General features: G+C 35.5%; 1 protein-coding gene across 1 annotated transcript; it reads right to left on the bottom strand.

Annotated features, from left to right (window-relative positions):
• Nucleotides 1-14,607: 14,607 nt before the first annotated feature.
• On the bottom strand, nucleotides 14,608-71,865 carry LOC145684435 (uncharacterized). Its single transcript, XM_081756816.1, has 6 exons — nucleotides 71,784-71,865; nucleotides 52,013-52,582; nucleotides 36,595-37,077; nucleotides 33,476-33,958; nucleotides 25,718-26,200; nucleotides 14,608-17,453 (listed from the first exon to the last, which is right to left on the bottom strand). Exons 2-6 carry the CDS (start codon nucleotides 52,318-52,320, stop codon nucleotides 16,010-16,012), a joined length of 3,201 nt encoding a protein of 1,066 aa, XP_081612942.1. The 5' UTR covers nucleotides 52,321-52,582; nucleotides 71,784-71,865; the 3' UTR covers nucleotides 14,608-16,009.
• Between the last annotated feature and the right edge of the window lie 224 nt (nucleotides 71,866-72,089).

Genomic DNA, 72,089 nt, shown 5'->3' with positions numbered 1-72,089 from the left:
ATCTACCTACGAATTAATATTTGCAGCTATAGCTATAGCCATAGAGAAATGAATAATCTAGACTTTCATTATTCTATGCGAAAGCTTAACATTTTAATTCATATGCCATTAAAATTTATCATTTACTTGCAAATAGCTGTATTACTGATAGTCTAATTATCACAATTAAGCTACATAAACCATGTAATATTTAAACACAAATATCTTTATAGCATTATTAAAGAAACTATTTGGTTGTTTTCCCTTTGCATTCTGAGAACAACGTAAATATGTTTATTATTTGTGTAACATTTTTATATTCCACTTGTAAAATCACTAATTTGTATATTTATCAAGTAAATTATTAGATCAGCCGACAAATAAATTCACCGCATCAAAATATTAAGAACATGCTTTTTAAAATTTTATTAGGTCATTTTACGAGAAACCTCCACGTTAAGCGCACAAGTATAACGTAGTAATAATTTGAGTAGTAATATACTCCAGCAACTTTGTAATACAAATAAAATTGAAGATTTTCCTCACAAATATTATACAAAAAGTACACCTTTTGCTAAAGAGAATTTATTTGTTTCAAAAATATATGAATAGTAACATCCAGTAAGGTATCCAAATTGTAATAGAGCAATAACTCAAAGATCGTGCTGGTATCTTCTGGCAATTTTTAAAACAACACAACTCACTTGTCAGGGGAATAAATATTTACTTTTATTTAGGTTGTCATTGTTAGGAACAACCAATTAGCAAGCTTTATTTGTCTGTCTCCGCATATGGAAGCATGGAAAACCCTGGAGTCCGTACGGACCCCAGGTGTGCTAAATACGGTTTGGTTCTTAAATATTCTTATAATTTCTAAATACAAAAGCGTACAACAAATAAATTGTTATTAGTGAATTGAAAACATCTTAAAAAAGATGTCCTAAGTCGCAGACAGGAACATGAAAGAAACAGAGAAAATATATGAATATAATGAAGCCTGGGGTCTGCACGGACCCCAGGTTGCCGTCATAAGGTTAAATGCTCTAACAGGATATATTTCTTACGTCATTTTCATTGTATTTTATTTTCTCAAAATGCCTCCTAAAGGCCTGAATGTTGACAGCCCAATTGGGGTTAGGAAATTAACCCGGACATGTCATGGCTTGAATGCGGAAAGCATTCAGCTAGGGTGGTATATAAAGGTCTTAGTGTAGAAGCGATTCATTTGAATCGTCAGGGAGTTTGACGACTTGTAGGAAATTGTAAGTTTGCGCCCGTTGGTCTTCGGGACCAATTTATTAACCCATATTTTTTTTATTTATGACTTACAAGATGTGCTGTCAATAAGTGACGCACAGAATGGCGCTTCGTTAGATTTGACCGCCGTTTAACTCTTTTATTTGTATTAAAATGTTTGAAAGTTTATTAGTTATGTTACACAATGTAGGTATACAGATAGATATATCAATCATTTATGTTTAGCGATATTGTATGTAGGAATGCCAAGTAGTTCATACGAGAATTTTCACCTAGTTTTGAACTTTACTAATTTCATCAATAGATTTTATATGTTTAGTGAAGAAAATATGATTAATATTTAAGATTTGTTCGTATATCATATACACACATACATTTATATAATATGTCAGTACCTTTTAATTATCTTTTTGAAAGACGTATATTTGAAATGAAGAAGTAGTTTTAATGGAAAGCATATTAAAAAGAAAAAAAAAGTGTCGTTTTCATAATTTTTCACAAGTTTATCCATTGCTCAACGACTCACGCAAAGGACAGAAAACCTAATTTTTGGTTGCTTTATCTTAAATATTCATACAGGTGAAAAAAATGTAGTTAATTCACTTTACTAAAGGTTTTATTTACTTCAATAAGAAAGAAGCATTAGTTGAAACTTTCGCTACATAGTTCATTTGAATAAAATAGTCGTAACTAACGAATTACTTTGTTGTTTAACTGATTGTTTTTATGTTTATTGGTTTGAAAGGGGAGAAACCATTGTCCTAAACTACCACTTGTCAATAAACTCACTCAATAGTAATAAAATGTAATGAAATTTAAATTGAATTTGAAAAGTTTCAGATTAAAAAAAAAAAAATTCGATTCGTTGTACAATCTAGTAACGGATAGGTTCCATTGCTTATGGTACGTTGAGGAAATCAGGCATAAACCAACAAGACACGTGGATATTGATAATGGTTATTAAGCGAACAGAATGATTGCCTGTGAAGTATTTTTGGGCTGTATACGTTTCAGTTCAACCGAATGGCAATTGAGCATTCTAAATGATTTAGAGCTATTTTTGGGATGCCAAAAGGCTGTTGTAAGGCGGTATCCTTACATGAATATACTGCCATGATGCATGTGTGTTTTTAACGTGATTCCAAAAGCCATTAGAGGGCGGCTCACTTTCGGAGATAGTTACTCCTTGTTACCTCTCGAATACATAACTTGTGGATGCTAGATGAGTAAGAAGTGTTTATTGTAAATGTTTAATATTCTTTGAGGTAGATTGTATATCCGTCTTGCGATGTACGTTGCGATTAATGCCCATGAATGTGTTATTAGAGTTGTACTTTGCCATTGCGAATGAGGAGTTTTGTTGAAGATAGTCAAATAATGATTGTATCAGCCAATGATCGTGCGTTCGCTAATGTGATAAAGATCCGTGTACTAGTGTTGCTGCCTGTGTGCCTGTTGCAGTTGATGATTTAATAAAAATAAAAGTTTACGTTTGTTTTGAGTATTACCGGTAGTTTAAAAAAATGTGAGTTGACATGTGATTATAAATTTATTTGAAACATTTCAATGCATCTTTCGTTTTATTTTTTGAGCAATATGATTATTGAAACTTGAGACTTTAAACGATTTTGTATTCCTTTAATATTTTTGATATTTAGCAAGTTGTAGTAGAATATTTTAAATAATCAGTTTACGATTAACGCTATAATTGTTTTACGAGATGCTTTTTTTGAAAACTGTTTTGCTTTATTAATGTTTTTATGTGTAGGAATATGGATATTTTTAAGTATGATCATTTCCTTGGATACCACATCATGTGTTTATATTTGGTAGTCGAATATTATAAAATATTTTGAATAAGAAAGTTTAAGTATTGATTAGGTTTGTTGTAAAAAGGTGCATATACACACATTACACTACTCCAAGTACACATATTAAGAATTTCGACTTTATCGCTTAGGCCGTCGTCAGCCAACATTTCCGAAATCGATACACACAGTTTTGATATTGTCTACTAATTAAGTATTTTGTGTTAATGTTTATCTGTATATCCATTTGGTTTAATGTATTTACTATGTTTTCAAACATGTTATAGTATATGCTTAGTGGAATGTAAATTGAGACACGCATAATCATGGTGAGAAACCGATAATTGAAAAATGAATAAAGAAATAAAAGGAACAATGAATTGCATATAAATAAATGAAATAATAATGAACATCTTATTGACTGTGGCTCAGAGGTGGCTTATCCAGAACTTAAAGGTTACATTATATACATAATAGGTGGCTTTAACAAAAAGATGGCTTATTGTCATACAGGTTAAACAACCTTTTAGGTAACAAGTGTGATATATAAAGTAGAGTCCCAATATACCGAATTTTCATAGTAAATCTCCAGTGACATTATTTACATACAGGATGTTTCACAATACAATGATCTTCCAGAGACATTTTAATATAGACCATTAACCCTCTGACGGCCAGGGTTCTCTTCGCGAATTGAATCAATTTGCTCTGTCAATTGTTTGAGGCCAATAGGATAACACCGACCCGAAGCTCATTTTTTCGAGTTTAAAAAGACATTGTAAAAAACAGATTTAATTCCAAACTTTATTAATGAAGCCTCGTATATAAAGGAACAATCGAGAAACCTTCTTCATCAGTTTGGTATTTTGTGCATTTGTGTTGGTAGGCCTCTCTTCGATTTTTACCGTCATATATGGTCGAGCAATAGGGACTGATCACGTGGTAGTAACATGTTTGGTGAACGTTCCTCTGTGTCTGATTTTCGGGACAATCACTTTCTACCTACGCACTCTTATAACCAAAAGCTAATTGAGCGATAATTCTAGTCCCGACGCTAGGAGTGAAAATCGGGATTTTTCCCGGCTGACCGTATACAAGCTTTGATTTTGCTGAAAGAACCCTGAGTGGTTTGTACGCGGCGGTTTGTCACTTGGAGGAGCACCCACAAAGGCGAGTGGGGTGCATTGTTCTAAAGATAACACATAAGTGCTCCCTTGTTCGGGTTGAGCTTTGCACACTGAATCGCCGTTTGCATGTGTGAGAGTTAATTTTTATAGTTTATCGTCAGTCATTGTTACGCATCCGTGTAAAATAATTATTCAAACAGTGTGTAGAAATCTCATGTGAAGTGATTCGTATATACGTGTTAGCACTCTAACATTCGTTTGTGGTCTCAGGTTTATGTTGCAGACTCTGGTTCTAAACCATTGAGCAGCAAGGAATAATTTCCCCAGGTTTGATGATCGCTTATTCCTACCAGTGGGGAACTACATTGGACCTTCGAGATTACTTGACGCAGCTCCAAGCCCATTCCGGCTCTAGTACAGGAACATTTATGTGGATCACCTTTACGTCCAGTGGATTCGACGCCAGGACCCGAGTGGTATCAGTAGCGAACCAATTGACCGGTCAAAGACTAATTGTGAGTAAGTGAAACCTTAATTTGTCGATAAAGCCATCTAGCCACCTTTTCATTGAAATAAATTAAATAGAAATTAAATGAGAGGTTGAAACAATCAAAGAATATTTAGCAAAAGTTATTTGTTCGCTTGCAATCTTTTAATGTCCTTTTAATTTGTGTAAATCATATTCAGCATCATTATATTTTTTACACAGTTTAATCAGGTTATGTGATTTGTATCGCAGAATAATTTTATTAGTTAATATCTGTGCTCCAGTTAATCACCTATACACTTTTTTTACGGTATCTATGTTTTGCCTGCCGGTTTTCTCAGCTCCGGTTCAAGGCAAAGATGTAGATAGGGATGAAATCGTAATTTGTCTTAGCAAAGCTGGGATAAATGCTCTAAATGAAAGAGAGAGAGAGAAAGAGGGGGATGTGTAAACAAGAGAGAAGTCAAAAACTAATTTAAATGTTATGCTTGTATTTACTAAATCCTAACGACAAAAACACTACTTTAATCTCTCGCAATTTTTTGTAATAGGGGGTCCAAGTCCAAGACTGAACTCATACTTCGAAAGTCCGCAGCCTTGCCAGATACCACGTTTAAGGTCTATAGACTTTGACAAATGATCATTTAAATGGATTTTGGAGAACACATTTTGTATAACGTATTAATGAGGCTGATGAAGGATGGAAGAAACGCATATATCTTAAGTACCGCAGAGATATATTGATGGGTTTTTCGAAAGACAAGTGTGAATACACAGGCTAGGAGACGTTTAAACGGATAATATGAAATAATATCCAGTAATTTGGATAGTGCTGCTTGCATATTATACGTAGGACTGAGTGCAGCTTGATAGGCGGTGATGACCTGACTACAGATGGGTTTTAAACGGCTAGCAATGATTTTAGTAAATATTTTAAGATCGGTATTCAGAAGCGTAATAGGACGAAAGTCTTCAAGAGAAAACCTTCCGGATTTTTTTAGGAAGTAGGATCAATATGCCATCATTCTGTGGAATATTATAGGCGTGTAATAATTTATTCATTACTTCAAGTACTGTCTGACCCACAATAATCGAATATTGCTTATAGAATAGGCAACGCAGTCTATGAGGCCCAGGGCTGTATATATTATGTGATTTCTTTAAAACGCTCCTCAATTCCTCGACCGAAAATGTGTTAATGAGGTAAATCCAAGGCGTCGGGAGGGTCATGCGGTAAACTAAAATCTATAAAGTCTTGTATGTCGATCAACGTATCCTGAGGTGTGTCATACATTGGCTGAAAATAACGAACAAATTCAGTTTGAATATCATCAAAATTGTAGAGGGTTGTTTCCACGCCAAAATCAAGACAATCTATATAATCGGAGGTATTACGGTACACATTACGCATACAACGATAAAGGTGGTCTTTTCATTTTCCAGTTTTTCACCAAGATGTGCGCAGCTGTACAAATTAGAAAAAAGTTGATGTTCAACTTGACGTAATTTTGCTTTCTTGTGTTGCATGAGAGTAAAAGTTTCCAGTGTGCTCCGTGGTGACCATATGTCATGCAGAATTTTGTAATAAAATTCCTGAGTATGGAGAAGATAGGTCTTTGTTTCTCGAGCTTGCCATTGAAAAGTGAACGAATTTTATGTTTAGCGTAAGCTACTTAGCACTGATTAAGGCTGTGGTAATAGCGTTGTTGTTTACACCAATACTGCCACTTATGAAGGAACAAATTTTTAATATCAGGCCGGTTTAAAAGTCGAGGTGACAATTTCCAGTATGAGCGACCAACAGATCGACTCACAGCTTGTGGAAACTTGCAGGTAATGTAGATGTCCACCCAACACATGTACATGCTAGCCATGTGTGAAGAATATTTCCTGAGGTATATTAGAATTTACATGATAAGTACTTGAATAGAAGAATCATGTGAAATTCACATGATGGGAATAAGGTCACTTTCACCCTAAAGTAAGTGCCTGACACATATCGAGGAATGAACCTGCTATATGCATATCACGTACCGGATATGTACTCGACAAATTTACTGGCATGTGCCAGGACTGTACTAGGCATGTGTTATGATATTAGCGACTCTACCAGCTGTTACAAAGGCTATAGTAAAACTAAACCGCAAGCTAATTATATTGTAACCCATAACAATTATACATAATTTGATATTTTCTTGTAGTGAACTCACTATATTGTAATATGCGAAAGTATGAACGTATAATTGGTATGGAGAACATAACAAGAAAAGATAATACGTCGCGTGGACACATTACAAAATATGTAAAGCAATTGTCGATGGACTTCCATACGAAACTTCCCTCGAAGAAACAGAAATTTTGTAGACGATGTTCCTAATTTATTTTATATTAATTCAACACAATCAGCACACCCCTCACGATGAACTACCGCCTTCTTTTAAACCAGCCTTTCTTCTTGACTGTGTCTGCGTGGGCGTAGACAAATGAATGTCACAATGCGAAGCAACGTACTAGCATCCGGGCCGTTGTACATGAGATATGTGCGATTCACGTTCCTCACATTTCAATAAAACATTAAACTATATTTCGAGTGTCAGAAATCCTTGAAGAGTACTTACCTAGTGACACATGATGGGAACATGAAATGTACATTCCTCAAGTACCAGGTACGTAAATTATTGGTATAGAAGTTAAATGGTACGTGCCTATCATGTACCTGGTTGGGTGTGTGGCTACATGATCAGAAAAAGAGCGGAAGCGCATGCCACCTTCTGTAATATTTTGCCGAGCTACTTCTGATATTAACATCCTATCTAAACGGGATTGTACTCGGGCGTAGCGGTACGTCATTTGGCGTTCTGCATGACATAATAACCAAACGTCGCGTAGGTGAAGCTAAGAGATAAGAGTTTGCATAGCCTTACATGGTATATATTGTTCTGACGTGTCTAATGGTGATTCCACCGCTTTCCAGTCTCCTGCAATGATAAGTTTGTCCGGTTGTGCTGGTAACAACGGCACTATGCCTTCATTATAAAACTGTTGATTATGTAAGTGGCTTTGGTGAATAAATGTTAATAATCGTGAACCCCTCAAAGCGGCAGCGAATTGCTCCACCGGATGGTAAACAGCTTATATCGTCCACTTCTGTACCTTTCTTGTACAAAATAGCAGTTTCACGTTGGTGTTCGCCTTGATTAATAATATTATTATATGCCGGTAAAAAGGAAAATAAGGAGAGCGCCACTTCTTGAAGCAGAAGAAAATCGGCATCAATTTGTGCTACAAATTCTTGCAGTAAGCACTGATTAAATAAGTTTGATATAGCATTTAAGTTGAGTGTATAAAATGACCACGCATTAGGTAGAGGCATATTACTGTTTGAAAGAGAATTACTGCTACTGCAGAAAAAAAGACAAAGACAGATAAATTTCTGAGGGAAAGAAAGTACAAGGCCAATCAACATATCGATGCACGATACTTATAATGATGTTATGGAGCTGACTCTCGGCCCAACAAACTATTATGTCGAGTTGACAAATCTAACAGGCAACTGATTTGTATGGTTTTTCACTGTTTCCACTGATGATACTGTTTCTACTTGGTCATTAGGTGTTATGGAGAAAGTAACTAAATCGTAACTAAAAGTTTCGGTTACAATTTCACACACGTCATTTGAATGGGGCGGGAATCAGCAAGATTTGGCTTTCGTTTCTTACCTTAAGGCAGTGATTCAGCTTTCTGCTCCAATGTGTGCGTGGCACTTAATTGCTGTTCGTAGGCTTTACTATTAACTTTGTTTACTTGCTGAGAAGACGACTCACACATTTCACTTGTTTCAGAAGCGCGCACTGGCGAAGGTAGTTCTTGAGTAGACCCAGATAGCAGAAGGCGTCACTTTACTCGCTATCGCTGAGGATGGTGCGGCGAATGAGATGCGTCAATGGGTTTGAATAAAGCCGGAAATGCCACATCATTAACGAGAGGCACACTATTATCACATCTAGGCAGTTCTCTTATCAGGGTTCTTATTGGCGGTAGAGTCTCAGGAACTTGCACATTTGCATACCGCCTAGTAGAGGAAAGTATCCTTTAAATATTTCCGTCATCCGGAGCTCCTTAGCATTTTGTGATGGGGGCTGTCTTACATTTCTCTTCTTTGTGCAAACTGATTGGACGTGTGCGGGTGAGGCACATATCCAACACGTTGTTTGTTGCCCCTGGTACATCACCGTGGCTCCCTGGTGTCAAAAAGCACTTTGGATGGAATAATTTTTTCAGTAACATGGAAATAATATGCACTCCATTATAAATAGAGTATGGGAGATATACAGGCCATTTTTCATGAGTATCGTTATGTACAGTCCCACATTTATATAACATATTCACTACTACCTCATCCGGCAATTCCATAGGCGAAAACAAAACTCACACGCGAGTCAAAGCAGAGGCTGCGTCTGTAATTTGTATTTCATGGCGGAAATTCACTGTTTCTGGGTTATTCAACATAAATACGTTAAACTTATGCACATCACCGATTTTCACATATATACAGTATTCCTCGTCATGCAGTTGTATGACCGTTGCCTCAGTTAATAAGGGTGCAAAGTTCTCACTTAGTCTTTATGTATCAAGTGCTAATAGCCGCCTGGATCTTATGCTCTTATCGAATTCGAATTTCACGGTATTCGTACGAATATTCTGGGATATACTGATATCAATGCAGTATATAAACAGAGGAACAATTCTATATATTACTTCTGATTATCTATATCTATCTATCTATCTATCTATCTATCTATCTATATATATATATATATATATATATATATATATATATATATATATATATATATAGATAGATAGATAGATAGATAGATAGATAGATAGATAGATAGATATAGATATATGGATAGATAGATAGATATATAGATACATAGATAGATAATTAAAGGCATTATTAGTAGATAAATAACCAGTACTACGTAGTGCAACACACACACACCACAAAAACTGCATCTGAGACAAATCGCATCCTCGGAGTATTAAGAATCGAAGCAAACTACCCACTGAGCTAACACAAGTATTCTTCGTAACATGATTCTAGCGATGTATAACGGACTCTCAAGACAGTTATGACCTTCATATTCACTGCATTCATATCCGTTGTTTCTGTTCTACTTTGACTTTTATTTTAGTACTCAGGCGAGAATTATGTTCTATATCTTAATTTTGAGCATTATTTTACATATGGAAAGATTTCTTTACTATCTAAATGTTCCAATACGTATAGAGAGCTAAATGACAAAGAAGCATGTGCTGACATTAATACAACGTTTCGAAATATTTTATCATTAAATATTTCAATCTATGTTGTTTTTCTTCTACACTTGGTAACGAGTCTTATTATATTTGAAAGAAGAAAAACGCATCTGCAAAATTTTTCCCGTTTGCAAAAGTTTTCTTGGAGGTTCGAACCTGGTTTACTTTTTTCCGAAGATAACCGAAGTTAGACTTAGAAAAGGTTTGGCTCGAAACAGCAATAAAGAGTGCTGCCATGCTTTATGAGACAAGGTGTGTCATCAACATATTAATGATCATTATCAGTTCCCCTTCCTCTTTTTTTCTCTGTCTCTCCTTAAATGTAAGAGATGTGACATTCTCTTCAATACCATCAGCAATTTTTCTGGAGCACGTGGTTCTTTATTTGTTCCCACTTAGCTCCATGTGTGTTTTCTAATATACAATTACCTTCTCTAGAACTCCATTTGGTCTAGTGGTTAGCATCTCTGATTTCTGTTCGTGTGGTCCAGGGTTCGATTCCTGCTAAGGATACAGTTTAATGACCATAGTGGTTCAGATTCCACTATAATCAATAGATCCCCGTCCCCTTTTGCCTAAGGGTTTTGCTTGAAGTGGTTTTAATAAAAAGACACCACCTGTAGAATCCCGTTTGATGTAATGCCTACCTTGACTTCGGTTCGCATGGTAACGGGTTCGATTCCCGTTGGGGGATACAGTTGAAAGTCCTAAGTGATTTCAATTCCACTATAATCAGTGGGTTCACGCCTTCTTTAGCTTATCGGGCATAAATCTCTGACGTTAAACTAAATCAAACCAAACCAATCATCGTATGCAAGGAAACGAGAGTGTACCCGAGAAACGCTGCACAAACACCATGTGCGTACATTTACTATGGGGTCTCCCGTTTCCTTCTACTCTTCTCGCACAAGGACAAGGGCACAGTGGCTCAGTTATAAAACTTTCATTTTATTTTACGTTTTAATGTAACTTTGTTCAGCCTAATAAGATCTATCTAGTAATATAAATGTAAAACAATAATTTAAAGCATGACGTGACTTTCTCTTTAAGTGCGATTACATTCCATCTTTACGACAATTCTCTCACAGTCTGATCTTAACATTTTGTATCAAGTTCCTTAAAAAATGTCTTCCGTAAGGTATTCAATTATGAATGTGATATTTCACTTACCATTAGTTCTCATGCAGAAATTAAACTTTACTTACTAGACGGAATCCGAAACGGTGTATATATCGAATTCATTTCTCTTCTCTCCTTTAATACATCATGACATAGCAAACAAATTCTGCATTGCATATTTGTTTATTTATTTTCCTGCCGTGAAGTAATGCGTATTAGGCTTCCTTAGCGAAAATGACATAAGCATTGGACATTAAATTGAAATATTCATTTCCTTTTTTCACTAATGCTTGTGTATATTTTTTCTTACAAGCACTGGTCGAAGTGACAGAATGCAGTGGTATGCCATACCGCCTCTGGTTTTTTAGTGATGAAGGCATACAGTCTCTGATTTTCCAATGATTAAAACATACCGTCACTGGAAAGTGGATGCTAAATACCTTTAATAAATCCAGTTTATACACAGTAATTGACGAATAGCTTGGCACGTAAACAGTTTTATTTCTTATGCAGAAACAATTTCTAAACTGACAACACCGACATTTTCTTACCTTTTTCGTACCTTTTTTTTTTTTTTTTAAAATGTAATGTCTGCAAAGAAGTTTACCTAGCTTATATTTTGATGTGCCATGTTTGTTTCTTTGTTATGTATGTTTGCATGTCCGTCTCTTCTTGCCTAATGCAAATAAATGTCGTGTTTTGAGCATGGGCGGGTTTACGACTTGTCTATTTACGACTTCGGGGTGTTTGGAATACCACACAGTCGAGTGTGGGACCGGGAGTTTTCCCGCAGGAAATTATTAATATCGTCTTTCGGTTTCTGAGGATTTTCGTGTGTAATTCTCTATAATACAACATAAGGGGATATTTTTTTCAGAAAGTTGGAGGGGATCAAAATTTCTCCATGCCTCTCCCCCTGCGTTACTACATAGAAGCTCTCCAATGGTTTTCAGTTATTATGTAAATAGAAATGCAATATTTTAGGTAACATACGTCACTACATTTCAACATTTAGGTAGCCTGTATGTCAAGGGAAAAATACATTAAACATACCGCCTGTTTTTTTCCACTTCGAACAGTGCTTACAAGTTCTCGTATGATGCATGAGTTCCTTTCTTTTATCTCATCCACAAAAAGTGAACATTCTTATGAACAAACTTCATGTGCGCGAGTTTTTCTCGCGTTCACCTCGGTTGCATGGGGGGTCCTTCGTTCGATTACAGCTCACGCTAAGTGAAGTAAACAACATGTGCGTTGATTTTTAGAACACGCGTTTCTCTCTTCGCGTAAAGGCATATTATTATTACGATTATTCTTTTTCCATTCTATTGAACACCAGGATGTACCACTTAATTTACGCTTTAAATGATCCAGTCTGAATCGTAAGACCTGAAACTTAAAGATTCATTTCCAATCACTATTTATCATTTCAACAATTATTATTATTATTAACGTCATGTTTCCACTTTAAACCTACTTAGCTTATGTAAGTAAATTCTCTTTTATTTCTTTCAATAAACAAGCGATCAGGTACACACATGGAGAAACGCGCTACTCAACAGTATATATATACTAATGACATATTGAGTAATTAATCGACGAATCACTTCTCAAGATAGCTCTGTTGACGTCATGTCACATAATTAACCAACAAAATGCAGTTTCCTGAATTTAATGAATACAGTTAATGATTCTACCCAGAACAAGCCCTTTTAAATACGGTCACCTTACCCCCACAGACAAAATCCAATATATTATTCGAATTTAATGAAGAAAGTTAATGACCATACCCAAAAACAAATGTTCTTAAATTGAACACCCTAATTACCATCCTGTATGAGATACAATACACGCAAAATTCAGTATTTTGGTGTGTCTTCCGGACCATACCTCCACCAAAAGTGTGTATTCTAGGATCATCTAACCCCTACATGAGGATCATAACATCACGTGATCCACACAATACTTACGACATTAGGTGACTTTGAAGAAAACAGCCATGAAAGTTGAGTTGATTATGAGTTTAACTGCTCGTTCAGCAGTGAGGCTATATGAGACGTGGACCTACTGAATAACGTGGTATCCGAACTACATAAGCTCCCGCCAGGAATCGAACCGTGATCTCCCCCGCCCTAGGCTAGTAGGGTACGACAATCGCACAGGGAACATTCCGGTGGGAAAATATCTTCCCAAGGCACAAAAGCACAAATCATCATAATAAGCAAGCCAGATAACGTAATTTTTGTTTACTTCCCTTACCCCTACCCAAGGTCAAAGGTCAAAGTCTGACAGGAATATATCCTTCTACTTATAGCACTTCAAACGATGTGCTACAGTGAATCGATTGGAGAGATAACGGTCAGCTATTAACAAAAAGTGACCTCCGAAGTCTATCCTGTCTAGAACTTTAGTTCTAATGGCACTTAATTTGCCAGCTTCTGTACCAATCCCATAATGTATGGTACTATTTTTTCTTTTTCTCCCACCATATGTTCTGATGTATGACGAGGGACATAATCATAATTAAGGCACGAAAAAGCCCTGACTAGATCACGGTTTCCACTGTTGGACTGCGAGGTAAAATTTCGATTGTTTCGTTGACATGCCCATTTGTTTGTGGGTTCATATTGCCGTAGATTTCTAGTCAATCATCCATACAATAATCCTCATTCATGTTATGCATTAGTGGTGTCCGGTAAGAAACCCCTTTTTATTTTCTTCAGCAATTACTATTGTTAGTTCTTTCTTTTTTGGTTTAACATCCATGAATAATCTGGAAATGAACGCAGTAATGTTTTCGTTCTGCCATTGGTATTAAAATTCCACATCAAACTCTAGGCGAGATTGATAAACAATGGTATGCAATGCAAATGAATATTTAATTCTTAATTCTTTATAAGTAAAACAGAGTAAGTGAGTAATAATTATCCTATACTAGCTATACGAGACCTGTCAAAAAGAAACGGGGAAGTTTCCGTCTGACGATTATCAATCCCTTCTAATATTACTTACTAATTCAAACCTATCTAAAAAGTTATTCAAAATCCCTTAGTGCGATCTACGATCCTTAATTCCATGACCTTCTTCAGGATGTGGGAGAATTTGTGATCTCCAAATAAAGACTTGCTATGTATTGCCCACATATTGATCGTAGTAAACCGTTACTTTCACTACTCAATTTCAATCATTTTTTGAGACCTCTTAATCAGACAGAGCAATGCTTGCAATATGTAGTTAAAACTTCAGCATCATTTAATATACTTAAATGTCGGGAGATTCCTTTCCTACGCTACTAGTTTTAAGTGATATATTTGAAACTTGAATGCAACAATGAGAAAAGAACGGAATTAGTTTTAAGAATGTTGTAATTTATTTTCCCGGCCAAATAAACACGTACGTAACTATTTTAAAAGACTAACAACGAAACATGAATCTTTAAATGATTTTTCTGGATCGAGACAAAATGGAAAAATACATATCTCCTCATTTTACCAGATCATTTTTTTTATTTCCTTACAAAACAGAAACTCACTTGAAAGACAAATAAAAGGTAACAAAAACTGATAGAGAAAAGTATATACTAAGCAAGAAAATCGATAATAAGATATGTGAGTTGAAAACAACACATTATACAGTACAAAATACTAAATTAAAACTGTATACAATAGGAATATGTTCTGAACACAAAATCAATAATTCCTAAAATAATTTAACATATCAATTACAATACAAGTAAAAGTAACACATACTAGAGGGCAGTAAATGATTATATAAGTTTAAGCGCAGATTCAACACTATGCAAGGATCTTGATCGATATTATATACACACGAATATTACTACTGAGGACGATGTGAAAAGGCTAATGACAAAATAAGCGAACGAAAAGTAAAACAAAAATATATTGAGCATAAAAAATATAATGAAATTATTACCCAAGAACGAATACTGAAATAACTATTCGCTGACATTCTTGGAATGTTAAAGTAGAAGAAACCAAAAGAAACATAAATGAAATCTCATTCAAAACTTCCAGGGCAATCTATCTTGTATCTAGTGTAAGAAAATCGGATAAAAAAATTAGAAATAAAATTATGCTTCTGCCTTGGCAAAAAATCATAAAATATGTAAACAAGGGCCTTGAATAAAACGGTGATAACCTAATACGTATTTAAAAATTGATTATCTACTAGACATTTTGATAAAGCTAGTCGCTAGTTGTTTCAACTAACGCTATTGAAAACTAAATTCAAATATATTATTAAAGAAATACATCAAAGTACGGAACGGGCATTATACTCGTTTGTTTTCCATATTTTAGGAACACAGAACGAACAAAAGCATAGTCGATACATCAGTTGTCGCACATTTAGTATGTCACTGGTGGTTAGCATCGTTGTATTCCAAGAAGAAACTAATGACAAAATATTAAAGATTCTGCCACTTAAACCAGTTGAATATGAGATTGAAACTATATTCACAAAGACACCATATTACAATGTAAGAGTTGTATTGTAAATATCCAAATCCGCTTCAGAAGTCATTGCAGTGATTTTTGCCTTGCTTAAATTTTATAGCAAATATTTTCGGCGATGATATCCACGACACACACATGTTTTCTAGTCTTTTCTATAATTTGTATTTAAATTGTTTTCAGCAAAACCAGGGTAATACGATTAGTAGAACACTATGCTATTTGCTCGAAGTATGATATGTGTGAAAAGTACAGTACATCCATTCCCACATTCAATATGAGATTTATTACCAGCATATACCAACATGGCTCTCTAAATGTCGTCTTTGAATAAACCCTTTCCCATATTTTAAAAATAATATTGTTTCTCACCTGTATATATCAGTAAATGTCTAGCCAAACCTAACTTTATACTAAATTTCTTCCCACAGTCATTACCTACGTAGGTTTCTTCCTATGTTCTAGTATGTGACTAGCCAAATATGGTTTTCGATTAAACCTTTTCCCACAATGATCGCAAGTGTACCTACCAGTATGTACTAACATGTGACTAGTTAATTTTGACTTACCAATAAATCCTTTTCCACATTCAATACAAGTGTAAAATTTCTGACCTGTATGTATTAACATGTGTCTAGTTAATTTTGACTTTAGAGTAAATCCCTTCCCACATTCACTACAATAATGAGATACCCGAGATGTATGTACTAATATGTGACTATCTAAAAGTGATCTTTGGCTAAAATTTTTCCCACATTGGTTACAAGTGAATTCACAAGTATGTATTAGCATGTGTTTAGCCAAATTTGACTTTAGAGTATATGCTCTTCCACACTGAATACAAGTATGAGATTTCACACGCCAATGTACTAACATATGTGTAGCCAAGTTATACTTATGAGTAAATTTCATATCACATTCATTACAAGCGTGAGGTTTCTCACCTGTATGTACTAACATATGAGAAGCCAGATTTGATTTTCGAACAAACCTTTTCCCACATTTGTCACAAGAATACTGTCTCTCACCTATATGTATTAGTACGTGTTCAGCTAGATTGGATTTTATACGAAATCGAATCTCACATTTATTACAAGAGTAAGGTTTCTCTCCGGTATGCATTAACATATGAGTTGCCAACTTTGACTTTTCTCTAAATCCAGTTCCACATTCATCACAGGTGAAAGGTTTTTCACCTGTATGTCCTAACAGATGTTTAACTAGTTGTGATTTTCGCCTAATTCCTATACCACACTCGTTACAAAAATGTTTCTCGCCTGTATGAATTAGCAAGTGTGCAAGTAAATTTGATTTTGCATTAAATCGCTTACCACATTCGTTACAGGTGTAAGGTTTTTCTCCGGTGTGTACTAGCATGTGACTAGCAAAATTTGTCCTTTGAATAAACCCTTTCCCACATTTGTTACAAGAGTACTTTCTTTTACTTGAATGTATTAGTAAGTGTTTAACCAAATACTTTTTTATACTAAATTCCTTCTCACATTCATTACATGAGTAGTATTTCTCTGCTGTATGTATTGCCATGTGACGAGCCAAATTAGGTCTTCGACTAAATTCTTTTCCACATACGTCACAAAAATAATGTTTCTCATCAGCATGTACTAACCTATACGATGTCAAATTAGGTCTTACACTTGCTCCCTTCTCACACTCCTCAATCGTACATTTTTCTGTTAACATGTGGATTCCCAAAGTTGACTGCATTTTAGATTTTTTCTGGCAAATCTGTTGTCTCTCATCATTATACATAACATTGCGAGTTGTCATGTATGATAATTCATTGTCACACGTGTCGGAGTTAAGTAAACTTTCAACTGGGTGTGAATATGATGGCTTTGCTGAAGAAAGAGTACTACTTCTTCTGGAAAAATAATTTTTGTGGCTCCTCAAACAAATTTGTATAATGAAAGAGAAATTTCAAATAAATCACATATTACACAATAAAATGTAAATATATCTGTATATAATCAAGCTATAACACAAGAAAAATAGTCTTGCTTGTGAGTACAGTAATTATCCTATCCCTGAAGTAAATTGACAATTTATATATTTTGAAATGCATTAAACGGTAATAATATGGAAGATTGGGCAAAGATTGGAAGCATGAAACATAAAATGTTTTCCTTCGAAAATGAAATAAAAAATAGTTTAACATTCCAGCAAATTAGGCTAAAGAAGAGAAATGAGTATTGGAATTAAATGATTTGATATTAATTTATGCTCTCCGCCCGAAACCGAACACGGAATCATGTGCACGAAAGACATAAGGCTAGGAATTAGATGAGCAGTTAGACATTTTCTTCTTCGAGACTCGATCGCCTCCCCCTCCAGAATAGGATTGTTTTAAAAAATAAAACTTATCTCAAGAATTTTCACCTTTGTATTATAAATGTAAAATAAAATCTATTGACTACGAACGACCGCTCCCCAAACTTTCAGTCTGGATCCGTCCCTGTTACCACCAGACTTATATTTGTTCTTTGCGAGTTTATGTTTTGTGGATAACTTCTTTCCTCCAAGCGTCTGTATCTCCCTCACCCTATCAATTGAGTCAAGCGCTGGTAAGAGGAGGAATTCGTAACTATTACAGAAGCTGACCAGTTGCGGAAGAAAGTGCAACCGCAAGAGAGAAATACGGTAAGATGGGAGCATGCAAGAATAAATCCACTTCCCCATGTTAAGAGATAGGAGCTCGCTGCCATATGCACAATGTTACTGCTTCCAGTGGCAACGTTCGCTGTCACTGGAAATCAGTGGCGGCTCGTGGAATTTAAAAGTGGTGGGGCACATCCAAAATACCTACATACTAGGGCGTTATATATACAGTATATATAGCATTAATAATCTACTATAGTAAAATACTAATTAAAAATTTTAATTATGTCGGTGAATAGTCTTGCCTCCCGTCCCCCCACCATAATCTGAAATAATTTATTGCTACATACTAGGATAACATTAAAAGCCAAGCAAAGCAAAGCTTCCCTTATTTTTTGTATATCAGTTCCAGTCTTCGATTTTTGGCTGTAGAAAACTCCTCTATATATACAAATGCAGTAATCCTGTCATATCACCATAACTATGCATAATAAATAAATACCTGAAATTTCCAAAGCTGGTATTTAAAAAAAAATGGTCTCAGAAAACTCGCCGACCCAGGCCATGACCCATGTTGGCCCATGTGTAAAAACGCCGCTGATTGATATTTTGGGTAACGAATTATTTGTTTTCAACAGCAATTTGTTTCAACTACTATATGTTCATTTCCTTCAATTATGTGTGGTTTCTTAATTACTTTTCTGGGAAACATTATATACGTAAAGTGTAGCTCACTACTTGAAAATACGATTGCAGATTCTGTGTAAATTTAGAAGGTCAATGTATTGTAAGTTAACTGCACCATGGTGGCAACCCTTAACCCTTAACAGGAAATATGTGTCTGTCAGACACGTATGGTTTTTCTTTGTATTACATTGGCAACACTGATTGCAGTAGTTCATTGTTGGCGTTAACGTCTGAGTGAACATTTATAGATCATTTTAGAAAACCTACGGTGTCTGAGAGGCACACATTTCCGTTATCGTCTATATTTTTGCGTGTTTATTGGACACACATTTCCTGAAGAGTTTTTCTTTCAAAATGTTTTGTAGTTGATTTTTATTTACTATGAAATAGAAACTATAGAACTCTTTAAACATACTATTTTGTTTGTATGAGATTTTATGTATTTGCAAAATATAGACCTAATACTTCGAGAAACAAATGTAAGAAAGAAACTGTAAATACAGCAGATCCTTATTCCACGGCGAAAATTCCAAAAATGCTGAAACTGGAGGAGGAATTTATGTTACTGTCTTCAGTAGATTCTGATTAAGACTTCTCATTTTTTCCCTGAAAGTCAAGAATTACATACTGACAGTGAGTGCGATACAAATTCTGATACAGTGCAATATGTGGTGTGAAGTAGTAACAGAAGTGTCAATGTGAGCAGCCCTACTCAAGTTTCATGTGATAACGAAAGCCTTAGATACAGAGGTAAAACAGGTTTGCTTGGAATTCAAATGAACCACTAAGAAACCGAAGGGTTCTTCATCAAGACATAGTAAGAGGGATGCCTAGTATAGCCACCCATGTAAGAAATCTGGGGAAAAAATTCTAGCAAAGTTGATATTTGGTCTATCTTATGTGATGATATAATTCAAGAGATTTCAACCTGAAGTTGGAAGAAGGTCGAAAAAAATTTCAAGTAGAATAAAGTCAAACTACAGATCTACTGACCTATCTGAAAATAAAGCCCTTATTGCCCTCCTAATGTTCTCTTCTATTCGTAAATCAGGATACGAAGACATGTATTCACCATTTTCAAGACACTTTCGGACGACCTCTATTTAGAGATATCATGTCCGTCAAACGTTTCCAAGCTCTTTTGGACAAATAGCACATTTGGACAGGGTAGCTACATGTGGACAAATAGTATATTTGCATGGTAGTAATGTGTAGAATTATACTAACTTAAAATTTGTCAGTTTTTAAATTTATGTACTATTTTTATTTAGATATTGAATTTTTTTCTGTATTTATATGCCAATAGAACCGAATTAATGCATGTAATTCTTGTTTATCATATTTTACTCGAAGTACAAAATATAAAGTTTCATTAATCTACATTACACTTTTTTTTTTTTAATATATTGCTTTATACATGTCCGTGTCCCACAGACACACATTTCCTGTAAGCGAAAAAAAATAACGTTTCCTGTTAAGGGTTAATATGTCATTCACTACACCCGGAAAGGCCAAGCATAAAACTTTACCACCTCCAAATTCTGAAAATGGCTTGACCCTTCTTCCATTCCCCTCTGTACAGAGCTGAGTTTCCTTGTCGCGACCTTCTTACCGCTGTATGTACCATAAGACAGAGCACAGCGCCTCATGCGACAGGTCTCAACATTACTGTGCCCATTGTCAATGGACATAGCCATAACATCCCCTGCCACCTCTGATGATAGGGCTACTGTCAAAGCATAGAGATTGTAAGTCCGCAGCCAAAAATCAACCGTCGCTGTGTTGCCAAGTTTCGTCTATCCTACGAGAGCGCATAACCACAGCCTCCTTCACTCGCAAACACGGCTGTGGCGGAACAAATCCAACAATACAAAAGAAAGAAAGAGAAGAAAGCTTCTGTACTGATTTAATAATTACAGTTCTATTTAGATCATGAATGGCAGGGCACGTGACCGTGTGCCCCTTAAACAGATCCGCCGCTGCTGGAAATGTAAATCTCTCTCTTTCTTTCCGTTTTTTAATTCACGTTTTTCAGAAATACATCAATACTGTTTTGCGCTCAAGAGCAGAGGTTTATTTTTTACAGATACACTACTTTAATACTTAAAAATATTTTTAGTATTAAAAAATATCCGGTTGCACAACCATGCAACATATAGTACCAGCGCCGCTGATATTCTTAATAATGGTTCCTTACAGAAATCACACAAGAAATGTTATAACTGACAATTACATATTCAGATTTTTAAAGTGAATGATGTAGGACAATAGGTTTAGGATTTTTTTTTTTTGAAAAAAATAATAAAGGTAAGTAAAGGTCAATAACGATTATATTTTGTACAGTGGTGACTTTAACGGATATCATCTGATTATTAAGCAAATAGAGGAATGAATTTTAAAGGTTTTAAATTTTAAATACAAATACTCACTACTTTCTTTCGTATGATCTTATTTTTAAAGAAAAATAGAATGTCTAGAATTATCAACAGATCGAAACTTTATTGGATTTGAAGTATCCTAAAGCTAAATATTTAAAAAAGTAAACTTTGTTTCAGGGTTATGATTTGTCTTGCTAAAGAATGATTAAAGCTCGAAAGTGATGCCTTATCAGATATCTGTCGGTGAAACACTGCATTGAATAGTGAGAAGAGAAATGGAGTAACTTTATATTCCAAGCAATACTTGAGAACATTCCTTGATTATATATCGTGAAATTTAAAGAAATTAAACAAACTGGATAACTTAGTAAACATTCTTCCTTGCAGTTTTAATATACGGATCCATAGTATAAGTAGTAGTAAAAGTAGGAGTACGAGTAGGAACGGGTTAGAAGCTGCGCAGTGGCTCGTTGAGTTCTGTTCTCGACATAAAATGGCCAAATTGAAGACTTGCCCACATTTTCCCGTGCATTTTACAATCTATGGATCCATATAGTAGAACTGCACCCATTCCACAATATAATATACAAAATGAACAAATAATAACCACGAATGGAAAATTTGATATTTTAAGCTAAACTTCACAAAAATGCTATGTTCCACTTTAAAAATTATAATTAAAGACTCATATTTCACATAAAGCAAATTACATTTCAAAAATTTTAAAAATATTAAATTCTAGAAAATCTGGATTTAAATTTCAGAAACAGATTCCAAGGATGATTATAATGAAAAAATCCTTGAGTTTAACGTCCCACGGTTATGCCGCTTAGGCTAAAGGAGACGGTGATGATGACTAATGAATGAAATGGTGGAGTGAAGAAAGTGGGAGGAAACGCGAGAACCCCGAGAAAACCCATGCACACAGTGTTTGTCCACCACAAAGTTCACTTGCGGGGGCTGGGATCGAACCCGTGACCCCAAGCGCCAGAGGTGAACACTCTACCACTGAGCCACCGCGGCCCCACGATGACTATAAAGACTCTCCTATACATAAGGCCAAGAATCTCCTGATGGGAAACGGCTGTCACATTTTCCATTAAAGAAAACATGTTGTTACTAATTACTATAGATTAAATTTATATATAGATTAACAGAAAATGATTACATATATACATTATATATCTTTGTAGTACAGCTCACTATGGATGCTATGTATATCCTATATGAATGCTGGGGGCGCGGTGGCTCAGTGGTAGAGCGTTCACCTCTGGTGCTTGGGGTCCCGGGTTCGATCCCAGCCCCCGCCAAGTGAACTTTGTGGTGGACAAGCACCGTGCTCGTGGGTTTTCTCGGGGTTCTCCCGTTTCCTCCCACTTTCTTCATTCCACCATTTTCACTCATCTCTCATTATCACCGTCTCCTTTAGCCTAACCGGCATAACCGTGGGACGTAAAACTCAAAGATTTCATTTCATTTCCTATATGAATGCCATATACAAAAAATTGTTTCCTCACAAAATGATGAAGGGTTTAATAGTAGTGTTCTTGGAATGTGGACAATAAAAATATAATCGATTCTTCCCTTTCCTTTTTTCTATTTCCAAAGAAAAATAAACATCTCCACATGTTCAAACATACTTCTCTCCAGAATGTCTACATTAGAGAGGTTAAGTAGAATAATTAAAAACTGTGGAGAAACGTAATAAATTAAATTACGAAACACTAAGGAATATGTTCCCAGAACTTTGTTTAATTCAGTTATATTACAATACTGAAATATTATATGTTGTATGTTTATTGAAATAAACAAAGTACATTACGAATAAAATGAAAGATAAGGAAGTGAAGCAAATGAATGTCTCACTACACGGTATATGTACAGTGGGCTTGTGCAGTTCGCAAGAGCACGTAAAGCACCAAATATCATGCACTGTTTGTTGCTCCTTAATATATTTAATAATATTTAGAATATGATTATTATGTCGTTTCGTCTCTATTCTCCGCTTGCTTTGCCTCTTGCTTATATGAATTCCATCCTCACACCACCACGTTCACAACAGCAGCGAGCATGATAGACTGCTCTGTGTGTAGTACAGAAGGGAAACGTGGGCAGCTGATGGGAGAAACTGCGGTCTTCTGACGTTGAAATAAGATTTGAACTTGCAGCGTTGTCTGTTGTTGACTAATTTCCAGCAAAGAGGCGCTTTAAACAATGAAAGAATAAACTTCAAATTTAAAATAGAAAAATGTAGTAGTATACAACATAACTCATTCTTTCAATCAGTTATCTACATTTCTTTTTATCTCAATCTCTTTCACTGAAAATTAACTAATGGAACAAACAAAATTACTGCTTTCTGAGGTAGTGCTAGCAGCAATGGGAGGTTTAGAGCTCTAACGCAGAGATTCTTACGTTAACGCAGAATAAACTTAAATTTTAATTTATTTTCAAGACTTCATTTGAAGTAGGTAAAATCTCTGATTTTTCTTTAGGGTACGGTTTTCTTACCTAATAAACTGATTGTAAGAAAAGCGAATAGTTTGTCAAAACACACTGTACTTGCTAATATTGCTACAGTAGTAAAATTTTACCTTATGTATTGTGGAAATCTGAAGGAAATTTTGGGAGTAATTTTTCTATTTCAACATTCATCTTTAACACATGCAAAATAGAAGAGGACGAGTATTGATACTTGCAGTAACGTGCGTTCTGCTGTGACACTTCTGAGAAAAGCGGAAGGGTTTTCTTTCTTCCTTTTTGGGGAAGGGAGAGTAACTTACTTCGGAGATTGTACTTTATGCGCAGAAACATTATCCTCTAAGTGTATTTGGAAGTGGCAAAAGTGAAAATGTGTTGTGTGGTGGTATACGCATTGATTTATAAATTTATTTGCTACTATTTATTATTTCTTTTATATTACATCTCTCAATTAAAGTAAATATATGCTGAACTATGAAGATATTAAGGTGTGTATATATTCTCTATACTGCCGTATATCCTCCTGGATAGATTTATACTGTTAGGTTTTCGTAAAGTACTTTGTCAGTACTGGTAAATGTAAGGCCAGTTCGACACGGAAACATTTTTCGAAAGATTTCTTGTAAGAAAAAATCTTATAATTTATCTTTTTTGTAGAGGATTCTGTTGAGTGATTGCAAACGACTGTGTATCTTTTAGTGCACTGACGAAATATGAAAGTTTAGAAAGAAGTTAGAATATAATCGACCAAAGGAAACTATCATCTGGAGCTGAAAACTAAACTGTGGCGAAATTTCAAAGTTGATTTAAAGGAATAAATGGATGATAGATTATGAAATGAAAATATGGTTGTTTTGCTTTTCTCGCGTCTTATATGAAGGGAGTTAGCAGTAGACCTGTATTCTGTAATATATTTGGGACATGTGGTTGAAAAAGTAAAAAAGAATGAGAACTGTAATAAACACATTAAATGATACTGAGGGTTGCATAAACGCGGAGAGTCTATCGGGTTCGGATCCCACCTCAAAACTTCTTAACTCGACAATTCGTTTGTACACTTTAGTACTAAAATTATAATTGTTTAGTAGAGAAATGACTGGTGTAGCCGAAAGTTGGATGTTACACTTCATCTGTGCTTTTTCTTTTATTAAAAAATATCTAATTCTATATTTTTTTGTAGAATATAGATGACAGAACTTAGCAATTACACATCGTTTTTCGGGTGTACCATTACATCGGACCAATCGCCCATAGACGTAGTGTCTTATGAGTATTGGACCCCTTCCCAAACTTGGACTTATCCAACAAAATTTTATAGGTGCCTACCAAATATTTTATCAACATTCGTTCGCATGATCATTCCTATTAAGAGTCTGGACACCCATAACCACACTTTTTAGTTATTGTTAGTTTGAAGTTCGCTAACAATCATATATTGTAATCACAATTTGTCAGTTTATCAGTTATTTACTCTTGCAAATCGAGAACAGAAGATCAATGATTTTGTGTGTTATGTCGATTGACATTTTGTAATATATTAGTGTTAATAGTTCTAGTTTTTCTTAATTTTAGTATTAAAATATTTGAAAATTAAAAACATTTAAAAGAATTCAAAATGAATATGAAGGTTATCTTTCTTTCCAAAACTCGTGGTGCACTATGTGAATTTGCACAATATATAAATTTACAATATATATATATATATATATATATATATATATATATATTGTAAATATTGCGTGTATATAGTACGCTCTAACCATCTACTCGATATTATTTTATATCAAATGAAACATTTAAAAAAATAACTAGAAACGCGATTAAAGTTTAATATTTAATTAGAGACAATTTTTTCATGCTCTCCCACTTATCCAATTTTCTAAAATTAAATTAATATAATTAGACTAAACTAAAGAGGAAATATTAAAACGAAACGAAAAATAAATGGAACATAACGTGACGAAAAGATCGTGCATGAACGTACCTGAGTTCTTCATTATTGCTAATTTCTTCCTGACAATCTATTTCTTGAACATTTTCTTTGCCCTGTTTCTCAATAATGCAACACATTTCATTGTTTAACTTTTCCGTAGTATTTGGAAAATTATCAAATTTTGGTTTGAAATTACTGCTGATAATTACGGGTAAATCAGTCTTTGATATATGCTTGACCATACATATTGGTTTCGCAGTTAGCTTCCAATCATCTTTTTTGTATTTTGAAGGGAATTTAAAATTAGGCTTTAAATGTTCTCCTTGCATGGACAGCTTAATATCTGCAACTTTTTCCATTCCATTTTCCTTTTTATGTTTGTTTTCCAAATGTACCACTGAAGATATTGAAAAACAATCCTTATCTGTCACTTCATTGGTGTCAATATTATATAGCTTACGGCAATCTTCATTAGGTTCATTTTCTGTTTTCGTTTCGTCTTTATTTAAACCAAGGTTAAAGGTTGAACCAGACCTAAAAAAAGTTTGTAGATTTATTAATCAGGCATAATATATTGTGTCCTAAACATATACTTTCCGCGAAACTACTGACTGTGAGGAAATTTGTACTACTTACTAACAAGGTACACTATCGAAAGCAACAGCCAAAATGGTTTAGTAGCTTCCCTTCTGGAATTTTTGCGTACAGAATTCTTCTTGCAGTGGATGAGGAATCACAGAAACGGTGGGTAATTTCTAGTGGAAGTAGCCATGAGACACTGATGAACAGTCAAAACATTGCCATTGACCTAAATACCCATTACCAAACAGTTCTAAATAGATAGAAGCCCTACCTTTGGGTACTAGATCTAGCTCAAGAATATTTACTGAGGGAGCGAATCTCTGTTAAAACGTATCAAAATGGAGTCACACTTGAGCGGTTAATCACGAGTAACGAAATTTGGATAACACATTATATCAATTTATGAAAAATATCGTGGTCGAATTTCACATGAACGGTCTGGATTAATGATTCAGTAAAGCAGACGACATAACTAATATAGAAGGCGTTCTAACGTAGTATGAATCACCAGCGAACTGATTAACTATATTGGAGCACGCTGTGAATGAACGTTTAATTCCAAGGAAAAGACTACCATTAATACTTCAAGATTACAAAAAGTATTGACAAGTAGTAATACCACTGCTAACTTCTCCATTTGCTCAAGTATCGGGCAAGGATAGACTCAGCAGTGGAGATATTGGCGGTTACCACGATTAAGTTCCGTTAAATCCGAATTTGAGTATATCTATAGAAACAACACTTTACGTTTGTGTATATGAACACCACCACATGGTTTTATGTTAACATACTACGCACCACGTGGATCCACTACAGCCTGCAGGCAACAGATTTCTGCCTGATCCTTCGAAGCAGAGGACGACATCGGAGCAGCAGCGCCACTCCGCCTGGAGTTCTATAAATTCGGCAGCCACCAGACGACTAGTACTAGTTCTCTGGTGTTCCTCCTACTGTATCCCACGGGACATTAGGAGTAACCTAGCCCAAAGCCTCTAACCTGCTACGGGACTCTTGGCTTTTCTTTTCTCTTGGCTTAACCTGCTACCGAGCTCTGTAGAAAATTCTAACCCCAGTTGCTCAGCCTCCCGCGGGGTTCTGTGACCACCAACCTCCTCTCGGCTTGTGACGGAGCTTTGGAGACTCTTTCGCCACTCTGCCTAGCCTGCTACGGGGCTTTGTGGAAATCCTGTCCGCGATCTCACGGTCAGGACTACCTATTGTAACCTAACAAATGTAACTTTGTAATTTTTTTTCAGAAATACTGTTATTTAGTGAATATTGTAATAAAAGCCGCTAATGGGTGTCGATTCTGGACAGGATTTCCACTCACATTTTATTACCTCGCTCTACCTACAAACCTATATTGGGCAGAGTTGCACATGGTAAGGGATTGTCCGGTTAGTTTTACTGAATATTCCCCTATTGGACGCTATTTTTATTAAGCGAAAAGGAACTTTTTTAATTCATAGGTATGTGATTCTTCTTGTCAGTGAACTTAGAGGCATAGACGTGACTATATTTTTAGTGTAATCATCCTAAAAGATCAGGGAAAATTACTTTTCCGGAAGATAATGGAAAAATGGTAGAAGAAAATTCACGCCCTTCTTTTAATATCCCTCACTTTGCTAAGTACTCTGGAAACGTTACTGGTGATTCTGATAGGTATTTTACGTTATTCGACCACCCTGCCCTATTGGATTCGTGGAATCCTGAGATGAAGAATGAACTCGTTCCCATGAAGGACGAGGCTCTCGATTTGGTATTGCAATTAAAAGTACAAAACCAAATGAATACACTTAGTTACGAATCTTTGAAACCCAAATTAATGGATTTAAGTATGCCAAAGATACCAGTGTATCGGACGAATTTGAAATTTTTCAGGTTCAAAAGGGGAAATTAAACCTATTGATTCATATTTTTTAAAAGAAAATTAAAGGACATTCGACAAGTCATGTCTCAGGCCACCGAAGAACTGAAAGTAAACTATTTATCTTTGGGCTTAATGAATTTCTTTTTACACAAGATCTCATTTCAAACATTTACTTGGTTACAGGCTTTACAATCACATTTACATAACTTAGAAAAAACGCATAACCGTTTGGAAAACCGTGATTACGTCGAATTATCGCAAGCAATTTATTCTCTATGTGATGAAAATCCGTCAGTTAACAGTTTAAATTCTTCAACGGTGGCTAGCGCTTCCTTCCCCACGTATCACCAACAAGCAACTTATCCTTCATGCAGTCAAACACCCAATTGGCATTATTGTCAACAACATGCTCCAACATTTCCTTTACCTTCCGCACCATCACTACAGGTTGCCTCTCAAACTCAAGTACCTTCAAATCCTCCCTTCCAAGTTAACACTACAACCCCCACCCCCCTGTGGCAAGCACATCTAACGCTACGAACGCCAATGGTTCATTCGAATTAAGCAAGCTTGCAAATCAGATGCGTGAATTGTCTTTTTAGGGGCTCAGAATGCAATTAGAAATTCTCAATTTGGGCGTGGCGGCCGTAATAATTATAAACCACGCAGTACAAATAAAGGCAATAATAAAGAGCATAAGAACGAAAAGGAAAGAAATCCTAGGAATAATAACAAAAATAGCAATACATATAAACCTGAAACAGTTACAGTCTGTGGTACATGTTATATGCAGTGATATTCTTTCAATATATGTTTTCAAAACATCGACCAGGAAACGCATAGGGGGCCCCGGACAAATTTTCTCCAGAACGTGTTCTGAGGGCCGTTACACACGCAGAAGACGTACAACAAAAAGATGTATCCAACGAATGTAACAAATACCTGCATCACTTTACACTGTACCTCCAGTGACCAATAGGAGAGAGAGAGTATAAAATTACTAAATCAGGAACATGCATTACTAGATAATATAATGATCAATAGAGAAAAACACCCTGTAATAAAAGATAGAGGAAGCTTTCTCAGTCTTTGGCCGAAATTAACGATTCCTTCAAATATGCAAATAATTCCTTTCAATAGCAATCTTAGAGGAATTGAGAGTTTGATTGTAAAATTGCGATATGTTGCTCTAATTACACTCAAAATTGGTTCAGGAACATTTTCGCATTACTTTCGAATTTTGGAACATTGAGAATTCTTACCTCTATTCGGTGAAAATATTTTAAATCGTCTAAAAGCAAAATTGACTTACAACGCAATACACTGCCTGTATGCAGGAAGCCACGGCCACCGACATTTCCAACCGAAGTGGATGCACAGGAAGAACTATCGGCACATGCAATTAATTCAATAAAATAGAATACAACAGCTGACGTATTTACCACTCGCAGAGTTACCATCCCATTTAGGACGCATTTCTTTCTTCCTGTTAAGATCAAGAATCGGAATAGGAATAACGAATACATCATTGTTTCTCCACTTGAGAATTTATTAGATAGATACGGATTGCAGGCTTTACCAGCCAAATTACCAAAAAGCAATTTCATATTACTAAAATCTAACCCATCTAATAGATCAATAACATTAGCAAAATATACACCAATTGCGTGCGTTGAGGAGGATCTGCAAGAGGTTAATATACAGGGGGACCAACAATTAGGCGACCAAAATGATGAAAGATTTTATAGATCGGAACAGGGAATACAGAAAAGATTTGATAAAACAGCACCACTTTTAGATATTAACCTTTTTACATAAACCCGGATTTAACACAAGAACAGAAAAAGGCTGTACACAATTTACTTTATAAATACAGCGATGTCTTTTCCTATTCACCAGATATAGGATATTTTCGTGGCTACATTCACAAAATACGGATAGATAAAGGTGCTTCTTTTCATCAGAGGTCACCCCTACTTTTTGGCTTTGACATCAGAAATTGATCTCCAAATTAAGCGGCTATTAGAAGCCACCATCTTCAATGAAACCAACGGTAGTTTATTCTCGTCGCCACTTCTGACAATGCGAAAGCCAAACACCTCAGAATTTCGCTTAATTCTGATTTTACAGGCATGTAATAAGTTCACCAAATATATTTGTATACCATCCCAGTCAACAGAAGACATTTTACATGTGCTTGGGTACCAATCTTCCACATCGAGTATCGATGTAAAGCAAAGTTATTTTCAAATATTATTGGACCCTAAATGCCAAAAATACATGACTTTTGAAGTGAATCATATTAGGAAATCGTATCAATTTCAACACTGCGTTATGGGCCATACTACATCGCCCAAGAGCCTAACTAAAGCGGTGCGCATGCTTCTGGAAGGTTTACCACTTCTTATTACTTCGTTCGTTGATGATCTGATGATAGGGAGCAAAAATTGGAAGCAGCAATTATCGGACTTGGAACTACTCTCCAAGAGACTGCGTAAACATAATTTTAGAGGTGCCCAAACAAGACACACCTGTTATACTCAGAATTAAGCGTACTAGGATTTACAGTCAAAGGTAAAGACATCAAAATTTCTCCCAAAATTGAAAATAAGATAAGGGATTTTTTTAAAAACAACCTTTAAGAGAGCCTTAAAAGATTTTCTCGGACTTTGCTCCTATTTCGGAGCCGACATCAGAAACTTTACTGAGAAAGTGGAGGCGTTTCAAGTTCATTTAGAAAAGAATAGAAAATTAAACTGGACATCAAAACATGGCGAGTTATTCGAGAAACTTAAAACTGATATAATTCAGGCCCGAACCTTGTTTCATTTCTACCTATCTCTGGAAATTCGTTTATACGCAGATGCATCAACTGTATCGGTCGGTGGAATTTTGGCTTGCTATGATCCTAAAACTAACCAGGAACGTGACGTTTCTTACTGAAGCAGACGTTTTACTAAAACTGAACGTAAGGCTTCAACCTGGCAGAAAGAATTATATACCTTCGATGTGTTTTTGCTAAATGGAAAACTCAAGCTATTTATTGATGCCAAGTGCCTGATTTCATTGAACACTCAGCCCGACACAGTGTAAAAATTCACTCGCTATAAGATATTCTTAGCAGATTATAATTTTGAAATACACCATATTAAAAGTTTGCAGCACCCTGCAGATATTTTTAGCCGTTTAGAATAAAACAGGACATACAACGCGACGAAAAGCATGAAAGTGTCAATTTTTGACAGTGAGGACGCAAAGGTTTTAGCATCTCACTCACTAGAACAGACCCTTCAAATTGATCAACCCATGGCACAACCTAATCTGACCGAAGAACAGAGAGAGTACACATCATTTTCGGATATCGTCTCTGTTCTAGAAAATAAAGAACCTAGTAGAATGTGAACATTCCGTGCCACGAAATATTTCTGTCTTAAAGATGCACTATTATATACAACACACAAGCATCTTCAATTTGAACTGTTATATTTGCTTTTCATACCAAAATTTTTACTAAAGAAATGGTTTGATGGAATCCACAATAACCCGTTGACACCACATTTCGAGCATACGAAAACTTACCAATCGGCATTGTGGAAATATCATTTCCTCCATATGAAAGTATATATAGCACACAAAATAAGAACATGTACTCTCTGTCAGAAACTTAAAAAGGTACCAACTAATCGATCAGATCAATTACTACATCATGCTACTTGAGCTATTCGTACTGCGTGGTAGTACGACTCGATAGGAGAGGTACCTGTCGGACAGGAAAGTTTAAATACATATTTATCGCAATTGAAGTGTTAACGCGTTTCTGTGTTACAAAGATTGTAGATAAAACTACAGCTGAAGAAATCGAACTATTTCTGATATACGAAATCATGCTTAAATATGGAGCTTCTTCGTACCTATATTTAGACGCACCTTGTACATAACGCAAAGAGACTATAAAATTTAGCAAAGCTCTACAACTTTGAATTTAAGTTTTGTCCTGCGTACGATCACAAAACTTTGGGTGTAGTCGAAACATTAAACAAAATTATACAGAATTCTCTTAAAATTTTTGTACAGGAAGATCTAAACCAGCGGCCGAAGCTCATTCCACATATAAATTTTGCAATCAACACATTCATCCAGGCTGGAACCAAGTATTCGAGTTATTTCTTATTACATGGGTCGATCAAAAAATGATTTCCGATTTTGCGATTGCATTGACTCCAACATTATGTGTCGACCGAGAACACTTCGAAATTAGTAGAGGAATTTTGAAAGATAATTTAGCTGGAAGCTATGAGAAACAAAAGAAATATTATGATGCAAAACAGAAACAAACAAACTAGCTTTGAGGAAGGACAAAAGGACTCGTATTCTATCCAAATCGTCAGCTTGGAATACCATATTAATTCTCTTCCAGATACATTGGTCCGGTTACTATACTTCAAAAGATTAATCCTAATCTCTATATCTTAATCCTAATCTTTACATCAGTTGAAATATATTTAAGAAATAAGTAGAAACGCAATTGAAATGTAATATTTAATTAGCGGCAATTTTGTGCATGTTTTCTTACTTACCCAACTTTCTAAAATTAAATAAACATAATTAGACTAAACTGAAAAGAAAGTATTAAAACTAACCAGAAAATAAATGGAACAAAACTCGACGAAAAGAGCATACGTGAACGTACCTGAATTCTTGAGGATTGACAGTTGCTTCCTCACATCCAATTTCTTGAACATTTTCAATACCCTCTTCCTCAATAATACAACACAGGTAATGGTCTAACCTTTCCGTAGTACTTGCAAAATTATCAAATTTTAGTTTAAAATTACTGTTGACATTTACGAGTAAATCAGCATTTGATCACAATCACAGAAGAAATTGTTAATTTCTGGGAGAAGTACACCTACACAGACACTCTAAATTGTAAGAGGAGTTTTAGCAATTGTCATTTCGACGTTCAAGTAACTAACAAAACGCTCTTAATATTACTAAAAATAGATGCCAACATAAAATGTAACTACCTTATACGCAATCTGTTTATCTATTTCCTAGTTACCTATCCTTCACTCTATTTCTCTTATATAAATTTTATATATTGTGTGTATACTGTATATTACTTTCCAGTCGTCTATTCGAAATTATTTTAGATCAGTTGAAATAGATTTCAGAAATAAGTAGAAACGCGGTTGAAGTGTAATATTTAATTAGCGGCAATTTTGTGCATGTTTTCTTACTTATCCAACTTTATAAAATTAAATAAACATAATTAGACTAAACTAAAAGGAAAGTATTAAAACCAACTAGAAAATAAATGGAACATAACTCGACGAAAAGAGCATACGTGAACGTACCTTAATTCTTGAGGATTGACAGTTTCTTCCTCACATCCAATTTCTTGAACATTTTCTATACTCTTTTTCTCAATAATGCAACACATGTGATTGCCTAACGTTTCCGTAGTACTTGCAAAATTATCAAATTTAGGTGTAAAATTACTGTTGACATTTACGAGTAAATCAGTCTTTGATATACGCTTGACCATACATATTGGGTTTGCAGTTAACTTCCAATCACCTTCTTTGCATTCTGAAGTGAATTTAAAATTAGGCTTGAAATTTTCTCCTTGCATGGACAGCTTAATATCTTGAACTTCTTCCATTCCATTTTCCTTTTTATGTTTATTTTCAGAATGTACCACTGAAGTTATTGAAAATGAATCCTTATGTTTCAGCTCATTCGCTTTAATACTATATAGCATACTGCGATCTTCGTTAGGTTGATTTTCTGTTTTCATTTCGTCCTTATTTGAACCAAGGTTGAAAGTTGAAGCAGACCTAAAAAAATTATTGTAAATTTAATAATTAGGTATAATATATCGTGTCCTAAAAATATATTTTCGGCGAAACTGCTGATCAGTGAGGAAATTTGCACTACTTATTAACAAGGCACATTATCGAAAGCAACATTGAAAAATGGTTCAGCAGTTTTCGTTATGGAAATTTCTGCGTCCATCATGCTTCTTGCAGTGGATGAAGAATCACAGAAAAATGGTTAATTTCTGGAAGAAGTACACCCGGACAGGCTAATAAACAGTCAAAATATTAACAATGACCTAAATTTTCCTAATCAAACAGTTCTAAAGTGTTTGGAAACAGCTAGCTACAGAAGGAAGTTCTATATTTGGACACTACCTAGGTAGATCTAGCTCAAGAATATTTACAGAGTGGAGCGAATATTTAACCAAAGATATTAAAATGTAGTCACAACGGAAGCTGTTGATCACGAGTAACGAAATGTGGAAAATATATATCAATTTTCGAAGAATATCGTGGTCGAAATTTACATGAACAGTCCGGTTAACTGTTAGGTAAAGCAAACGACGTAATGAATATAGAGAGTATACCAACGTAGTATGAATCATCAGTGAGCTGATTAAGTACATTGGAGCAAGCTAAGATCTGAACAATATACTCCAAGTAAATGACTGGCTTTAATACTTGAAGTTTGAAAAGAGTATTGACTAGTAGCAATACCGATGCAAACTTCTTCAGTTGCTCAAGTACCAGACGGGGTTACACTCTGCTGTAGAGATATTGGCGGTTATATATATACAAAGAGGGCGAGAGAGATCTACGATTTTCTTTCGGAGGGGCTTTACTAACTTTAGTTCTGCATTGTAAAAATTCTGCATGATATTGATTTTCTTTAATATAGTAAATATAATTTCGGGGGCATAAGCCTGAAATCCCACCCTTAAAAGCTAGAGTATATATATACAGTGAGTACAAATGGGGGAAGCCTGAGGAAACCCACGCACACAGTGTTTGACCACCACAGAATTTCCTTGGCGGGACTTAGGATTGAACTCGGTACTCCACGCACTAGAAGTGAACGCTCTACCACTGAGCTAATTTAAGTGTTTGTAGCACGCAGTAACAGGAATATTACGTGTAAATCTGCATTTTCATTTTCACTCGAGGTGTATGTGCATAAATATATTATTTACTGAAAAGAATACACAATATTATAAGCAGTACTGGACAACCATACCCATACTTTTTAGATATTGTTACTTTGAAGTTTGCTAACAATCGTATATTGTGTTCACAATTTATGTCAATTTATCATTTATTTATTGTTGTATAACCAGAGCAGAAAATCAGGAATTTTGTGAGTTATGTTGATTAAAATTTTTCAACACATTAATTGAAAAATTGTATTTTTTCTTTATTTTAGTAATAAAAATATTTGAACACTAAAAGCGTTTGCAAGAATTGAAACTGAATATTGACTTTATCTCATTTAAAAAATTATAGTGCACTGTCGTGAATTTGAATAAATAATTCTGCCGAAAGTTTCTATTTAGTTGTTTCGTACGAAGATACTCTCCTTATATTCACGAATAAAGAAAGTTCATACTTAACAAAACTTGCTTGGGCTATAGTCCTGAAACTTTTGAATATCTTTAAATGTTTGAGTTTAATTTAGGGTAGCATGTAAACCCTGAACTCTATGCTCAATATGGTATGTTTTTAGAGATTCATCGCTGCTAATTTGATATTTTTTGACAGTTAAAAATAGTGCGTAGAAAGATCAATTGTGTATAACAAGTCCTAATGATACTTTAGTCTCAGATAAGATGGATTTACAAGTTACATCTCAGAGACGTGAAAAGCGAATTAAAACAATTCTTGCTATAACAGGTTAAGACTTTGTCACAAAATATTCCAGTCTATCCTCAAACAGTAGTTTCAATTTTCTCTGCGTGGTATACCAGCGTACCGCAACATTCACATGTGTACAAAGAATCTTTCATGGCAATATAACATTAAAGATACCATATAATAAAATAAAAATGATATAAATTTAAAATAAAAAGATACTAAGTGAAACAATATGTATGTTTTATTCAAGTTGGGGAACATACCCTAAAAGTGAACAAAACATTCGACTTGTGCTTACAAGCGAACTTTAGTATTTCCAGCATAGACTAAACAAAGGATATCCTGAAAGAAGGTTTGGAACCGCCACTCTAAATTGTAAGACGGAGTTTTAGTAATTGCATATTTCGGCGTTCAAGTAACCAACAGAACGCTCTTAATATTACTAAAAATAGATGCCAACATAAAATATAAGTGCCTCCTACGTAATCTGTTTATCTATCTCCTAGTTACCTATCTGTTTCTCCCTATTTCTCTTATATAAATTTTATATATTGTGTGTGTACTCTATATTACTTTCCAGTTGTCTATTTGAAATTCTTTTATACCAGTTGAAATATATTTAAGAAATAAGTAGAATCGCAATTGAAGTGTAATTTTTAATTAGCGGCAATTTTGTGCATGTTTTCTTACTTACCCAACTTTCTAAAATTAAATAAACATAATTAGACTAAACTAAAAGGAAATATTAAAACGAACCAGAAAATAAATGGAACGTAACTGCACAAAAAGAGCATACGTGAACGTACCTTAGTTCTTGAAGATTGGCAGTTTCTTCCTGACAACCAATTTCTTGAACATTTTCTTTACTCTCTTTCTCAATAATACAACAGAGGTGATTATTTGACTTTTCCGTAGTACTTGGAAAATTATCAAATTTTGGTTTAAAATTACTGTTGACATTTACGAGCAAATCAGCCTTTGATATACGCTTGACAATACATATTGGATTTGCAGTTAACTTCCAATCACCTTCTTTGAATTCTGAATGGAATTTAAAATTAGGCTTTAAATTTTCTCCTCGCATGGACAGCTTAATGTGTTCAACTTCCTCCATTCCATTTTCCTTTTTATGTGTATTTTCAGAACGTATCGCTAAAGATATTGAAAATGAATCCTTATGTTTCAGTTCATTGGCTTTAATACTATGTAGCATACTGCGATCTTCATTAGGTTGATTTTCTGTTTTCATTTCGTCCTTATTTGAACCAAGGTTGAAGGTTGAAGCAAACCTAAAAAAAGTGTTGTAGATTTAATAATCAGGCCTATGATATGGTGTCCAAAAAATATATTTTCGGACGAAACTGGTGATCAGTGAGGAAATTTGTACTACTTATTAACAACTTACATTATCGAAAGCAACATTCAAAAATGGTTCATTAGCTTTCGGTCTGGAAATTTCTGCGTACAGCATGCTTCTTGCAGTGGATGACCAATCACAGAAAAGGTTGTTAATTTCTTGTAGAAGTACACCACGATTGGCTGATAAAAAGTCAAAACATTGCGAGTGACCTAAAAATCCATCATCAAATAGTTCTAAACAGTTTGGAAAAGCTAGCTACAGAAAAAACTACTTTCGATTGCTAGATCTAGCTCCAAAATATTCAGAGTGGAGCGATTCTCTAACAAAATGTAGTTACACCTGAAGTAGTTGATCACGAGTAAAGAAATGTGGAAAAGGTGTGATATCAATTTGCGAAGAATATCGTGTTCGAAATTCACATTAACGGTTTGGTTACGTTAAGCAAAGTAGACGACGTAATTAATGTAAATGGCATACCAATGTAGTATGAATCATCAGCGAGCTGGTAAAGTATATTGGAGAACGCTGTGAACTGAACATTATATTCCAATTAAATGACTGGCATTAATACTTCAAGTTTGAAACGAGTATTGACTGGTAGCAATACCACTGCTAACTTCGTCAGTTGCTCAAGTTCTAGGCGGGGTTATGCTTTGCTGTAGAGATATTGGCTGTTAACACGATTACGTTCCGTTAAATCAGAATTTGAGTATACATGTTTATATCCATTTTATGATAGGAGAACCAAGCGCTTGTTTAATAATTTAGGTGTTTGTAGCACACAGTAACAGGAATATTACGTGTAAATCTGCATTTTTATTTTCGACAGAGGTTCATGTGCATAAATATATTATTTATTTCAAATAATAAACAGGACTAGACAACCGTAACCACAATCTTTAGTTATTGTTAATTTGAAGTTTGCTATCATTCATATAGATATATTCCATTCAAAATTTGTCAATTTATCAGTTATTTAATGTTGCATATCTATAGCAGAAAATCAGTGATTCCGTGTGTTTTGTCGATTAAAATTTCGTAATATATTAATGTCAAAAGTTGTTGTTTACCTTAATTTTAATGTTAAAAATGTTTGAAAATTAAAATTATCTTCAAGAATTGAAAATGAATATTAACATTATCTTACGTTGAAAACATTATGCTGCACTGTTTGAAATTGAATAAATAATTCTGCCCAAAATTTCTATTTAGTTGTTTTGTACAAAGACTTTCTCCCTATATTCACCAATAAAGTTCAGACTCAACAAAATTTTTAGGCTATAGTCTTCAGACTATTGAAAATCACTAAATGTTTAGTTTAATTTAGAGTAGCATATACAAGTTAAAGATATGCTGAAAAGAATATGTTCATATATTCACCGCTCCCAGTTTGAAATTTTCGTGGCAGTTCGAAATAGTGCGTAGAAAGATCAATTGTTTATAACAAGGCCTAATGATACTTTAGTCTCTAATAAAATATATTTTTAAGTTACATTTCAGAGAAGTGAAAAGCGAAGTAAAACTTTTCTTGGTGTAGGAGGTAAAGACTTTGTCACAAAAGATTCCAATCTTCCCCAAGACAATAGTTTCAACCTATCTGCGAGGCACACCAGTGTATCGCAACATTTGACAAGTGTACAAAGAATATTTCATGTTAATATCACATTAAAGGTGGCACATAAGTAAATATGATATAAATTTAAAATAAAAATACTAATAAGCCAAACAATATGTATGTTTAATTAAAGCTTGAGAACATACCCTAGAAATTAACAAAACATTGGATTAGTGCTTACAATCGTACTTTAGCGTTTTCAGCGCATCTCAGCAAAGGATTCTCTGCTGTAAATAATATATATATATATTAGGTTGGGCCGATATTTAGCTACTTTGGAATTTCGAATGAAGGAGAGGAATTCCTTCTCTGTGAGACAAAAATTATTTATTTATTTTTTCATAAAATTTCATGATCCACTCTCTACTGCAGTTCAAAGTTTCAAAAGTTTTTAAAGATGAAAGTTTGGAGTTTTCATTTGGAATGGAGTAGAAGGATTTTCGTTTGGCGATGCAAAGAGAATATCTATTTTATATCTTCCACTATTTCCTGGGGGTTGAAATCCTCAAAGATCTCGAAAAACTTAATTTTGGAATTTTCACCCGGAATAGGGTGGAAACGCTTCCCCCTAGTAAGACAGAAAGTATTCATCTTCAAGATTCTCACAGAATCCCATCCTCCACCCCTCACCAGAGCTGAGAACTTTGAAAACCCTGTAAAATTCAAATCATGAAATCCCGTTATGGAATAGGGTGCAAATGTTTCCTTTTAGTGGCAAAAATATTTATTTTCAATATTTCATTGAATCATGTCTTCCACCCTTCACTGGGGGTTGACAATTTCAAAACTTTTGAAATATTGAAAATTTTGATTTTTGAATAAAATTGAGTAAATAAGTTTTCTTTAGTAAGACAGAAAATTCTACAGAATTTCGGTCCACATTTATGGAAACGAAGTGGAACGTCCGCCAATGGCGCTAAAATCGCACAGACAGTAAGCACAGCAGAGCAATCAGAAACCAGCTGTGTGGAGAAGTCGGTAGCAGGAAGTGAAGTGCTCCGAGTGTAAAATACCTCCAAAATTGGCCCATTCTGGGAGGGTAAATCACCGCTCTTTCGGCCATCAGATACAGCTACAGTGCAATTATAAAACAGTGTTCATGCAAGGGTTTCACCATTTCCAAGAAGTGTATTGCCAATGTACTCAAATAAGGAACGAGGTTAAAAATTCTAAGCATTGCGTTAACTCCAAATAGTCCACAAATATACCATATTATAGATGTTCTTTTCTTAACTACCGCAATAACTTCTCCGTGATATCCACTATCTATAACACCCACACACACAGCTAAATCTTCTTTTAAACTCAAACTTGATCTAGAAAAGACTTTTCCGAAATATACTTTTGGTATGTGTATCTAAATTCCAGTTTTAAGTAAACGAGTGTGCGTGGGACTTATCCTTAAAGTTTGGAACAATAGAGATCATAACTAGAAGAATCATAAAAGCATTATATTCATTTAAAGAAACAGCTTTAAGAGACATAATGCAATATTCACTTTTATGAAATAATTCATCAAAGGTTCCATTTTTGTTATGGCTATGGAAACAAAATTCAAATTGAGTGTAGCTAATAATTCTTTTGAGTTTTTACTTTCAACCAGTTTGCCACCAGCTTGACAAAATATCTAAACACATAATAACCAATTCTACGAATAATCAACTTCTTTAATCAACTCTTCTTTTGATAGTGGTGTCCGAAACTCATTACTTTTACCTTTACGAATACCTAGTTTTTGTTGCATTAGATTAAACAGCTTAACACTGTTAGGGTCTCTAAATTTTTCGTAAATGATTAATGATTTGGATATTTCTCGTACGCTTCATTAAGAGGTTTGTATAAACTCCTCTTCTTACATCTGATAGGATAATAAAGAAAAAGATCATTTAGTTAGCATTTCTTCTATATTACCATGAAATTGTCTTTCGAATTGTCGTCTATATGTGGTGCTGCTATTTCTTTTATTTTTTCGTTTTGAATTCTAGAATTTCCTACTGATTGTACTACTATGTAATCTAATTTTTCCATGTTTTCTTGACATTGCTTAAAGTCATCAGTGAAATAATCTTCAATAATTTGATAACACTTATCATAAACATCAACTACAATCCAAAATGAGATACTTAATAATAATTCCTTTCTTACATTTGTTCCTGATATTTAATGTTTGTTATGTCTTCTCCTTTTGTTGTATATGAAGAGAGATCTCCGAATTCGTAGGATCACCTCCTCTATTATAATATTTCATCAGACCTTTAGATTGTATATTTTCTAACCATTTAATTTCTTTCCTCCCCTCTAGCATAACTTGGAAGCGTTAAAATATCCTGTACTTTTATCATTGATCAATTTAAAATCAGCAAATAAACCATATCAAAATTATCTTTAATTTGTTCGTAGCAAATATCGTCTAAACTCTGAGAGTTATCCATAGAGCTCATATTTATTATTTAGAAATATTTTATTTTTCTCCCATCATCACTATTCTTCTTTTACTTCCAAACCTTTTAACATTTCACTTAATTCATCATTTTGTATTTCTTGTATAATTTCTTTGATAGTATCTAATTCACACTTGAAAAATTCAACTATATATTTAAATTCACCTAATTCTTTATGTATCAGTAAAGAATTTACTTATATCAGATCCTAATTTCTTAGCATTAAGTGTCATATAAATTTTGATTTTGGAATAAAATTGAGTAAAAAAGTTTTCTTTAGTAAGACAGAAAATTCTACAGAATTTCGGTCCACATTTATGGAAACGAAGTGGAACGTCCGCCAGTGGCGGTAGAATCGCAGACAGTAAGCACAGAAGAGCAATCAGAAACCAGCTGTGTGGAGAAGTCGGTAGCAGAAAGTGAAGTGCTCCGAGTGTAAAATACCTCCAAAATGACACGAGTGTGAACTTAGCAGGACCACTTTTGAAAATTATAAATATTTCCACACCATACGTTTGTACTGCGTTTGTACCGGTTTGTACCGTAAAAAATTTCGTTTGTATCGGTCTCAAATTCGAAAAAATCAAAAAATAAAGTGGTCCTGCTAACTTCACGTGAACTTAGCAGGACCACTGATAAATTTCTACAAATTTCATGTTTTTTTCTGTACGAATCGTTTGTACTGCGTCTGTACCGGATTGTACAGTAAAAATTTTCGTTTGTACCGGTCTCAAATTCGAAAAAAATGAAAAATAAAGTGGTCCTGCTAATTTCACGTCAACATAGCAGGACCACTGATAAATTTCTACAAATTTGATGATTTTTCTGTACGAATCGTTTGTACTGCGTCTGTACCGGATTGTACAGTAAAAATTTTCGTTTGTACCGGTCTCAAATTCGAAAAAAATGAAAAATAAAGTGGTCCTGCTAATTTCACGTCAACATAGCAGGACCACTGATAAATTTCTACAAATTTGATGATTTTTCTGTACGAATCGTTTGTACTGCGTCTGTACCGGATTGTACCGTAAAAATTTTCGTTTGTACCGGTCTCAAATTCGAAAAAAATGAAAAATAAAGTGGTCCTGCTAATTTCACGTCAACATAGCAGGACCACTGATAAATTTCTACAAATTTGATGATTTTTCTGTACGAATCGTTTGTACTGCGTTTGTACCGGATTGTACCGTAAAAATTTTCGTTTGTACCTATCTCAAATTCGAAAAAATCGTAAAATAAAATGGTCCTGCTAAGTTCACGTGAACTTAGCAGGACCACTGATAAATTTCTACAAATTTGATGATTTTTCTGTACGAATCGTTTGTACTGCGTTTGTACCGGATTGTACCGTAAAACTTTTCGTTTGTACCAGTCTCAAATTCGAAAAAATCGAAAAACGTGAACTTAGCAGGACCACTGATAAATTTCTACAAATTTGATGATTTTTCTGTACGAATCGTTTGTACTGCGTTTATACCGGATTGTACCGTAAAATATTTCGTTTGTACCGGTCTCAAATTCGAAAAAATCGAAAAATAAAGTGGTCCTGTTAAGTTCACGTGAACATATCAGGACCACTAATAAATTTCTACAAATCTTATGATTTTTCTGTTTGAATCGTTTGTTCTGCGTTTGTACCGGATTGTACTGTAAAAATTTTCGTTTGTACCGATCTAAAATAAAAAAGTCGAAAAATAAACTGGCCCTGCTAAGTTCACGTGAGGTTGAAGGTCAACGGAAGTTTGATCTTGTAAATCTTGAGGTTAAAATCTACTAAAACAAGAATTGAGCTAGTATCAAACGTGTTAGTTTCAGTAAAGCTATTGTTCATTGTGAATAGGATACTAAACACACAAAATTTTAATTGTATAATATAAATTTGTGATTCCAAATATAAAAATAAGAAAGTAGAGTATTTTTTTGAGTTAAACTGGCAGATAATTGCAAGTAGCCGAAAACGTAATGGGTCGCCCAATTTGAAAGTTTGGTAGGAACTTTCGTGATCAAAAATTGCCCAATCCGCTTCTTGTAGCCCAATCTGCCTACACTGCTGAGAAGGCTCACGAATCATTGAAACCACCTTTCCAAAACAGCAACTGATTGGACCAACGAAGATCGAGAAGCAAGAGGCGATTCGCGAATGAGCAACATACAGTCAGAGACAATATAAGGTATAGGTTGGAGGTACCAGTATAGAGAATAAATGCTCCAACCTATACTTAATTTTGTTACTGGCTGTACGATATTTATATGTTACAAATATTGTCAATCCCAAACTACCGTGTCTCCTTCAAAACCATATTCCTACAGAAACCTGACTGCCAAAGACCATGACCTTAGAAGAACCACGTCTCCTTAATAACTACGACTCATGAAAATACACAAATCACGAAGAAACACGACTCATAAAGAATCGTCGATCATTCCTAGTCAGAGACGACTCACTCGCTCATTCAAAAAAGTAGTCAAAAGATTCGGCTCAATCGCGAGCTACACATTATTAATTAATCTTTAAATTAGCATCATAGTTTTGACTCCTAGCGTTTTAGCAACAGATAATGCAATAGAATATGATGAAAATTGTTCCAAAAACTATTACACGAATGTCTCATTTTGTCTTAGCAGAACACTTTACTTTCCGAATTTTTTAATTTGACGCAGATACAAACGAAACTTTTTACGGTACAATCCGGTACAAACGCACTACATACGATTGGTTAAAAAAATATCTTCAGATTTCTAGAAATTTGTATTCTGGTTAGGGATGCACGCGAGACGAGAGTGAAAATTTTATGCGAGACGCGAGACGATACTCAGTTAAGTCTCGGACGAGAAGTCTCGCAACATTTATGAATTCCATTTAATTGCATATTTAGTGATTTTACATTTATTGAGTTTTCCAGGAACAAAAATGCCTCCAGGAACAAAAAGTGATAGGGGCAATAGACATTTTATGAGATTTATTATTATTCAAGGTCGATTTTCAGAAATAAAGCCTTCTTTAGTTTCTAAACATCATTAAAAAAGAAAAGCTTTGTAAATAGGAAATTTATTACAGCATCAATTTAGGACTTTATTTTGCGACACAAACACATACACGCGGGCGCGCACGAATACATGAACTTCTGTTTTTTGTCTGAAAAGCGAACAAGACTCCCTATTGCTGCGAAATGTGATATTTCTGTTGTTTCTGTCTTTTTCACATTACTACTAGCGATTAATGTTGGGGGATGGGGGGGAAATCCCCTCTCGTCAAAGTTATCCCTGGCCCGACTCGCAAAAATAACATGATATTTTTAGTGAGATGCCTCCGGATAGAATGCCTCTCTGCAAGCTATAAAATGCGGTCTACAACTGAGGTGTTGAAGTAGGAAGTACGAAACCGCGTTCTTGTAAGGTCAGCATTTTACTTAGCTCAGGACCAAAAGACATGTGGTCTGTGTCTGTGTGATTTGACACAAGTGCTGTCGGGTTAACCAAAACTTTTCAGGTTTTGATATTCTGGCAGCACTGCAGTTAGTTCAGCTGTATGATCTGGAAATTGATCCAGAAAGCTTTTTTCGTATCAAGTATATTTTGCTGGATATTTTGATTCTCGCAATTGTTAACATATTGCGTTATCCTCAAGTCCGTTGACACAAGTAATGTTATTCCTTGGTAGTTGGTGTAAAGGGAGATAGGCGACAATAGATGGCAGCACCGTTCTTCTCAGTAGCGTAGCCAGGATATGTGTTTGGGGTGGGGCCCAAGTGCTGTTATAGGTACATATAGAGAAATTACAAACAAAAAATATATAAACATAAAAATATATATAAAAAAATTACAAACATCAAAGTACCAAAGTACATTGTCGGACTTCTTTGGGGGGGAGGCACCTCTGCCCCCTTCCCTACGCCACTGGACACAAGTAACGTATTTTTATAATTTCTCTGCTGCTTCCACAAATTTAATGCTAGAGAGTTTAAACTTTCTGAAAAGAAAGTTCAAACCTATTCTAAGGGAACAATCCGTGTCAATTTTGGATATTATGACATTAAAGCATTCCTCGGACTAGAAGCAGGCAAAGACAAGGTTGAAATCCGGTTAAATAAAGACGAAGAAATTTACATATAGATATAGTAAAAGGATCCGGGTTTGGTTCAATGAGTTCAGAAAAACATATACGGAAACGTTATATATATTGTTTCTATCCTAATTACATTGGCGACTTTTTTTCGGGGCAAAAATGTGCCCGCATGACATACTGGAAAATATTGCTGGAGACCTCTAAGCTGGAAAACAATGTTGGATCCAGCAACAATTTATGCTGGTTTTGCTGTAAATTATGCCATTAATTTGACGGAAATTAATGGTCCAGCAATCAAATTCGAGCACAACTTTTCTTTTAACTTGGAGCGGAGGGGACAAAAGTTCGGATAGCATGTTGAACTCTAGGTTTCGTCTCCTTAGGATGTTATGAACATTCATCCCATGGAAAGTAATGGCAAACCACCATGGATTCGCCTTGCCAAGTGACTTTTAGGTCAAATACCTACCTTCGGACAGAATATCACGCGAGACGCGAGAGACGCAAGATGAGACTCAAAATTTTATTCGAGACGCGAGACGAGACTTCACACTTACGAAACGAAACGAGACGAGACCAAATTTTTAGGCTCCGAGGAGAGACGAGACTTTTGCATTTATCGTCTCGTCTCGTACCGCATGCATCCCTAATTCTGGTCCTGGTACGTTCACGTGAACGTAGCAGGACCACTTTGTTTTTCGATTTTTTCGAATCTGAGACCGGTACAAATGAAAAATTTTACGGTTCAATCCGGTACAAACGCAGTACCAACGATTCGTTAAGGAAAATCTTCAAATTTGTATAAATTTATCAGTGGTCCTGCTATGTTCACATGAATTTAGTAGGACCATTTATTTTTCGGTTTTTCCGAGTTTGAGAGCGATACAAAATAAACTTTTTACAGTACAATCCGGTACAAACGCAGAACAAACGATTCAAACAGAAAAATTTTAAGATTTGCAGGAAGTTGTATTCTGGTCCTGCTATGTTCACGTGAATTTAGGAGGACGACTTTATTTTTTAATTTCTTCGAATTTGAGACCGGTACAAATGAAAATTTTTACGGTACAATCCGGTACAAACGCAGTACAAGTGATTCGTACAGAAAAATAAATTTGTAGAAATTCATCAGTGGTCCTGTTCACGGGACCACTTTATTTTTTGATTTTGAGACCGGCACAAACGAAAATTTTTACGGTACAATCCGGTACAAACGTAGAACAAACGATTCCAACAGAAAAAATCACCAAATTTGTAGAAATTTATCAGTGGTCCTGCTATGTTCACGTGAACGTTTTCGAATTTGAGACCGGTACAAACGAAATTTCTTACGGTACAATCCGGTACATACGTAGAACAAACGATTCAAACAGAAAAAAATATCAAATTTGTAGAAATTTATCAGTGGTCCTGCTATGTTCACGTGAACGTTTTCGAATTTGAGACCGGTACAAACGAAAATTTTTACTGTACAATCCGGTACAAACGTAGAACAAACGATTCCAACAGAAAAAATCACCAAATTTGTAGAAATTTATCAGTGGTCCTGCTATGTTCACGTGAACGTTTTCGAATTTGAGACCGGTACAAACGAAATTTTTTACGGTACAATCCGGTACATACGTAGAACAAACGATTCAAACAGAAAAAAATATCAAATTTGTAGAAATTTATCAGTAGCCCTGCTAAGTTCACGTGAACTTAGCCGCACCATTTTATTTTTCGATTTTTTCGAATTTGAGACCGGTACATACGAAAATTTTTACGGTACAATCCGGTACAAACGTAGAACAAACGATTCCAACAGAAAAATTTTAAGATTTGCAGAAATTTGTATTCTGGTAATGCTATGTTCACGTGAACTTAGCAGTTCCACTTTATTTTTCGATTTTTTCGAATTTGAGACCGGTACAAACGAAAATTTTTACTGTACAATCCGGTACAAACGTAGAACAAACGATTCCAACAGAAAAATCTTAAGATTTGCAGAAATTTGTATTCTGGTCCTGCTATGTTCACGTGAACTTAGCAGGACCACTTTATTTTTTGATTTTTTCGAATTTGAGAGCGGTACAAACGAAATTTTTTACGGTACAATCCGGTACAAACGCAGTACAAACGATTCGTACAGAAAAATCAAATTCGTAGAAATTTATCAGTGGTCCTGCTAAGTTCACGTGAACTTAGCACGACCAGTTTATTTTTCGAATTTTTTCGAATTTGAGACCGGTACAAACGAAAATTTTTACGGTACAATCCGGTACAAACGCGGAACAAACGATTCCAAGAAAAAAATCATCAAATTTGTAGAAATTTATCAGTGGTCCTGCTAAGTTCACGCTTAGCAGGACCACTTTTTTTTATTTTTTCGAATTTGAGACCGGTACAAACGAAAATGTTTACGGTACAATCCGGTACAAACGCAGTACAAACGATTCATACAGAAAAATCATGAAATTTGTAGAAATTTATCAGTGGTCATGCTAAGTTCACGTGAACTTTTTCGAATTTGAGACCGGTACAAACGAAATTTTTTACGGTACAATCCGGTACATACGTAGAACAAACGATTCAAACAGAAAAATTCATCAAATTTGTAGAAATTTATCAGTAGCCCTGCAAAGTTCACGTGAACTTAGCCGGACCACTTTATTTTTCGATTTTTTCGAATTTGAGACCGGTACAAACGAAATTTTTTACGGTAGAAACGCAGTACAAACGTATGGTGTGTAAATGTTTATAGTTTTCAAAAGTGGTCCTGCTAAGTTCACACTCGTCAAAATGACCCATTCTGGGAGGGTAAATCACCACTCTTTCGGACATCGGATACAGTTACAGTGCAATTATGAAACAGTGTTCATGCAAAGGTTTCACGATTTCCAAGAAGGGTATTGCCAATGTACTCAAACGCAACAAAAATTCACAGCCAGAGGAAGCGGGTGTGTACACAGTGGCACGAAAACAACACCCGCGTCCCAAACGTACAGTGGATGTGGTTCGGCAAGTGCAGAAGTTTGTGACCCAGGAGAATCCGCCGCTATAAAGAGACATTGATAGTAGCGTTAGAAGATACAAATCAATTGTACAGAGGATAATCAGCCAGGATTTACGCCTGCAAGTGAAGCGTAAGCCACGTGTTCACACATTCACCAACAAACATATCCGGGAACGCAGGGTCCATTGCAAACGGCTCTATGAACGGCATTTAGCTGGCGACAATGGAAATATGTCGTCACGTTAGACGAGGAATGGATCTATTTGTCAAACTCCAAGCAGGTTCGAGCCATTTACTATCATCCCAAGGATGCCAAAGACCATGCCAATTGGATCCGCACGTGCCGTAAAGGTTTTCCCCGTGGCTTCAGGATTGTTAAAGTTTTTTGCCATTAAGGGAAACTTCCCGCGCATAGAGTTGCACAAATGTAAAAATTAACACAGCATACTATCAACAATACGCTCTGGAGCCATTATACCGGCATCATATTCCGTCGTTGTATTGTGCTGAGGTGTCGAAAGTCTTCATTCATAAAGACAAAGCAGCCAGCCACACGGCTCCAAGTGTGACATACATGGGCCGCAAAGCGCGTGAAACTGGAATCCACTGACACTTTTAATATCTGCAACGTTCAAGTGGTTTAGTATTGGTAGGAAGTAATGTCGCTTTCTTGACAGTTCATCAAATCGATGTATTCATCAGCATCAAAGTTAAGTTTTGGTACCTTGAATATCCGAATATGTTTGTGATCTTTAGTTTTAGCATTCAAGATCAGTCTAAGAGTAAGTTCTCTAACAAAAAGGCGATTATCACATAGCACAGCACAATAGAATGTTCTCTGAATGTGAAAAAATGAATTGCTTTCGATCACATTATCCACGATCCTTTCCAACTCTTCATTTAAGTATTTTTCGTCTCTGTGTCAGCACAAATAATCCCGACGGAAATTTAAAGGACCTGACGAATTTGCTTGAAAGGTTTATGCCAAAATGTGGTTGCAAATAAGATTCAAGCCGTTACTTAAAAATGGAGTAGAACGTGTTCTTCAAACCATCAAGCTGAGTCGGCACTTAAATAAAGAGTTAAAAAGTATCGTAGATCCTGTGATCCAACCAATTCACTTTTTACATACCCAGAAAACATTCTGTTTTGTATGCTATGTGATAATCGTCTCTTTGTTACAGAACTTGTTTTTAGCTGTTTTTTCTGAATACCAAAACTTAACTTTGAGGCCGATGAATACATCGATTTGATCAACTGGCAAGAAAACGACATTACTTCCCTCCAATACTACAACACTCGAACGTTGAATATATCAAAAATGTCGTAATGAACTTTCAGAGAAAATTCTTGATTCTCAATCATATCCTTGTCACATTCAAGCAGTAGAGAGGTGTACCAAATTAGTGACGGAAGATTCTATATCTGTGTTTGGCTGGAATAGTGGAGATGGCTTCATGAAGGAAAGAGTAGATTCCCAAATATCAATGGCACAGTTCGAAACAACAACAACAGCAACAAAAACAAGACCAGCCAATAAGTTGGTAAAATAATTGGTGCATACTACTCTCTGAGTACCAATGCATTCTGGTGATGTTTTAAGCTTTAATGTAAAATTGTAAATATTGCGTTATAAAAAATAGTTATTTATTAAGTTCATCTTATATTAGGTTTCCTTATTGCATCTCCTACCTACTTCTGAAAATTAAAAACCGTTAGAGTTTGCAAAATCCTTTAATGTGTGTTAAAAGATGCACTTTTATGAAGAAAAAGCTAAAAATAAATATCTTCTTTGTCTCAATACAAGAAAAAATTTCTACTCAACTCCATTCAAAAATAAAAAAATTAAGTTTTCAAAAGAATTGTCAACACCCGGTGGAGTGTGAAAGATGGGAACTTGTGAAAAAATCAAAATAAATATCTTTTGCCATTAAAGGAAACATTTCCACCCTGTTCTATATCCTGGTTCCATGGTTTTGATTATTGGGGGTTTTCGAAGTTTTCAGCCTTCAGTGGGGGTGGAGGGTGAGTTTCTGTGAGGGGCTTGAAAATGAATGCTTTCTTTGGCTGACTAGGGGGAAGCTTTTCCTCCCTAAACCAGGTGAAAGATCCAAAATTTAATTTTTCGTTATTTTTTTTTTTTTTTTTTTTTAGGATTTCAGGCCCTAGTAGAGGGTGTAAGGTGAAACCGTATGAAAAACTTCAAAACGAATATTTTCTTTGTATCACCCAAAAAAAAAAAAAAAAAACCTCCAACCCATTCCAAATGAAAACTCGAAAATTTAATCTTTTATAATTTTTGGAACTTCCAACCCCCTTTAGAGGATGAAAAGTGAAATTTTTGAAAAACATTGAAAATAAATATTCTTCTTATTTCAGCTAAAGGAAATTTTCACGGCCTTCCCAAATCGAAATTCTAAATTCCTAAAAATCGGTGCAGTCTAATATATATATATACTAGCAGCGTTCACCCCGCTTCGCTGCGGTCACCCCGGAACGCAATAAACGTTGTTACTTAGATAATTTTTACTTTTTCGCTTTCAAGTGATATGATAAAAACCATAGAAGATTGCAGTAAATGTTAACATTATATCGCCTGTCATTTATGTTAACCCGCCCCGCTTCGCTGCGGTCACCCCGGAACGCAATAAACTTTTTTACTTAGATAATTTTTACTTTTTCGCTTTCAAGTGATATGATAAAAACCATAGTAGATTGCAGTAAATGTTAACATTATATCGCCTGTCATTTATGTTAACCCGCCGAGTGACACGGTCATGCGGGTTGCATATAAATACGTTTATTTTTATACCTATGATGAACTAACAAAGGATTTGTGCGTTCTCTTTTATATAATATATATATATATATATATATATATATATATATATATATATATATATATATATATATATATATATATATATATACGAGGAAAAGTCAAAAATTATCTACATTTTTCATTATACAGTTTATTTACCTGAAGCTAGGGTTATGCTATGCACATAATTTTTCTACGTAACCTCCCTCCTTATCAATGCACCGCATTTTATGCACAGATTATATGAAAACCGAGCTTGTCGTGGATGATTTGATGGGCAGAGCCATGACTGATGTTCAAAGCAGATGCTACCTCATCGATAGTGATTCGCCTATTCGCCAGAACCATCTCTCGAGCTTACTGAATGGTGTCATCTGTAGTGGAGGTTGATAGCCGTCCTGCTCCCTCTTCATGCGTTACACTTGTTCGAACACTTTTAAATTTCTCGAGCCACAAAAACACTGTTTTACGTGATAGTGGACTTCTCCCATATTGCGATGATAGTCTGCGATGAATGTGAGACCCTTTGACACCCTTCAACAACAGGAATCGGATCACTGCTCGTTGTTTCTCTTTGGTGCAAACTTCTAATGAAGCAGCCATGATATATATATATATATATATATATATATATATATATATATATATATATATATATATATATATAGTAAATATTGCTAGTATATAGTTCGTTTCAGCCGTCTATTCGAAATTATTTTACATCAGTTGAAACGAATTTCAAAAACAAGTAGAAACGCGATTGAAGTGCAATATTTAATTAGCGGCACTTTTGTGCATGCTCTCTTACTTATCCATCATTCTAAAACTAAATTTAGATAATTAGACTAAATTAAAAAGCAAATATTAAAACGAACCTTTAAATAAATGGAACCATAACTCAACGGAAAGAGCATACGTGAACGTACCTGAATTCTTGAAGATTGACAGTTTCTTCCTGACAACCAATTTCTTGAACATTTTCTTTACTCTCTTTCTCAATAATACAACACAGGTGATTGTTTGACTTTTCCGTAGTACTTGGAATATTATCAAATTTTGGTTTAAAAGTACTGTTGACATTTAAGAGTAAATCAGCCTTTGATAAATGCTTGGCAATACATATTGGTTTCGCAGTTAACTTCCAATCATCTTGTTTCCATTCTGAAGGGAATTTAACATTAGGCTTTAAATGTTCTTCTTGCATGGACAGCTTAATGTCTTTAACTTCCTCCATTCTATTTTCTTTTTTTTTGTGTGTGTGTGTTTAAATTAAAAACATAACATAGAACCTATTGAAAAAGAAACCCCATTTTTCAGTTCATTGGCTTCAATATTACACATCTTACTGCGATCTTCACTAGGTTCATTTTCTGTTTTCGTTTTGTCCTTTTTTGAACCAAGATTGAAGCAATAAAGGATTATTAAGTTTTAAAAAAAATGATTACGTTGAAGACTAGAGGCACCTATCACTCAGTGTTTGAAAGAAATGAACAATTCTGAAAGAACATAAAAATGAATCATTTATTAATGACAGATATTATATTCAACAAAACAATAAATAATAAAAATTAAACTGTGCTACACTTTTCGAAGATACCTCTGGTTATTTATAAGATTAGGTTAATGAGCTCGTCGGGTCCAGTTTCTCGAAAGCATGGTAGACTTACATTATTGATATAGACGATACCACGATTAAAGATACCACAACAAATGTGACAATTTAAAGACACTACAAGATACTCAACACCCCCAAAATAATTTAAACGTTGTAACGTGTCTCATTCTAATAGCGAGAGATTGAAGAATCACGCATATTAAGGAAACCTACTATTTTAAAATGTACTAATATAATATGTTCTATTGCTAGATGGCACTGTAGGGGTGTTAACAAACCACCCAAACGTGGCATAGCATTATCTTACCCATTACGTTAGACTTAACCAGACCTTTCGACCCGCCCAGGAAACTCCATTTTTTTTTCACAAAAAGTTTGCAGTTTAGGAGGAGTCACAAAATATTAACCGTTAAAACATTTGGTGATATTCCCTTTTTATATATATATACGAGCAATAGACTTGAGAGTAGATTGTTAGTTTAATAGAGGTGCCTCCAAAGTACGACCCGCGGACCAACACCAACCCGTGATCACCAGCTGTATACTTCGACCAATCACGGATTAATGATGTTTGGCGTGATTCTGTCGGTCCCCACAATATGGCGTTTCCGCTATAGTATGTTGAAATTCCGCTACCAAGGCCTTGACCCTTGAGACTTAGAGGAAAAGTCAGTGTGTCTCTTAGGTTAAAAAGTTTAGAGACCCCCTGGCCTAATATATGCAAATATTAACAGAAGGTAGCTTTCGCCGACTCGTCGGGTTTAAAATGCCCAAAAGGATGGCATTTCCATCGTGGGGCATTCTCTCTTTGGATCTGCCACTGAACTACGGATGGTTTATACCTCGTCATTCTACGCATAAGAATACGAGGTTCGGAGGAGGAGCAAGATATTATCCGTAGTATTTGAGGATACGAGTGCATTTGTTTGCACTAATAATAGAAGGAGATCAGGTTATAATGTTAATATTGTGCTGTGTATATTGACGAAACAAATACCTTGTCAACGGAAGGACTCGTGCTCCTGCGTCCCTCTTTTAGATTTACTACTGCTCCGAACTTGAAAACATATTCCTTTGTTATCAAAGTTGCACTGAGTAAAAAATCGTATGTGGCGTATGTAAAGTCGTATGTTACATTTGTAAATACTGTAGTTTAAGGACTTAACGTACAGCAAACGTATAACCGGAAAACGCATGTTTTATAATACTTTCTGTATAAGTGTTCCCTCTATACGTACTTTCCGTATGAAGCAATATAGGAGGTCAGGATCTCACTACAAATGGACGTATATAACATATACCTGACGAAGGTAACATACATATATGTATGTAATATAAGGAAGACTGTTAGATATCAGACATCCTCCAACGGCATAATGTACGTAACATCTAAGGGCAGTGCCTGTGTAGCATACGGATAACGTATGCTCCGTACTGATTTCTGTAGTAAGCAAGAGGATTCCGTATATTTGTACAATAGAACCACTGTCCGGAGAACGGATTTTTCTCAGTGTAACTATTCCTTTCTATAAAATATCCTTTGCGACAATATGCCACTAATTTATGCGTTGTATGTAATGCATAATAAACTTCTTGCCATTATATACCTACTGATGCGCAGTGGGAATATTCCCGGTGGGAAGGAAAATAAAAAATGGGAATATTCCCGGGTTCTTCCCCCTGGCATGTAAATTCCCGGGAAGGAACTTATTTCTATTTCTTTACTTTATCTTCAAAATTATAAGAACCAAATGACGAATTGCTTTATGTTCATTTATTATGACTTACTTCTTGGTGTTAAATAATTTGGAGTTTCAAAAAATTAAAATTCGTTGACTGTACTTTATATAATTAATAATATGATCTTTTAAGTTACATTTCAATTTGCTTTAAAAAGTAGCAAAGTACTAACTTAAAAATGATGAAAAGGAATCAGTTTGTAAAGCAATGTAGAAATTATGTAGAAATACAGATGAAATACTATTAACACACCCCGAATAATCGTTAGTGATGTGACTTGGAAATATTGTGAACATAAATATGTATGTGCAAATGTTGAAAAATTCTCTGAGACATGTGTCTTCTGGCAGTTACCCAACCTAATTTGTTTATAACATTTAAAAATTTAATATGTTTATAATGTCAGTAGTAGAGTCAACTTTTAAAAAATCCACTTATAAACAAATTTAAACTGTTTATCAGTTTAAAAGTATGTGTACTTACATCTTTTCACACATATTTACTTGCACACAACATATTGTAAGTATATATACATTTATGCGTACTCTCTAAATATAATAAAATATTAATAAAATAACATAATACCGTTCAGAATATATATTTTAAAGACTCCTCTGGGAACAACAGTGATAATATACTGTGATATAAAGACGGATTTAACTTTGAAATCATAATATAGTAATAGAATTCAATTTTCTTTGTGATTGTACATAAATTCCCGGAAAATTCCCATTTTGGGGAGTCTTCCCGGGAATCTTCGCAGGGAATATTTCCGAAAAATATCTTCCCGGGAATTTACCCATCACTATATATGCCACGAAGGTTGTCTATGGGGCACTTAGCGGATAATAGTTCTGTGATGTTAAATAAGCATACCTCCAATCACATTTTTTCGTGACTTTCTAAAATGCAATTCCTTGCCTCTCAACCCCGTATCCCCACATTGACTCCAAGCCACAACGAAGCGTTAGTTATTCGGCTACAAGGCGGGCAAGCAATGTAAGTAATGCAAAGTAGATCTAATATCATTTGAATTAATCTTGGCTAAGTTACTTGACGCATTGACGCATTAATATAACGCATTACAAGTTACTTTACTTTCCCTTAAAATCAGTGGCGTATACTGGTTTGATGCAGGGGCGGATCCAGGGGTAGATCGGGGCGATTGCCTCCCCAGAAGGGGAAACTTTCTTATTTTATATATATAAATAAAACCCATCCCAAAGATTGGAGCCCTTAAAAGTAGCAGTATGACAACCCACCGCCCCACCAGAAGTCGGTCCTGCATCCGTCCCTGGTTTGATGGTTTCACCACTAACCTTTATAACTTTTTTACATTAATAATAATAATAATAATAATAATAATAATAATAATAATAATAATAATAACAATAATAGTAATCATTATTATTATTATTATTATTATTGGAATTTAGTTTCTACGTTATTTCAAAGTCTTCAAAATAAGAAAAAGACTTACAACACACTTCCTTTTTATCAAGTAGATAAATACTCGTATGATTTGGTCTTCACTAGGAAAACTATTGTGCATTTCTATCTTCGTTTGCTACACAAAGTAGGCCTATCCCTACATTTTTCTTTGGAAAAGTTGTAACAATACTCATATCCAGAATTTTTTTATTGGGAGGGGTCCAAGTTTTAGGGGGGCATAATTACAAGCCACTACGCATATGAAATATTGAAAGGGTATTTATTATTCTGCATCCGAGAAGATGGTAAGTAATTGTAAAATACTTCCACCTATATTTTCAGAGAAAAAGTTATAGAATTAGATTGTTTTTATAAGAGAAAGAAAAAATGAAATGAAATTTCTAGTTTTGCGTCTCCGGTTATGCCAGTTAGGCTAAAGGAGACGGTAATGATGAGAAATGAATGAAATGGTGGAATGAACAAAGTGGGAGGAAACGGAAGAATCCCGAAAATCCCACACACAGTGTTTGTCCACCACAAAGTTCACTTGGCGTGAACGAGAACTGAACCAAGTACCCCATGCACTAGAAGTGAACGCTCTATCACTGAACAGCTCCGGCCCATTATAAAAGAAAGATTACAGATGGAATGTAAGATTAAATTTTCATGATGCATCAATCATTTCCCTGTTAAACAAATACAATTGTATTGAGAAAGTATAAAAATGTGTGTTGAGTTAGGATGTTTCGAGAGGGTTCGGACTCGTATATCCCCTGTGGATGCGCCACTGTATGGATTATGGTGGAACGCTTAAAAAAATAGCCGGTTAGTAACAAAGAAGCCTCAGTCTGTGAGAGCCTTCGCAACTTAACTCAAGTAATGAAACAAGTAATTATAACTATGCCAACTATCATAAAATACTACAGTGAAACCTGTCTATGTTGGCCACCATCGGTTCCATCCAAAAGTGGCTAACTTAGACAGGGGGCCAACTTACAGAAATAAGCGTGATTTGTGTATTTTTAGAATAGGATTTCTAGTATTACTTGATTGTAAAATTTTAATAAGCAGTGACACGACAGCTACTTATAAATAATGTACGTAGAGTAATCATAAAAATATACAGTACTAGAAAATATTACTATAGTATGCAAGAGCGCCGATTTCTCTGTAAATTTGGGGGGCCCATTCAGATGCAGAAGATATATATATGAAGACAAATTGCACTCAAATTATACCAAATATTGTATATTCATAAATAAAATAGGGGCCACATGAGCTTTGGGGGGCCCAGGCCACATGGGCTTTGGGGGCCCGGGCCCACTCGGTCCCCCCAGGATCGGCGCTCTTGATAGTATGTTTAATATATATGCACACCTTTCTCTTCCTGAAAACTAGTCTGGTACATTGGATTATTTGGATTGAAAACACAATAACACAAACAACCATGAAATGGAAGTGTATGTACGCAGTTTATTAAAATTGATATTATAGCACACTGAGTTATTCAGATTGAAAACAAGAAAAGCTAAGTTATAAATTGAGAAATTCATATGCAATTTATATGACTTCCTTTCAGTTGTTACTGAATGGTGGTTCATTGTAGACATATTTGCGTTATTCTTTTTGGCAGATATGCACATTCTAATATTGTATTTAAATAGTTAGCTACCTCTTGTTAATGAGCTAAGTGTTTCCCTCGGAGCAAAAGATGTTTTGAGAACATCTTGAGGGAATTCATATCTCAAAACCTCCGCTACCTTTTGACATGCAGTCAGGTGCCAATAAATGACAATTGAGCTTTAACCTTGAGAATTTTCCGGAATTACTAAAGCTTCCCACTGATGAAAGGAGCCGATATAGCTAATGGTTTTACCAAAACAGACAGGGTAAACAAATACATACAACCATTTCCTGAATTCCTGTACGTGCTTTTTCTTATTCACATCTTCCTTCACCACCCTTTTATGAGGGTAGTGTTCTGGCCATTGACCTCCAAGAACAAATCGTGCGAATCTACGCTTCTTTGTGTCAGTCACAAATACAGAACATCTGCTTCTCATATGGGAATTCGAAAGAGTTAAGAAAAATAACAAAATTGTATTTTTCGTGGCCAAGATACGCAGGTAAATTTATCATTATCATCATAGGGTAAACACTGCTTCAGTGTGGCCAACTTCCAAGATAGACAGGTGGCCAACTTATAGAGTAGTAAGTAACGAATGTCTTATGGGAAAATGCAGGTTCAAGACGAACTAGGCCAAGATAAGCAGGTGGCCAACTTAGAGAGGTGGCCAAGTTGACAGGTTTCACTGTATAAAAAACACCGAATTTGCATTGCTTTGACGCAAACTGCTACGGAAAGAGACAAGACAATTCCCAGAGACTCCGAAAATACGCTGTCATTCTCGTATTATTTCTCCTTACCTTCGCTCACGCCCAAGAAACCGATTACTGTAGAGGCAACTGCAGTTACCTGCCAGCCCCTTCGTACGCTGTGGGTGAAGGTGGAGGTAAGGGGAATGCTCTCGTAACTACACGATTTTCCTTGCAGTTGAGTAAGTAGAGGAGGTTTCCTGCTGCGTTGCCAGATTGAAAATCTCTTAAGAAAGTGAGACAAAGTGCGTGAAAAAAGATACTAGATGTTTCTAAATTCATACATTTCGCAGAAACTTTTAACATTGAAAGAAGATACTAAAGTATAAAATTATCAATATAAATTAGTTTATACTATCATCGATTAGTTGCCTCGCTGGGTTAAAAGGAAAATTTATATGCACAACTCTTATCTCATAATGTTTGGTTTCCGTGAAATATGCTGTTTCCGTTTTTAGTGGTATCGATTTAAACGGAATCGGAAGATTTCTGGTCATCTCTGCGAACCCCGAAAATTATGGATTCGGCGCTAATATTGGTCATTTTCGATCATTTTTATAACGTATATCTCCCTTTTCAATGTTGCGGGGCACAGCATCGAAAGTGTTACCGTTCACCTCAGTGATCCCGTAAACTAAGATTTCTGCACTAATATAAGTCATTTTTGATCAGTTTTATGTATTTCCTTCTCCCCTCTCCCAAGTTGCGGTACTGCATTTGGATTTAATAACCATCAAAAATGTCACTGTTCATTTAAGGGACCATAACACTATGGATTTGACACTAACATCAGTCATTTTCGATCACTTATAAATGTTCCTCCTTATCCTTCCTCCCCAAAGTTGCACTGTCAAAGTGATATGACAAAACCATCTCAGGTCTGAATCTCATCTATGTTGAAAATTTGATCAAGATCGGTTGGGTCGTTCAAGAGTTAAGTTTTATTTAATTTATATAGTTCCCCATCCTCTCCCCTAAGTTCTACTCTCAAAGTGATATGATACAAACCATCCCAGAATCGAACCTGATCTATGTATAAAATTTGATCGAGATCGGTCGGGTAGTTCAAGAGTTATTAAGTCACTAAAGATACTCACTTTCATTTTCAATGTATACGTATATATATCTCGCTTCACCCCTTCCCCTAAGTTGCATCTTCAAAGTAAAATAAAAAATTATCCCAAAATCGAACATCATTTATGTTGAAAATTTAATCGAGATTTGTTGGGTGTTTCAAGAGCTAGAAAAGTTTTATTTATTTTTGATATACATCTTCCTCCCCCGCCCCTAAGTTCTACCGTCAAAGAAAAAATATTTAAAAAACTTTCCAGTACTGAATCTCATCTAAGTTGATAACTTGATGGAGATCGGTCGAGTGGTTCAAGAGTTATTAGGTTTTATTTTTATATACATCTCCCCCTTCCCTACCCTGCCCGAAGTTCTACCGTGAAAATGATATGATGAAAACCACCTCAGTTGCGAACTTTACCTATCTTGAAAACTTGATTGAGTTCGGTCTGGTGAATAAAGAGTGATGAAGTTACAAAGACAGTAACTTTAATTTTTAGTGTTTTACATATCTCCCCCTCCCCTATGTTGTACCGTAAAAGCAAAACGACAAAATCGTCCCAGGTCCGATCCTCATCTATGTTGAAAATTTGATCAAGATCGGTTGGGTCGTTCAAGAGTTGTTAACTTTTATTTATTTTCATATATACGTATCTCCCCCTGTCCCCTAGGTTCTATCGTCAAGGTGAAATTATATATATAAAAAATTTAGTCCCGAACCTAATCTATGTTGAAAATTTGAGTGAGATCGGTGGGGTTGTACAAAAGTTATTAAGTCACTAACCTAGTCACTTTTATTTTTATTCTGGTGCTTGGGGTCCCGGATCCCAGCCCCCGCCAAGTGAAGTTTGTGGTGGACAAATGCCGTGTGTGGGGGTTTTCTCGGGGTTCACTCGTTTCCTCCTACTTTCTTCATTCCGCCATTTCATTCATTACTCATCATCACCGTCTCCTTTAGCCTAACCGGCATAATCGTGGGACGTAAAACTGAAAGATTTCATTTCATTTTCATTTTTTTAAATTTTTATTTATATTGATTTTTGCATATCTCTCCTTCTTCCCCCGACGTTGTTTTGTCAAAGTGGAACGACAAAATCGATCTCAGTCTTGAACCTCATCTACATGGAAAATTTGATGGAGATCAGTCTGGTGGTTCAAGAGTTATTAAGTTTATTTTTTCTTTCTCCCCTCCGCTAAGTTCTACCCTCAACGTGAATAGCTAAAAACACTCCCAGGTCAGAACTGCATCTACGTCAAAAATTTTATCGAGATCGGTCGGGCGGTTCATAAGATTGACAGTCAAAAACATAGTCACTTTCAATTTTATAATGTAGATTATATTAACTATATTCTGTAATATTCTAGGGCTACCACCGGTAGGCCCGGTAACCCACAAAATACGCCACTGCTTAAAATGTAACGCGTTAGTTGCCGCAGAAAAGTAACTGTTACCCCACTGCAAAATACACTACTAGCTGAAATTAAGGATAAAAGTAATGGCATAGATTGTAACGATATCTTCTTAAATATAATTGTTACTTTATCCAGTTCGCTAATATTATGCCTATACGGTAACACGTACAATGAAATCACACAACATAATCAATCACTTACTACTCTGAAATAATACACAGTGATTTTAAACAGCGTCAGCTTTCATTATATTCTCTCTTACAAGGAAGGGTCACGCAGTGGCTCCGCTGAGATCCGAACGAGACAATTGTGTTTGCATTTGATATGTTATAACTAGACGAATCCCAAAGTTATACGTGCCACCGGGCCTAATGTCGTGAATTACAACATATTTTGTAATATAAAAGCTACAAAGCTGGCAGAATAGTTTGAGCCGAGTCATTTGTTCGGAAACGGTTGGGTAAATGGAAAACTCGGACAATACGTATCCCATCATTTTCAAAGACACACTTTTTCGGATAAAAAAGTTTGCCCCAGGGTCCTCGCAGGGTCCCAGACGGGGTCCAACTCAAATTTTTTAAAAGGTAAGGGGGGTTAAGTAGCACATCGTTTGAAAGCTGTTGTAAAATGAAAGAAAATGCAGCAAGTCTCGACTCTCTACGACAATCCTGTGCAAAATGGCGGCGGGTCAAAATGTAAACAAAAACTTAATTGAAAAGTCCATGGTCACCCCTATAAATCGGAAACGGTGAGAAAAATATGAAAATAGGAAAGAGAGTGTGGCATTATTTTCAAAGTACAGCAATTTAAGTTAAAGTGTCTTGTCCCAGAGTGCCCACAGGGTCCCAGGTGAGGTCCAACTAAAAAGTTTCAAATGACAAGAGAGGTTAAGAAGCCCATCGTTTGCAAGATCTTGTTAAATGAAAGTAGATGGAGCAAATCTTGACTTTCTACGACAACCCTGTTCAAATTTGCGGCAGGTCAAAATGTAAACAAAAGCTTAATTGAAAAACTAAGGCCACCTTGAATCCAAGATGGCCGGTTAAAACCTATGTCATTCATAACAGTACAAATCTAAATCTCTAGAAACAATTTGAAGACTAAAGAACAATTGGATTTCGATTCACTTCAACTATTGTTTCATTCGGTAACAACACATATATGTTTTGTTCTTAATGCGCGTTCGTCACGGTTCTCTCGATATCATTTACTTGAATATAATGAACATGCGATGAATACACAACTCTGACTTCCTACTCATACTGCTAAACAAATGTTGAATACCTTCAGTATTTTTCTAATTTTGTCATATGTAGTTCATACAGAAAGAACTTGCTGCACCAGTAGGTTGGGGGCTCTATTGTAACGCATTCGTGATGGTTACATTTGTATATTATTCGTTGGTTTGATCGCAATACTTTACGAAATACACACACACACAAACATTTATTTGCAAGACTGGCGAGCAGTACCAAACATGTGTAAGTAATTTCAGTATATCGAGCTGCGTCAAACTTTGTTGGTTTGGTCACTGTATTCCAAGAAATAACATATTTATATACAAACTCATTTTTCACGCTGGCAGCCATATTGGATTACAGATTATACTCTTTGATATTTTGTGGATATCTACTATTAACCATAAACGTTCGCTTCTCCAACACCAGTGGTGTGAGCTGGATATGCGTTCGATACATAGTGTGGCATTTTGAACTCTAGATGTCACGTTTTTGAACATTTTGCATTTTTCAGTCACTTACTAATCAACATGAATGCCAAATTTGTTTTCCTAGCTTCAGCAGTCTGGTATGCTTATCCTTTCGACATAGATTTTAAGCGGCCATCTTGGATTCAAGGTGGACATAGATTTTCAATTAAGCTTTTGTTTACATTTTGACCCACCGCAATTTTGGGCAGGGTTGTCGTAGAAAGTCGAGACGTGCTCCATCTTCTTTCACTTAACAAGAGCTTTTAAACGATGTCCTACCTCTCTTGCCATTTGAAACTTTTTAGTTGGACCTCACCTGGGACCATGTCGGGACCCCCGGACAAGACGTTTTCACTTAACTCGTTGTACTTTGAAAATAATGCCACAATTCCTTTCCTGTTTTCACATTTGTCTCACCGTTTCCGATTTATAGGGGTGACCATGGACTTTTCAATTAAGTTTTTGTTTACATTTTGACCCGCCGCAAATTTGAACAGGGTTGTCGTAGAAAGTCAAGATTTGCTCCATCTACTTTCATTTAACAAGATCTTGCAAACGATGGGCTTCTTAACCTCTCTTGTCATTTGAAACTTTTTAGTTGGACCTCACCTGGGACCATGTCGGGACCCCCGGACAAGACGTTTTCACTTAACTCGTTGTACTTTGAAAATAATGCCACAATTCCTTTTCTGTTTTCACATTTGTCTCACCGTTTCCGATTTATAGGGGTGACCATGGACTTTTCAATTAAGTTTTTGTTTACATTTTGACCCGCCGCCATTTTGCACAGGGTTGTTGTAGAGAGTCGAAACTTGTTGCATTTTCTTTCATTTTACAACTGCTTTCAAATGATGTGCCACTTAATCCCCCTTGCTATTTGAAAATTTTGAGTTGGACCCCGTCTGGGACCCTGCGGAGGACCTTGGGACAAAGTGTTTTACCTCAAAAAGTTTGTCGTTGAAAATAATGGGATACGTGTTGGCCGAGTTGTCCACTTACCCAACCGTTTCCGAACAAATTACTCGGTTCAAACTATTCTGCCATGTAATTTTTTTTGTAGTTCTTACATTACAAAATATGTTGTAACTCACGATATTCCGCTCGGTGGCACGTATAACATTGGGATTCATCTAGTTATGTCATATCAAATGCAAACATAATTGTCTCGTTCGGATCTCAGCGGAGCCACTGCGTGACCCTTCCTTGTTAGTATCACAATCAATCAACAATTACTGGTTGCCATAGCAATCCCGGAAAATGATTCTGTTCTTACAACAACAACGATTAAATATCATATATTATCAACATATTTTATCTATATCTTTCTCTTCTTCGTCATCACAGTCTGTGCACTTTTAAGTAACACCTTTTGCCCACAATAATTAAAATTACAAAAATGGAAGTGACTTACAAAAATACAATATCGTTGTAAGATTGTACATATAACAAAATGAATATGAAATCTCTCAGTTTAGCGTCACACGATTACATGCGCGCCGACTATGTGGATCCTCCGGGGCTCCAGCACCCACAAGAGTTTTAGTTTGTACCCGGGTTTGAACCCATTTCTCTTGCGTTTAAGTCAGCCGTGTTACCGACTGAGCTAGGGCAAGCCACAACTTATCCTTATAGTAAGGGCTATTTTACTTTATCACAGCACAGCTCTTTATGACAGTGTTCATAAAAGATTTTAACTAAAAATAAATGAGTCAAATATTGAAGACTTCCCTTGAAATAGGCCTATATAGGCTAACTCGTCCCGCTATTCATTTGCACGCACATAAATTTTGGAAGGTCGGCGACGTTGCACTGTTATGCCCTTTAGAATAAAGGAGACGAATGATTGAGGCAAACAAATGATGATTGAGGAATTAGTAGAATGAGCATGTGGAAGAAAACGGATATACCTCTAGAAATCACATGGACATGATATTGTGCCGGTGCTGTGCCATCAGTCGTAGCTCAAAATACTTATTAAATGAACGCAACAAAATGGGGATGAAACTGATGCACGACACGGTATTATGGTTGAATTTAAATGAAATTTCAATGTTTCAATTTTTTTTAAAATGACTAGTTGTGGGAAAGGTAAGAGAAAGAGAAAGGTTTTAACTAAGATAAAGAAGTGAGCACTAGCCTGATGTTCCAACGAGGCTGGCGTCGTCCTAGTCATCTGGAACGATGGATGTCTTTCTCTGGAGGAGTCTGTATAAACTGGAGTCAGTCAACATCTGAATCTCTGTCCTGTTGATCTGCAAGGGGCGTCGAGTTCTCTCTTGACAATGCGTATTTACGATGATGTTCTTCTACACCTTCATTCCACTAGTTTCAACTTAAGCTCGATGTATCTGCGGTGATAAACCAACAGAATGGTATTCTTGAGTTATAGAGCTGGCTGTTCTCCAATGGTGCGATCCGCTTTTCTCGTCGATCCTGCACCTATCCTAACCGTGTGTCGAATACCCCTGTTGATGTGTCCTCCGTGGTTTTGTCTGGCTGTAAAGTGATGACTTTGGCTTTCAATGAACGGGGAAGAATCAGACTGTGTGTAAGGTATGCGCAAAATGAAGAAGGAAACTAGTCGTCTTTATTAACAATTTCAAAAGTAAGAATTTACAAATACATGCTTATTCAAACTGTCTGGCAACGTACAACAATAATAAAAGATTTGTTCCGATAGATTTAAAGAGTTCATAGTTTTGTTGTTGATAAATGTAATTTAATAAAATAATTGAATTTAGCGAATTAAGTTAAGAAATGAAATGAAATCTTTGAGTTTTACGTCCCACGGTTATGCCGGTTAAGCTAAAGGAGACGGTGATGATGAGTAATGAATGAAATGGTGGAATGAAGAAAGTGGGAGGAAACGGGAGAACCCCGAGAAAACCCACGCACACGGTGTTTGTCCACCACAAAGTTCACTTAGCGGGGGCTGGGATCGAACCCGCGACCCCAAGCACCAGAGGTGAACGCTCTACCACTGAGCCACCGTGGCCCCCGAATTAAGTTAAGAGTTTACACAATTATCACATGCTCATTTCACATCTAATACACAGCTACTTTACAATATTGTCCACAACAAACTTACTTGGGTGGGGATCCAACTAAGAACACCACTCACCAAAAATAAATGCTTTACCACTAAGCATTCGTGCTCAATTCTCCGCCACTTATTTATAAAACAAGATGGCTCAAATTTACCAAGAATTGAGACAAGATGAGGAAATATTCGAGAATCGACAGAAAAAAAAAACTTATTTCTCGTCTCATCCCATTACGTGAGCAACACGTCTTACTTTCCGTTTCTTTATTTTATCTTGAATCGTTTATGATGTATAACCGCTCCGCCTACGTTTTAACTGAATACTTTGGCTATCTAGCAAACGTTGCCCCTCATTAAAAATTTTTGGTACAAAAGTTAATATATATATATACAGTGGCGGATCCACGATATGATCAAGGGAGAGGCTAAACCATAATCTCCCGCTTTATCCACTGTAAAGCAGGATTGAAGCCCATTTTATCTGTGTATACCTGAGCGTTAAGGGGGAAGCTATAGCCCCTATAGCCTTCCTCTTGGATCCTGGATCCACGCCTATATATAGGGTGAACCTGAAAGATGTGCACAATCTCCGGAAGGTAATTCGGGGGACGTCCAAAGAAGAGAAAAAGTCTTCTTGCGTGTTGTCGAGATCCGCGTGGTATACCAGTGACAGGGGTACCAACTTGGAGTCAACACTTAAATCCTGAAAATTGGAATGGATCAGAACGATTGCAAAAACTGTCTCTGTCTGCGCAACTCTCTAATGTAACGTTTTGCTGATGTTCATAGCCACATTTAACTAGTTTTGACGTTACACTTCCCGCAGTTTGTGCATATTAGGGATGGCCAGATCCCGATATCCGGGCACTGGATCCGGATCCGAGATTTCGCATCTTGGGTCCGGATCCGAAAAACCGGATCTGAAATTTTGGATCTTGGGTCCGGATCTTGGATCCGGATCCGAAACTCCGTGTCAGAAAATTCGGGTCATCCGAATCAGCAAAGTTTTCGAAATTATTGACAAAATGATTTTCAATCCTATGCTTAAAATAAGATTTTAAGACACTTGTGGTATGTGATCGTGTGACAGCCTTGCGTTCTCTTCATTCTGTTGATATTTGGCTTTTGTGCCTTAATATGTCACAATTACTCCAAATTTGATTGACTAAATCTGTCGACTTCGGTGATTGCAATCTCACTGTCAGATTCGATTCTAGTGGAAATACTCGATCGAGAAGATAGTAAATCATTTTTAAATAGGTCGTCCTGATGGAAATTTGTCCTTTGTTTTTTGTAACGCTAGTCAAATGCTGGGATGAAACCTTAGTCTCATGACCAAGCTTCTTCATTAGGCTCAGACTGCTTACTTTCCTAATTCTTTCTGAGTTATTGTGGTCACTGAATGAGGCCATTTGCTAGTCGTGATGGGCTAGGCCATAGCTAATAGAACAGCCCATAAAATATAGATCAAATCAAATTAAGAAGCAACTTCCTTTTCTTGCTCTTGATGAGCTTTTTTTCTTTCTTTAAAAATACGTTTCTCTGTGACCGTACCACCCCAGTTAGTATTAAGAATTGTAGTAGAGATAAAGTTCTAAATGTCAATTAATTTATCAAAATTAATGTATTAATGTAGGTGTATGTGTATAAAAAATACCATATGCAGCCTCGAACAGTAACACGTATCTATATAATTAGTAATCCACTACTATTAAATCCGAATAGGTTGTATAAAGAGCTATATCATTCATGCAAACACATAGGCGGATCCAGGGGGAGGGCGAAAAGTCCTTTGCCCCTACCTAGCGGCACCACTAACAGTGTACTTTAGTAGTAATTTGTGGCAATTTCAGATCATCTAAGTAATTTTTCACTGCTAGCATCCCCAACCGCCCCCCTAAGAATCCATCCGCTCCCTCCAGGAGTCCGTTCTGAATTCGCCCCTGCGCAAACATAATTTACAACTCATTCAAGAGTACATTTTGTTGGCTTTTTAAAATTTTTATTTTAAAGGATTGTCATTTCTCGTGGCTACTTATGCAATTTTGTCCACAGGGATACATGCAATTTTCAGTCATTACACAAATACATTTATATACTTACTAGACTGCGGCTAGTTGGGGGCTTCGCCACTAGACCCCCGTTACTACGGTCTCGCACCAGAAAAGCCTCTAATCATAATCATTTTAAAAAGAAATGTCTGGGGATTCGCCCGTAGACCCTCAGATATCTCATTTGATCGGCCTACGGCCTCGCACCTCGTAAACCTACAACCATACCGAATCTCAGTTTAAATATCAAGTTGTATGTAATAACATTCCGGTATCCCGAGATATACCGAATTTCAGCGGGAGTACGTGCGGGCTTTCCGCTCAGCCCACACATTTGCTTAGTCTACGGCCTCGCACATCATACGCCTGCAAACATAACGAATTTTTGTTCAAATAACAAGTTTTATTTCTCTTACATTCCAGGATTCTGAGATATAAAAATGTTTTCTTCCCGCCCCCTTTTTTTCCTCTTCTAAGACATACATCAAAAAACGCTTAAGTACATGTCTAAGTATTTCAAATGAAAAGTCCAAATACCAAATTCTATGCTCCTAACCTTCAGAGGTTCCCAGATATCGACATGTTATTATAATAATTACAATCCCCACCCTCTTTCCTTTCCATCTCTTTTCTTTTCCTTTTTACTTAAACATCAAAAACCACTGAAACACATGTCAAATTATTTTCAATGAGAAGTGCAGATACCAAATTTCAAGTCTCTAACCTTAAAGGATCGAACATATTAATACAATAATGGTAATCCCCACTTAATTTTCTTCCCGCCCTTTTTCTTGCCTTCTGGGCCACATATAAAAAAAACGTTGAAATACGTATCTAATTATTTAAAGTAAAGAGTCCAAATACCAAATTCCATGTTCTAACCCTTTAAGTTTCCGAGATATAGGCATATTATTATACTAATTACAATTTCCACCCCTTTGTCACTTTCTACATCTTTCCTGCCCTTTTTAATTTAAATATCAAAAAACACTTAAACAAGTATCAAATTATTTTCAATGAGAAACCCAAATACCAAATTTGAAGTATCTAACGTCAAGAATCTCAGAGATATGGCCATTTTATTGAAATATTTTCCACCCCATTTCCCCCTTCCTCGTCGAATTTCCCAAAATCCTTCCTTAGTGGTATTCTACGTCACAAAGCCTATATACTGTCCAAATTTCAAGTTTCTAGCTTAAGCGATTTGGACTGTACGGTGATCTGTCACTCAGTCACTCAGGACTTTGCCCTTTTTATATACAGAGATTTAAGATTTTATGCGAAAGCCATGGATTTTGTTCTAAGACCGCCAGTGTCTTAGAGATGTAATAGCTTTGCGGTAAACTTTAATCAATCAACTGACTGATCTGCGTCTATATATTACATAAAATACCGCTTATGATATTTATTTTACTAGTAATAAAAAAAAAAAAAAGAAATAATGAAGAAAATTCAAGTATATCCATGATTTTAGCGTACTGCTCCAGTTCAGATCATTGGATTATCATAAGAGCCAACTGTATAAGATAGACTACCAATGTGGGACAAAGAAAATATACAGTATTACTATGCAGTTGTTCAACGTTATAACTCAATTTGAAAATATTATCATAGGTCTCACAAACAATCGAATTTTAATCCTAACTCGATTAATACATAACAAATGGCAGATCTATACAACTACTGACTTCAGATGAAAGTGGTATACTTGTAGTACGTTTAAAGATATACTAAAGACTAAATGATGGGGTGTTCGCAACAGTGGTCTAACCCCGAAAAATGTGGAAATTAGATTTTGATGTAATCTCTTGCATTTAAATTGAATTGTCTTCCCACTGAGTTAGATAAAATTCACCTAGTAAATTTTATATATATTTTATACGTATGGATATTTTAGTTCTGGGTCTGAATCTAAAGCCTAAAATATTGAAAACAGAAGTCCAAATCTGAACTTCGAAATTTCGGATCTGGATCCAGGAACCGGATATCCGGATTCTGGTCCAAGATCCCAAACTTCGGATCCGCATCCAAGATCCGGAATTCCGGATCCGGATCAGAAATTTCGCAACTTGGATCCGGATCCAAGATCCGGATCCGTCTGGCTATCCCTAGTGCATATGTTTCTGTTTCGTTCCAATTGTGAGGATTCGATTGTCAATTCCAAGCAGGCACCCCTATTACTCGTACACGACGCAGAATTCGAAAATGTGCAAGAGGACATTTTTTGTCTTCTTTTTATGTCACGAATCACCTCAATGAGTTTGTGCACATCTTTCAGGTTTACTCTTTATCTCTCTTTATACACACACACACACACACACACACACATATATATATATATATATATATATATATATATATATATATATATATATATATATATATATATATATATATATCAGGCACAAATCCAAGAGGCGGCTATATGGGCTATAGACCCTTGACGCTCAGGTATACACTGGATAAAATGGGCTTCAATCCTGCTTTACACTGGTTAAAGCTGCAAAATATGGTTTAGCCCCTCTCTTGATCATATCCTGGGTCCGCCACTATATATATATATATAAACTCTTGGCGTAAACTCTTTTGAGAAACATTGTTACTCTAGTTGCTTAAGTTTCTTTCAGGCAATTTCGGTGGTTAAATGGTAGAGGATCGAGTAAGGCAAGCGGAGCACTTTCGACACTTTCCTATGTTAAATTTTGTTTCAACCTTTTATCTGAAAGCGATAGAAACTTAACAACCAGTGGAGCCAATACATATAAACAACTTCCACATTAAAAGAAACAAAAAAAAAAAAAAGAAAGAAAGAAAGAAAAGAAAAGAAAAGAAAAGAAAAGAAGAGAGAGAAATCTTAAAAGCGTTTACACTAAATATCTTAGCACTCAATGAACATTTATAGTATAGTCATAGTATACATTTTCTTTCTACTGAAGTATCAAACTTAATAAGAACTGGGTCAAGGCTCACATAAATTGAGTGGAAGAGAGTAGATTACTGCCATTATCCGAGTATTGACGACTAAATGGACCCATACACGCAGACAGATGCATGAAGAAACCTTCGAACATGCATGATATATAATGAAACCACAGGCAAGTTGATCGTGTATGGCCTCGCTCAGGCATGTTGAAAGTTTTTCAAAATCTTCTGTAAACATGCGTGATTATTTTTGCCGTTTTTCGTGCATGTTTACCGTATATGTGCTCGTTCATGCAAGATGGTTCTTTTATATTTAGGTCCGCCAATCACGGCGGCGGAAGAAATCACGTGACTTTCCTTCGTAATGCCAAGGTCTTTCTTCTACTAAGTTGAACAGCAAGTTGGTACATGTGTGGGCAAAAAATTCTTCCAACAATGGATGATGAAACAAATCTTTCATGTAAGTTGGTCATGCAAGTGTGTGCGTCTATGGCTCTCTTAATAGACACAAATTTTTTTTTTTTTAGTCGTAGGAATGTTATTACCTTATGTCTTGGAGAAGGAAAAAAACAGGGATATTGGAAGTTCTGAGCGACTTTTGTTAAGACAAGTGATGTAGTGAATCGGAAACATTTCTGGCTAAACCGCAACAATTGACGGGATTACATATATTGTATATCAAGATCAGTGACATAGGGAAGGGGGGGGGCAGAGGAGCCACACACCCCAAAGAGGTACGACAATGTACTTTGGTACTTTGATGTTTGTAATTTTTTATGTATTTTTATATTTATATATTTTTGTTCCTAATTTTTCTATATGTACACCGATGTCCAAAATGATTGTCGCATATCTATAACTGTCTTCTTGTAAGAATATAATTTGATAATGATTTTACAGGGTACTTTTAATACTGATACTATGTGTGTAATCGGGAAATTTATATTTGTTGTGAATTTCATAGGAAAAGAATTACAAGTACGAAAATTATAATGAGTGAAATAAAATGTTGCTAAATGCACAAGAAAGTTTAATTTTCGTTTTATTGTTGTCATTTACTGCTCTTTTGACATGAAATTTGCCACATACATGTCTTTTCCGATTATACACATACTAACATTATAAGAAATACCGGCGAATTCGTTACCAAATTATATTCCTACAACAACGTATTTATAGACATGCGACAATAATTTTGGACATGAGTGTACCTATAACAGCACTTGGCCTCCCCCCAAATACACACCCTGATTACGCTACTGATCAAGATTGAGCAATTTAAGCAAGATGCTTCTGTTGCTTTGGTAAAGAAAAAAAAAAAGCTTCTTACCTGAAACGATGAGGAAAACTTAAGCATACGATAAAATCCCCTTATATTCTTGTCTGCTTGCTTATAATAAGCCTATTCTTCTGGAACACAAACGACTAACTGATTGTCTTCTATCAGTGTGTGGTTTCCGTTTCCTCCGTCCTTCAACCCTGTACTTGATATCTGAAACAACACGGTTTAGTTTGGAATGCAACATACGCACTGACGGTATTGATGGAAATGATTTGTTTATACAGTAAAAGGTCCCTTCATAATAATAATAATAATAATAATAATAATAATAATAATAATAATAATAATAATAAT

Source organism: Thermobia domestica, chromosome 4 (genome assembly GCF_964235325.1).
Source record: "Thermobia domestica chromosome 4, izTheDome1.hap1.1, whole genome shotgun sequence".
Lineage (NCBI taxonomy): Eukaryota > Metazoa > Arthropoda > Insecta > Zygentoma > Lepismatidae > Thermobia > Thermobia domestica.
This window is presented reverse-complemented; position numbering and strand designations above follow the sequence as displayed.

What these genes read in the sequence shown, in the direction of transcription:
- LOC145684435 (XM_081756816.1), bottom strand. Translation starts at nt 52,320, where the DNA reads ATGGAGGAAGTTAAAGACATTAAGCTGTCCATGCAAGAAGAACATTTA. An exon ending in GCCAATCTTCAAGAACTAAG is followed by an intron (nt 33,959 to 36,594) that starts GTACGTTCACGT and finishes TAATTTTTTTAG; the next exon opens with GTCTGCTTCAACTTTCAACC. An exon ending in AGCAATAATGAAGAACTCAG is followed by an intron (nt 17,454 to 25,717) that starts GTACGTTCATGC and finishes TTATTTTTCCAG; the next exon opens with AAGAAGTAGTACTCTTTCTT.